Source organism: Podarcis bocagei, assembly GCF_964188305.1.
Source record: "Podarcis bocagei genome assembly, chromosome: 11".
NCBI lineage: Eukaryota > Metazoa > Chordata > Lepidosauria > Squamata > Lacertidae > Podarcis > Podarcis bocagei.
Genome location: NC_138136.1, coordinates 49,806,367 through 49,861,837, shown reverse-complemented (window position 1 = coordinate 49,861,837; position 55,471 = coordinate 49,806,367). Strand labels below are relative to the sequence as shown.

Below are 55,471 nucleotides of genomic sequence, written 5' to 3'. Positions count from 1 at the left end.
TGTGATTAATATCATCTGCATATTAGTTTCAGGGGAAGGACTCAGTGAGGTCTAAGACAGATAGATCTTCTGTTGGCTAGAGAGCTTTTGCTAGTCGCACCAGAATACTCTGAGGCATAACTAGGCTGTGCCCCTAACCACCTATTGCTCCCACCTAGTAAACAGCATTTAATCTCACCCTTTAGCTCAAGAAGCAACATCCCTTATCTCCCAGGGTCTCCATTCTCTCAAGTGGAGGATCAAGGAATCTATCAACACTAGTCCTGTGAGGGTAAAATGGTGGAGGCGTCCAGAATGAAGGTTTGATTTCCCCCCAGAGAGCACCTCAAATCCTCTCGCAGTTCATAGCTTCATAGTAGAGCATGTGCTTTGCATTTAGAAGGTCTCAGCTTCAGTTCCTCAGTATCCTCAGTTGTGTGTGTGTGTGGGGGGGGGGTTTAAGGGTCGGTGTGGCGATCACACAGGGTCCCCGGACGTTTGACAGTCTATTGATCCCTGTGCCACCACTGTGCTCACTTCCCTGCTGCCACCAACCCGTTACTCTCGGGTAAAACACTGAGTCCAGACAGTTATTAAAATTGAACCAAATAAACAAGTTTATTTTATAAGCGTTAACAAGTTTATGGTTTCTCAGATAATATTCTTGTCAGTTTCTTCACTTTAGTTTCTTTACCAGTCTATACCTTCCTAATACCTTCTGACTGATTATCTCAACTGTTTGACTGACTCCTCTTAACAGATTCTCTCACTCTCCCACACCAGACTAGCCCAACCCACAGACTTATCCTCTCTCTTCTCTAACTCCAGACTGACTTCTTAACAACTCTAACTCCTCCCCTTGGGCTTCTATTGGTTAGTCATTTTACAATTAGTTAACCCTTTCCTTATGAACCCAGTATGATGTCACACACCTAGGAGGGCAAACGCCACAGTTGGTGTCAGGGCTGACATGGGCACAGGTCAGGAAGTTCAATATTTTTTGTTGTTGTTCAAGAAAACTGTAGACACAAAGAAGCCTCTTGGCAAGACCAGTTCCCTCTTCCCCCTCAGAGGCATTGCAGTAATCAATGCAGATCTCTCTGTGTTGCCTTTCAGCTAGTTCTACTGTTTTCTGTGCAGAAATATTACCGTATTTTTTGCTCTATAAGACTCACTTTTTCCCTCCTAAAAAGTAAGGGGAAATGTGTGTGCATCTTATGGAGCGAATGCAGGCTGCGCAGCTATCCCAGAAGCCAGAACAGCAAGAGGGATTGCTGCTTTCACTGCGCAGCGATCCCTCTTGCTGTTCTGGCTTCTGATATTCAGAATATTTTTTTTTCTTGTTTTCCTCCTCCAAAAACTAGGTGCGTCTTGTGGTCTGGTGCATCTTATAGAGCGAAAAATATGGTAAATGGTCTTTGACCCACCTGCAACCCTGAGTCCCTACACCCCTGATTCTGGAGCACCCAACTTGGAAATCACTAGCTAAGAGGAAATATTTCTAGTTCCATATCAGGGACCCTTTTGACATCTTACACTTGTTTTGCTAAGGAAGTCAGAGGTTTAATTCCATGCATCTCCCCAGAGGCACGAGCTGGCAGGTGGTGGTGGGGATTTACAATAACAAACAGCATCCTTGCTCACGCCCCCTTTGTTGGAGCTGCTGCTGACCTTGAAGCCCCCACTGCAGCCGCTGCTCCTTGACCCATCATCAAGCCCCAGATTCCAGCACAAGAGAAGGCAGATGTTGCAGAAGCCGGAATGATGCACAGTTAATGTCCATCATCGCCACACTTTTCCGAATCTCCTCGGCATGCAGGATATAAGGTTACGGTTGGCATCCTTTCTTACGGTCTTTGGAATCCGAGGGGCACAGTTCACAGAGATATTTGTCTATAATCTCTGCCATCACTCTCACACTCGAGATGCCAAACGGCATACTTCTCTTACCCCTCTTCCACACACCACACTTTTTTTCCCCAAAGAAAAAATTATTCCATAGCCCAGGATCATAAGACTGGAGTGTGAGCAGCTTCGGTGACATATAAACCGGCATGTTCCACATGTGTCAGTGGGCAGCAGGCTCTATGGATCGGGTTTCCTCCACACCCTGAAGCAATTTCAAGTGCCAAGCATAGCTGCCCCAAAGTTCACCCCAACAGCCAGCATTGTTTTGTCTCGGCTGGAGAATGGACCAGCTGTGCTAAACACCTGTTAGCAGAAAGCTCGCTGGCCCATCTCACGAAGAGCTTGAGCATCCTTGTGGCATTGCAGCTCCCCCAGGGCCTTGCAGTGTCAGGATCTGACAGAGGCAATGCTGCTTCCTTGATCCGCAGCATAACCAGCATGTGTTAGGTCAGGGACAGGGAACCTGCAGTCCTCCAGATGTTGCTACAACTTTGTACAATGGACAACAACTTCCATTGACCATACTGGCTGGAGCTGATGGGAGCTCAACAACATCTGGAGGTCCACAGGACTCCAAGGTCATGGGAGTCCACAATACACCTGTTCAGATCCCAGAGGCATCTGGCAAGCCACTCCAAGATACAGAGTGCTGAATGCAATGGACCTTCCAATTGGCAGAGAATAAGGCTCTCAGTAACTACTAGTCACAGAGGCTATGTTCTACCTCCACTGTTCATGGAATACCAGTTCTTGGGAATCACTAGTGGGGAAAAGTGCTGTAGCACTCAGGTCCTGCTAGCAGAAATCCCATATGGCAACTGTAGGAATGTGATGCTGGAATAAATGAGTCTTTGGCCTGTTCCAGTAGTGTGTGTGTGTGTGTGTGTGTCTTTGTGTGTGTGTGGTTTTTATAAAAGTTTTTCATAATACAATAAGATATAGAAAATCAATGTAAATTAAAAAAACAGCTACAAAAAGGACAAATAGAATAAGCAGAATGTGGAGTCCTCTCTTGAAGGTAGTTCTTAACCCTGACCACCCACAGAAGGCAGTTAAGTAGCCTCTCACCTCCTCCTAGCTCTTACCTGGGATCCTTCTGTTCCCCTCGTAGCCTCTCACCTTGGGAGATCAACATTTCCCTGCCTCCCACCCAGAGTCCTCCACCAGCCACCTACCACCCCCATGAGTAAACAATCCTTGGACCTGCTTAATAAAGACCCCAAGTAGAAGATGCCAAAGAAAAAAGAGAAGAAAATACAGAAGAGAGAGACAATAAAATGCAGAAAAAAGGGGGAAAGGGGGAGAAAGGGAGAAAGGGAGAAGGGGAGAAAGGGAGAAGGGCAGATTAATAATAAAACAATGTATTTATATCCCACCCTCCCCAGCCAAAGCTGGGCTCAGGGTGGCTAACAACAATAAAACAGTACAAAAGTACAACACAACACTCTAAAATCATTCATTATAAAATTAATTCAAGGGGAGAAAGGGAGAAAGGGAGAAGGGGAGAAGGGGAGAAAGGGAAAAGAGGGAAAAAAGAATTTTTGATTTCCCATCCACCGGTTACATAAAGAAAGATCTGATCCTATAAATATATAGGATATATCGTGTGTGTGTGTGTGTGTGTGTGTGTGTGTGTGTGTGTGTGTATACAGTCAAACCTTGGATCCCAAAGGCTGCAAACCTGGAAGTGAGTGTACCAGTTTGTGAATGTTCTTTGGAACCCGAACGATAGACGTGGCTTCCATGGCTTCTGATTGGCTTCAGGAGCTTCCTGCAGCCAATCCGAAGCTGCGCCTTGGTTTCCAAACGTTCCATTCAACTTCCAAGGTATACTGTATTGTATAAATATATAGGATCAGATTGTAAATCTTCTACTTTGGACTTTCACATGTTGGCAGAAATGGCTTGGTGGTGTGTGAAGGATGCAAAATAGGGAGTTGGAAGGCCTGACCCTGGGGACAATTTGGTTTCCAAGGAGGAGTACCAAATATTTGTCATAAGAAAATTAGAAGGGAATTGTGTGGGAAGGGGCAGGAATTTATGACAGCATTTATAGTTAAGTACTGCATCCCTTCCCCTGCTACCCCTCCTCCCCAAATGACTGATCAGGCAGGCAACATTCTTTGCACAAGAAGGGCCTGCTGGATCAGGCCAATGGCCCGTCTAGTCCAGTATCCTGTTCTTATGGTGCCCAGCCAGATTCCTGTGGGAAACACGGAAGCAGGACCTGAGTACAAAAGTGCTCTCCCCCTCCTGTGGTTTCCAGCAATTGGTATTCAGAAGTACCGTATTTTTCGCTCTATAGGACACACACGATCATAGGACCACCTTGTTTTAGAGGGGAGAACAAGAGAAAAAATATTATTATCACCCTCTCTGTTCAGCACCCCTTCAGCGAAGCGGCAGGAAAAACGGAGCCCTTTCCATTTCTCCTCCCGCTTCGCTGAAGGGGCGCTGCACAGCTCTCCCTCTCTGCTGAAGCCAGGAGAGTCTTGCCGGAGGCTTCAGGCAGCTATCCCTGAAGCCTTCGCAGCGCAGCGCAAGTTCCCGCTGCGCTCCGGAGGCTTCAGGTTCCTTTCGCTGAAGCCAGGAGAGTCTTGCTCCCTCTGCGCTTCGGAGGCTTCGCGTTGCTATCGCTGAAGCCAAGGAGCCTGCATTCGCTCCATAGGACGCACACACTTTTCCCTTTAATTTTTGGAGGGGGGAAAGTGCGTCCTATAGAGCGAAAAATACGGTATTACTGCCTCTGGCCATGGCATATGGAGCAGAAGTGCAACGGGAGGGGGTCTCCTGCAACACAACTGCCCTCCCTGCAGTTCATGCTGGTATCACCAGTTGTTGAGAGTCAAGGTGCAACTAGTGGAGTCTAGCCCATTAACGTCAATGGGGCACCGTCCCTGAGCTGGCCCACCTATGACATGGGTTGAAGCACCTGCCTCAGGCGGCAGAATTGCAAGAGGCGGCGCCCCATCCATCCTCCACTTCTGCTGCTAGACGGAGGCGCTCCAGCATGCGGCATTGCCGCTCACCTTCCCCATCAGCACGCGGAAAAGCAGAGAGAGCGGCAACACTTTGAGGAGCTCCCCGGCTCCCGCCAATTTGGCACGAGTCGGAGCGTTCCAGTATGCCAGCTGGCACTCGGCTCTCCCCTGGGAAGAAGCCAGTTAGCAAACTCTGATCAATGCCCAGGCTACTGCTGAGTTTGGCAAGGACCAGGGCGTGGCGATGATGAGGCACTGCGGTGGGCCAGGTGGCAACAATTCCCAATTCACCTCAAGTGGTGAAAAGGAATGGGCTGCACTGCCCCATCAGCCTCAGTCTGCTGCCCTCAGGCAGCCCACTCCTGCCTGCCTTCTTATTTACAAACAGGGAGGAGAATGGAGATAAAGTGTTGGTGTTGACCTTTAAAGCCCTAAACGGCCTCGGCCCAGTATTCTTGAAGGAGCGTCTCCACCCCCATCGTTTTGCCCAGACACTGAGGTCCAGCTCCAAGGGCCTTCTGGCAGTTCCCTTGCTGCTAGAAGTAAAGCTACAGGGAACCAGGTAGAGGGCCTTTTCAGTAGTGGCGCCCGCCCTGTGGAATGCCCTCCCATCAAATGTCAAAGAGATAAACAACTACCTGACATTTAGAAGACATCTGAAGGTAGCCCTGTTTAGGGAAGTTTTTAATGTGTGACATTTTAATGTATTTTTAATCTTTGTTGAAAGCTGCCCAGAGTGGCTGGGGAGACCCAGCCAGATGGGCAGGGTACAAATAAATTATAATTATTATAATTATTATAATTATTATTATTATTATTATTATTATTATTATTATTATTATCATCATCATCATCATCATCATCATTATTAAACAAAACTTAGTTGGCTCTCCCTGTCAATGGCTCTGGCTCCACCTACTGTTGATTGAAAGCCTCTATGGGTGAAACTACTACTGGAAGGAAGTTAACTTGATGCCTGTTTGAACATTCATCAGGATGCATGATCTGCGGTACCTCAGCTATGCAAAGCAGGTGGGATCACTCATCCGAAAGTGCTACCTGGTCAAAATTTCCTTGTTCATGTAACACACCCCAGAAGGTACAGTGAGAAACCTTTCCCTCAGACTAACTTGGCACATGATGGACTGTTTAGCAGCTGTGGAAAACAGAAAGCTGGGGTTTATAAGCCTTGTTCAGAAGTGTTGCTCACGTGTGAGGAAGGGGCCTCGTGGCAACTAGCCCACTGGGATGGGCAAATATGTCACATCTGCTTTCTCTCATCCCATTTTTCCAATCTTGAGTTCAGGTCACCACAGTTCCACACACAGAGATATATACAGTGCTTTCTTTTCTTAGGGGTACTCTCAAATCGTGGGGAAATAAATACAGTAAATACAACAAAACAAAACTGACCAATCACCGTGCTAGATATTCCAACTCCTACTTCACACATTAAATGCTCACTTCCATCTGAGACTCAGGAAACACCGCAACAGGAAATGAGACCGCCATTAGGAGTAGCAACAGAACTGGTGATTCACCGTGCTAGAGAAGACACTAAAAACATTTAAATTTTTAGTTTCTTCTCCCATTAGATTCACAAAATCTTTAGGGGTATGCGTACCCCACGTACCCCCAGAAAAAAGCACTTGAGATAGATGATAGATAGATAGATGATAGATAGATAGATAGATAGATAGACAGACAGACAGACAGATAGATGATAGATATATCTGTAGGGCTAGATTAACTATTAAGCAAAATAAGCATGCATTTAGGGCATCAAGGGAAGGGGAGACCACAGAAATTTTCCATTGCCAGATATACCATATATTTATACTACCACTACCACTACTACTACTACTACTACCACTACTACTACTACTAATAATAATAATAATAATAAAATAGTAATAATAGAGACTAATGATATAGGATTTATTGTTGTGTATCTTTTGAATTAGATATATATAGTGGCACCAAAATCTTTTAAGTGCTTATGGCCTCTAAAAATCTTAATCTAGCCCTGTATAGTGTTTGTGTGTGTGTGTATCTGTGTGTGAGCACACTCATGAATATTCACCAGCAGCATTTTAGCACAAAGTTATCCTGATGTACACATTTTTACATACAACGTATCTGTAGTGCAGTATTTATTTTATTCGGGAAATCAGCCATGAAGCACAAGGGATATGGAGGAGCGGAAGCCAATTCTGTGCTGAAGGCAATGGTCTATGGGGGGGGGGGGTATCAAAGCATATTTTTTTGGCTTGAAGAGTTGACAAGGGAGGTGGAGAAGGAGGAGGAGATTGGGTGTGGAGGCAATTCAAGGTGGGATGATATTCAAAGCCACCCTGGGCAGAAAGAAAGGAGGAGTTGAGTGGAGCGCAAGGAATCTTGATGAAAAATGCTTTGTCCATCCACATCTAATCTTGCCCCTTTCTAAAATTTATTTATTGGTGTGTGTTTTTCTTTTTGCAAATCTACGAAAGAGTAATAAAAAAGGGGGATTAAGGAGTTTTCTCAGGATGGTGGAAGGTGTGTGTGCTATGTCCCATTGCTGTGGTGGCACTTAACATTTTTCTGACAGGAAATGCTCTGCATGGGGAGGGAACAGAACAAAAATGGGGGGTCGAGGAGGGTCAGTTGGGGGGAGTGAATGTCAGTCAGTCAGTCAGTTTTATTGCACATAGCCAAAGGCTGCCGCAATGTACACAGAATCATTCAACAATTAAAAGAAAATATGCTGGATTAATACAAAAAAATCAAAACATTTATATTATCAAGACATTACCTATTCTAAACAGAGCTATAAAAGTACCTTAATATTCAGGTTAAGACATTAAACAATAAAATTTATAGGCTAAAATCATCACATGGCCACTAATACTTTAAAAAATAATGTTAATTAATTCAATGTGCAATTATATTCGGAATTTGGTGATAAAGATAGAATATAGCTTGATGTAGATAGGGTCAAATAAATTCACCTCCTTTACAGTTGGTGGCTATCTTGGCTATATAATTTAGGGGAGTGAATGAGAAATGTCCCTATTTTCACCTGAGGAATACAGGAGGGTATGCAAGGCAATGTTTCTACTCTCGTGTTCTGCATGGTACAGTCCTATAAGGACTACATAGCCTCCCTTAGCAGTTGAAATAGTTCTCGCTTGCTCTTAATGACACTAGAGAAGGGAAGCTCCATGTTCAAAAATAACGTCTGGAAATCAGAGGAATGTTGTTAGCATTCACAAGGTGACACACTCACGCAAAGAATGCCAGCCCTCTTTCTCCAAATGTAATTTGAGACGGCCTGATAAACAGCAACCACAAGTCAATAGTGGGTTACTATTTACCACCAAGTTCCTGCACGGCGGTCACTAAGGGCTCGTGGTTTTATAAGGACATGTTGAAGAATGAGTCGGTCAATCACCGGCGAAGTCAGTGCTATGAATTGAATGAGAAATGCCTATTTCATGCCCATTTGTTTGGAAGGCAATCTGATAGCACTGCATGTCTATATATTTAACATTCTCATCCTATTTCACCTGAGATTGTAAAAGCAGATTGAAATCAAGGTGCTTTTTTTCAGCCGCAACTCACGGCTCAGTCATAGCTGTCAACTGTCCCTTATTTGGCAGGAAACTCCCTTATCCCAGCACTGTGTCCCGCTGCTGTCCCTTACTGATGATGTCTCTTAAATTTCCCGGGTTTCATGCTTGCCCGGCTCGGGAGGGAAGCAGCGGCTCAGGGTCCTCCGCCTCGAGAGAGCGCGCATATGAGCTGCTGTGTCTCTGTCTCTCCCTTGTCCCCCTCAGGGGCGTGTCGTGAGGAGACAGGTGGCAGTGGGCGGGCAGGCAGCCCCTCTCTTGCGAGACTTCCGCCGTGCTGCCATGGGAAACCGGAGGCGGCAGCAGTGGCTGCGGCTGAGGAGGCGGCCTGAGGGAGGAGGAAGAGGAGGGGATAGGAAGGGACACAGAAGGGCAGCACTTCAGTGGCCGCGGCGGCACCGCAACCGCCTCATGCCAGGCTCGCGCGCGGCGTGGGCGAGAGTCTCTCTCCCTCCCTCTCTCTCGGGCGGGGAAGGGCCGATGGAACTCCTCACACCAGGACGACGGCAGCCCAAACGTGCTGCTTAGCATCCCCTCCAACCAGTGCAGCATCTTAATGTAGTGATTTCCCCCTCTGCATCCCTTTCATAACTCTGTTTTTATAAATCCTTTGTCCATCCATAGTTCAAATTTTTACTACAAGTTTTCTGTCAATCTTACCAATGTATGTAACTCTTTGCAATAGCTTTTCAAATAAATTATACACTTTCCCCATTCTTTATTAGAGAGGTCCTCTTCCCAGTTTCTAATTCTGCCTGTAAGCTTTGCCATCTCGACGTCGTTCATCAGTTTTGTCTGTCACTCTTCTTTGGTCGGAGTTGTAGACCCTTAGGATCATCTAGTCCAATCCCCTGCAAAACACAGTCAGTCGCAGCCAAAGCCGCATGGCTCCATGAGTGCCGGATTTCTGTATAAGCTAAGCCCAAATCCCTTATTTTGGCTGCTGATCCCTTATTTTCGAGGCTGCTGGCCCCTTATTTTCAAATCTGTAAATTGACAGCTATGAACTCAGTTCTGGCGCCATTGCCATTATAAGAAAACAAGGGAGGTGTTCATGGTGAATTCCAGCACCTCTTTTTCTAGAAGAATAGCACTGGTTGAAATATGGTAACAACTAGAACGGGAAAAGGTAGCTGTTTTCTAGAAATAAACAGCCTCACATCCCTGCACGTTCCTCTTCCCATTGCACAAGCCGGCAAACAAACCAGGAACTTTATCATTTCCTATTACATCTGAGCTGGGGAACTATGGCTAACAGCTTTCGAACAAGCTAACTTTAAACCCTAGTTTTATATACTGGCTTGCTCCAAAGAGATTCCCTATGCAATCGATGTAGCTCTCCTTTTCAGATTTTCAGAGTATGGGGAATCCACAGCATACAAATCAATATGGCTAACCTGACCCAAAACACCCACCCACCCCACTCACACATGAAAACAAAGATCACCACAGCCAATCACAAACAAACAACCACACCCTAGGCCAACCCCAACCTCTCTCACCACCAAAGGAAGACAAGTGAACAGCAGAGAACCTGCACAAACAACGCTGACACCCAACCCCACATATATTAAGTAAAATAGAAACATCGCCACCTGACCCCACCCCCACCCATCTTCCCCCTCCCCCCCTTTTCTTCCTAATGTCTCAACAAATGAAAGGTAAAGGTAAAGGGACCCCTGACCATTAGGTCCAGTCGTGACTGACTCTGGGGTTGCGGCACTCATCTCGCTTTATTGGCCGAGGGAGCCGGCATACAGCTTCCGGGTCATGTGGCCAGCATGACAAGCCGCTTCTGGCAAACCAGAGCAGCGCACGGAAACACCGTTTACCTTCCCGCCAGAGCGGTACCTATTTATCTACTTGCCCTTTGACGTGCTTTCGAACTGCTAGGTTGGCAGGAGCTGGGACCGAGCAACGGGAGCTCACCCCGTCGCGGGGATTTGAACCGCCGACCTTCTGATCGGCAAGCCCTAGACTCTGTGGTTTAACCCACAGTGCCACCTGCATCCCATTCAACAAATGAAAGTGATTTGTAAAAATGTTACATGGAAAAAATACGAGAGACATTACACATACTTCTGTAAATCAAGAAAATCTTTAATAATAAAAAAGTAAATTAAAACAAACAAACAAACAAAAGAGTATGGGGAATCTGAAACTGGTCTGGATGGTTCAACAGCTGCTTCTACTAGATTTTGAACCTCACTGGATGCAGAATCACAGGCCTGGAAGGGGTCCACACCTATCCAGACTGACACCCCCCCCCCCACAACCCTAGAACAGTATTATGTATTCAGCCTGGCACTGGCTCTCCAGGGTTTCAGACCAGAGATATTCCCAGAGCTACGTGCAGATGTCAGGGGTTGAACCGCAGTTGCTCTACCTCTGAGCTAGAGTCCACCTCTCAGCCTCAGCAAGGACGCTTGTTGCAGAAAAGCAGGCTGTTGACCTCTCAAATGCAGGTAAGCTTGTCACCGCACAGCCAACTTGTAAATAAACACCAGGCACTCGACTCCACCTCTTACTATTGCTGGCCAAACATTCATGACTCATTCTTCCATGTAGCATCAGAGATGCGGCCGCCTAGGAGAGCAAAACAAACAGGTGCTGGATATGACATTCCAGCGCAATCTCCGACATGGGCCAGGTGAGTTATATGACCGCGTTATTTACGAATCCCTAAACACAAGGGATGTGGGGTGGAGTTCAACTCTGCTTGTGCCTAAAGGAGAAATGACCTAATTTGCAAATTTCTAAATAACCCATGAACCATCCTTCAGAATCCTCTGAATTTTGGAGAGCACTGTGCGTGAAAATGCATGACATCACTGAAAACAGCATTCAAAAATGCATTGTATCGGGGGAAATAGATTTGCGAAAATGGGTATGTTAGGCAAAGTTGCCTGTAAAAATGTGTATGTTGGAAGCAATTCACACTTACTCGCAGATAGGTTTTTATGAGGACATTTTTTTTATTTTTTTAAAAAAGCAACCTGATGTGGAAATGTTGAGAACTGGACATAAGAATTGAAAAATGAGAAACTGACAAAAACTGATCCACCCATCCTAGTGAGAGATTTGGGTTTTAGAACTTCTCGCTCCTTCGACTTTCCCCCTTTAGAATCTGTTGTTTGGAGAAGCCCCAGCTGAACACATTGCCTTACAGGGGTCAATTCAACATGACTCAAACCTATATCATGTTACTTCCCATTAGAAGGCTCTTTTCCACTGAGCTACCAGCTAGATTCTGAGGGTAAACCCCTGAAATGCTTCCTTCTGTTTGCAGAATGTCCTTGTGCAATCTCCCGTAAGGGAGAATTGCTCCTTTTGCTGTCATGGAGCTTGAACCTTTCCCTTGGGGACACCTTCAGCCTACCAGTCTATGCAGCTGGCTGGGTGCTGGGTGACAGGAATGACATGTCATCCTTTGTCTCCAAGTGCCAGAGTTTTCTTCAAAAAGGCAAAAATAGCCAGGAGTGAGAAGGGACACACCTCAATCTGTTTTTCAAAATTTCAGAATTCTTTGCCACAGCGTTTCCTTTTTATTTATTTATTTATTTGTTTGTTTGTTTTATTAACATAAAACACATACATATACATTTACACAATACACGTACACAACACACTACCTAATTTTCATAGCATAAAACATACCAACATTACTCTATATAATACCTACCTATACTATACATATCAACAGACCTACACACCTGCCCCATACAGACACCCACCAAGTGACTTGACTTCCAGCCGTTCTTGTTACGCTACTTTATTTTTCCAACTAGCTTCAACGCATTTCATTATTTCTTTAATCTCTTTTTTTTTATTAACTTTACTCTCCTTTCACTCTAACCATTTTCTGGATTCACTCAGTATGTCAGAAATTCTACTTTTTCCACATAAATTTTGATGTATTCCCACTCCTTATTCACTTTTTGTACCATATCTCCTCTTATCCTCCCTGTTAGTTCAGCATTTCCCTTGTACTGTAGCCAGGATCGCTCAGCTTTTCTTCAAGCTAAATGCAGACATTTGCTCAGAAAGTACTGCGACTCAGCCTCCTCATTTTAGGCAGCATGTGCTGATCCAGAGACTCTGCTTGAAGAATTTTTTTTCTTTTAAATTTCTCTTTCCCACCCTCATGCCTCTCCAAGTATGTTTATCCATCTCTGGTAATTTCTTCTGCCCTTCCCCTTTCATGTTTGTCTCTCTACCCCACCCAGCCACCAAATGGCTGAATTCTTTCGTTGCTCCTCTCTGATCTTTTCACTTCTTCCACCTATATACTTCTTCCTCTAGAATGTGGCAGCTAGACTGGTGACTGGGAGCGGCCGCCGAGACCATATAACACCGGTCTTGAAAGACCTACATTGGCTCCCAGTACGTTTCCGAGCACAATTCAAAGTGTTGGTGCTGACCTTTAAAGCCCTAAACGGCCTCGGTCCTGTACACCTGAAGGAGCGTCTCCACCCTCATCATTCAGTCCGGACACTGAGGTCCAGCGCCGAGGGCCTTCTGGTGGTTCCCTCACTGCGAGAAGAAAAGCTACAGGGAACCAGGCAGAGGGCCTTCTCGGTAGTGGTGCCCGCCCTGTGGACGCCCTCCCATCAGGTGTCAAAGAGATAAAGTACCTGACATTTAGAAGACATCTGAAGGCAGCCCTGTTCAGGAAGTTTTTAATGTGTGACATTTTAATGTATTTTTAATCTTTGTTGGAAGCCGCCCAGAGTGTCTGGGGAGACCCAGCCAGATGAGTGGGGTACAAATAATAGCAATAGCAATAGCAATAGCAATAGCAATAACAATAATAATAGCTTTCCTCTCTTCTCCCCTTCATTTCAATTCCTACTTTGCTTTTATGACAACAACCTTTTGCCTCACATTATAATTCCTTCCCCCACCCCTCCTCCAGCCCTTTCCCTTCAAAGGACCTTCATATTTCCCCTTTGTTACTGTTTTCATTTAAACCTATTCACAAACCAAAAACTTACACCTTGGCCACTAATAATGAACCAAAGGTCATAGTCATTACTGCAAATTTATGATGCTTTCTTTGTGGTACACAAACGGCATTAGATGACTTAGAGTCACTTCCTTGAGGAAAGGTGGTTGGATGTTGTGCAACAAATGAGTAACGCTTTGATTTTCTTCTAGAAACCAAAATATATGATCTGCTGGAAAGGCTCTGAGCTAGAGATTGGCTATCATACTGGTTGTGACTGACCTCTTCCTTTTTTCTTTGGTGTTTTAAGAAAGTCATGAGTGATTAGCAGGTGACCTGTTAGGAGACTCAGTCAGTTCCAATTAGAGGAAGTTTTGTAGAAATCTCAGCCCTGAGGAGGGAGCAAAGTCTCACAGCTAATTTGTTATCTTGCATCTAAACAGCATCACAAGGAAGGTACGAAAAGAAAAATAGGTACGTGACACTGAGTTCATTCCAAAGTTTCACTTCTCTATGCAGATTCTGAAAATGATCTAGGGATGTGAAATGGCTGAAGAAGGCATGTGTCTGTCTCTGTGTGATTTTGGGAGAGGCACATATCTCACCAAGATCCTTGGAATATGAGCATATAAGAAAAGTCCTGCTGGATTAACCTGAGCAGAACAGCACTCCTCGCACCAGGGCTTCCAGCGATTCGTATTCAGAAGCATTACTCCCTCTGTTTTATAAATGATTTTTATTGGTTTTACATATAATTACATTAAGTAACATCATACCCTCTTATTTTATTTCTTTGGCCCAACTGAGCCTGACGACTTCCCTCCCTCCCTCCTGTCTGATGGTTTTCAAAATTAAACTTTACATCTTTACATTTATGTTGTGACGTGGGGTTTGTGATTTCAGCTCTCTTGACATAATATGCTGGAGACAGTTCTCTAGTAACACTTCTTTATTAAGGCAAACAAGACTGAAGCCTGAGGAGGGGAAAGCTACATTTATAGGGACAGGGAACTAGCTAGAAAGGATACATTTTGGAGGGAACAATATCCGGCAATCACAGTCCTGCCTTTTGGAGGAAACCAATAAGACAGAGGATCCAAATACAGCAGCTTAAATGAACCAATAGTAGCTGTACCCTTTGAAACCAAAAGGCAGTTACTTTACCCTAATGCAAATACAGACAATAATAATACAGATATAAAATCCTTTGACTCAATACACAACAATTTACATTTACAAGAGCCAGTGTGGTGTAGTGGTTAAGAGCAGTGGACTCGTAATCTGGGGAACCGGGTTCGCTTTCCCACTCCTCCACATACAGCTGCTGGGTGACCTTGGGCTAGTCACACTTCTCTGAAGTCTCTCAGCCCCACTCACCTCACAGAGTGTTTGTTGTGGGAGAGGAAGGGAAAGGAGAATGTTAGCCGCTTTGAGACTCCTTCGGGTAGTGATAAAGTGGGATATCAAATCCAAACTACTACTCCTCCTCCTCCTCCTCCTCTTCTTCTTCTTCTTCTTCTTCTTCTTCTTCTTCTTCTTCTTCTTCCGCTTTGGTTCCTATCCTTGTTATAAGGTAAAGGTAAAGGTACCCCTGCCCGTATGGGCCAGTCTTGACAGACTCTAGGGTTGTGCGCTCATCTCACTCTAGAGGCCGGGAGCCAGCGCTGTCCGCAGACACTTCCGGGTCACGTGGCCAGCGTGACGAAGCTGCTCTGGCGAACCTGCACCAGAGCAGCACACGGAAACGCCGTTTACCTTCCCGCTATAAAGCGGTACCTATTTATCTACTTGCACTTAAGGGTGCTTTCGAACTGCTAGGTGGGCAGGAGCTGGGACCGAACGACGGGAGCTCACCCTGCCGCGGGGATTCGAACCGCCGACCATGCGATCGGCAAGTCCTAGGCGCTGAGGTTTTACCCACAGCGCCACCTGCGTCCCGTTATATCCTTGTTATATCATTACCTAAAATATTATATTACTCAACTTGAATAGGTAGCAATTTCATCCTGCAGATCTTCAGATAAACCTGCTAATGATGTTAATTGCTTACAGTTGTATTTCAAACATAATATAAATTTGTTCCAGTCCTTTTGGAATGCTTGGTCTTGCTGGTTCCGTATTCTTCCCGTCAGTTTCGCTAGATCTGCAAAACCCATCAGATTCATCTGCCACTCTTCTTTTGTTGGTAACTCCTGTTGTTTCCATCTTTGGGATAACAAAGATAAGAACAATATATAAGAACAATATTTTATCTTGTCTTGGTATCTCTCTACCCACTGTACCTGTTATGTAGTGAAGTTCTCACCCTGGGCCAGCAGGGGGATACTGTAGGTAGTTATGCAAATAAGGGATCGAAAGTGACGTTCAGTGATTGGATAGTTTTAGAAAATTGTTACAGTTACGTTGTACTGGATCTCTATATAAGCAAGCTGGCCGAACCCTTCAGTTCAGTTCTGTCCTGGCCTGTGAATAAACAAGAGCTGTTTGAAGAATCACTGTGTCGTCTGATATGTTCACCCACAACTTAACAGTACCCAATAAAATTGCTTCTGGTTCAGAAGCATTCCTGCCTCTGACGGTGGAGGCAGGACATAGCCATACAGGCTGGTAGTCATTGATAGCTTTTTCCTTCATGTTGAATCCTTGTTTAAAGCCATCTAAGTTGGCAGCCATCACTGCCTCCTGTGGCAATGAGTTCCACAGTTTAACTATGCAATGCAGGAAGAACTTTCTGTCAGGAGTTCAGCCTACACTTGAGTAGGACCCTGGCAGAGACACATGCCCAGCTGGCATGTTCCCTCCCTCCTGGTCGATCATTCGGGAGCTTCATAAGCTTTCTTCAGCCCAAACATCACAGCGACTTATGCCAACAGACATCGGCACACTTAGGGATCCACAGAGTTTGCGCGTCTTGCGTGACAGACCTCAGCAACTCAGCATTTTGGCTAATCTACTTTATTTACATATAAACACACATGGAGTTGGGTAAAGCAGCCATAAAAATGCACATATTGGTGAAAATAACCTGCAAAAAATATTATTTTACAGAGAAATGCTTTTGCAAAATGTGTATCTTAGGAAAATGTGTATATAAGAATGTGTTTACTGCCCTCTGGTCTTCAGATGAAGGATGGTATAAAAATTTAATAACTAAGAATAATGATATATCAGGAGAAATTGACACCAAAATGGTGATTAATTTTAATGAGGAGTTAAAAAAAAATGCCCACAACTGATACAGAAATGTGAAAAACTGAACTTAAAATGGAAAAAAATTGAGGAATTAAAATGGGCAGATTGGCCTATGTCTACATAGAATACAGACAATTCTGGACAAGATATTTTCTAAGAACAGGGAGCAAAATGCTGCCTGAGAGGACAGAGGAAAGGAAGCAAAATATATGCTTATTTTTAAAAATACCTATTCAAAGGACATAAGAATCTGTTTCCAAACACTCTAGAGTGGTACAGCCAGGTCCCCACCCTGAGAGTTTATCCTGAGGTGAACGTTGGTCATGTATGATTGCCACAACATCCTGTCTCCAAATAACACTTTTCGCTTCAAGAAAACCATCTCAGGATCCCTGATGAGCAGGAAAATAAGAGAAGCTACCAAAGACTTGTTTACTGACAGCAAAAGCCTGTCACAATTAACCCTGCTTAATGAGTGAAGGGGCAACATCAAAGGAATGGATGGATACTGGGCAACGCACATTTGCATGTTGTTGTGTCAGGTACAGGAAGTTAAAGTCCAACAAAGTTTATTTACAAAATTAAAGATTGTACCATTGTTGTTGAATGCTTCTTTAATGATGAGTAATCTCTGACTGTTTCAACACACCCACATTTCCTGTCCTCTCTCACTTTGAATCCACACAGTTTTTACATTTCAGCAGTTGTGGAAGATTTCTTCTCCCTGCTTGGCACATAACCAAGCTTGCTCAATGAAGCAATGCCTATGTGACTTCACTTCATCACTTTTCACAGCATTTGATGGGGAAAGTTCTTCACATACTTCTGATTATCATTGTTACTGATTTGGTGGGGAAACCCGCCTCCCCACCAAACCCTAGAAATTAATAAATTTGATTATTTGGAGAACTGAAGGGAAGATCGGAAGTCAATGAAAAATTACAGGCTAAGATTTTTTCCAAGCCAGGGCCTGGGAGGGAGGCATTAGCATGACCAAATGGTTGATAGTCCATCCAAGATGAATTATGGGCCTCAGCAGACAGAGGATGCCATGGTAATGAGGCCCTCACAAATGTTCACTTCATCAAATCTGGCCCTCTTTGAAAAAATTTGGGCACCCCTGATTTGGAACAAAGTGTGCTGAGGAGAAGAAGGGGAGAAGAAAGACCGAGCTCTATTTTGACCAGGCTGGCTGAAGGCTGGGAGAGATGCCATGCTGTGAGATCTGGACTCCATCCATGCAGACTGAAGGTGTAAATAGGTGAATAAACCCAATTTCTTAAAGCTATGAGAGTTTCTGCTATGTCTCAATTCTCCAAAGGAAAGTAGACCTTGGGTTGGTGCCGGGAACCCCCTGGAATCTTGCTACCGCTCACAGAGATGTAGGGGTGGGCACTGTTAGAATTCCTGCTCCATGATTGCAGTCATGGGATTGTTGTCTTTCACATGATGGTATATGTTTTGACTCCACAGAGTGGAAAGTGATGGAGACAGGATGTTTGTGTTACTGTGTTCAGTGAAGTGGGACTATTGCCCTTTGTTCTTTTTCTCTTTTTCTCTTTGCTCTCTGATGCTAGAGAGAGAGGGAGCCATGTTGCAGTGCTCTGTGTGTGTTTATATGTAAATAAAGTAGATTAGCCAAAATGCTGAGTTGCTGAGGTCTGTCACGCAACTTGCAGAGATTCTGTGGATCCCTAAGTGTGCCGATGTCTGTTGGCATCGGTCGCTGTGATGTTTGGGCACAAGAAAGCTTTTGAAGCTCCCGAAAGATCAACCAGGAGGAAGAGAACATGCCAGTTGGGCATGTGTCTCTGCCAGGATCCTACTGGAGTGTAGGCTGAGCTCCTGACAGGCACCTGACTTTTGTAACATTATTATATCTGCAAGTACCTTCACACATTGCAGCCAGTGTGGGAAACCGTTGGAAATTTGTAATTCCAGATGTTGTTGAATTACATCCCTGGGCTTTGGCCATGCTTGCTGGGGCTGATGGGAGTTGTAGTTCAGGGCCAAAGGTCCCGTGTTCATTGGCAATTAGGCTTCCCCATGGTGGGGAAATACGGCTCTGTGTGCTGCTCCCAACAATCACCTTCTCTACTGGAGCTCCACACATTGAACACTCTGGAGATCTACACATTGAGTGGAAAGTCTGAAAGAGAAACCTATGTGTGTTCACTGAACTACCAAAATGTGCAAAGGTACCAGCTGCTATGTGGACAAACAGCAAGAGATGGGCATAATGCTCAGTGATACATATCTGGCTGGAAGCTGTTGAGAACAGAATAATTGGCAGAAGGTGGGGTTGCCTGGACGTGTGTCTGCTCCTCCCATCATAACACTGGGCTAGGAGTGTTAGATGGCGGGGGGTGGGTTAGAGAACAAGGCCAGCCCAACACAGCAAATGATGTCCATTTCAAGGCCCGTACTACCAGACGCAGCTTGCCAGGTGCAAAGGAAAGTAGGCACAGTGCAAGTGCATTGTTGGGAATGTTCAGCTGGCTCCGCTGGTGTGTTAGCAACCTGCTGACCTCCCCGCCCATCTCGAGCCTCCCTCCTGTGATAAACAGCAGTGAACTCACCTGCTGGGAAACTAACACATCAGCTCCACCCCACCCAGCTCTTACCCAAGGCCATCCAAGTTATTTCGGTACCCAAGACAGAAAATCCCACATGTGCTTCTCCCCTTCCTTGGCAGAATCATAATCACTGCCAACACCACCTGATTCACTTGCCCCAAGTCAGCTGCCTGTAATAGCCACCACTTTCTGCCTAATGGTAGGGCCATGCTGGAGAAGGGCTTCGATATATGATCCCAACTTACGGGGAGGTTCATATGGGTGTTTGGCACTGGTATAAAATAGATTTCTTGTTTGAATTTGACAGTATTAACTGGGGCAGTATACTATTGGATTGAAAATGATCTCCATTCATGTAATATGCATACTCATGTTTGTTTTACGAGCTCTAGGTGTCTGTTAACAACATCCTTAAGGGGTGAAAAGACACACACACACAACTTAGTGTAAAACTGACCTTTTGCAACCTGCTGGTGTGGCAGATGCCTGGGAACTTTTCCTGAACCCAGCAATGCAACACAAACACCTTAATTTGCTCCTGTGGAAATAAAAGGGGGGAGTGGAGGGGTGAAAACAGCATTCACTGGAGGAAACAAAGCACCATGAGATGCCAGAGGGTGGGGGAACTGAACCGCAATCTGCTCAAAGCCTGAATATATATGTATCTATGAGATCACCTCCTCTGCTACATTCCATGATATCATAATAGGTGAAACGCTCAGCCTTTTCAGTTCCTCAAAAGGACATCTGCAGATGTGGTTGACAAATTGTTTCATCGGGGGGAAGGGATGGGGGGGAAAAGATGAGTCATGCTGCTAGTTTAAGGTGATGGTGGTGGGGCAAAACATTTGGACCTTTGAGCTATTTTTTAAAATTAAAATAAATCCTATGCACGACTCCTCGTTGATTTCAATGGGGCTTTCTCTGAGGTAAATGGTTACAATTCTTTGCATACTTCCCTGGGAGTAACTACCATCGAAGCCTATCTTTGATGGGCTTCAGGGCCGGCCCAGCCATTGGGCAGGTTGAGGCTACCGCCTCAGGTGGCAGAAGGCCCTGAGGCGGCACCCCATGGGTGTCCTGCCCCCTCCAGGGAGATCCTTCCTGAAATTTGCTCCAAGGCCAGCACCGCTTCTCCACCAGTGGTGGAGGCAGCAGAGTGGGCATTGCCTGTGGTGGCAGCAGTGGCAGGGAAAGGTCGCACTTCCTGTGTCCCCTTTCACGTGGTGAAACAGGACACACTGCCACTGACAGTCTGTCTTTATTAGTGATGTGCCTCCATGTGCCTTCAGATCATAACCTGGGGCCACATAATAATAATAATAATAATAATAATAATAATAATAATAATAATAATAATAATAATAATAATTTATTTATACCCTGCCCATCTGGCTGGGTTTTCCCCAGCCACTCTGGGCGGCTTCCACCTGAATATTAAAAACAATACAGCATCAGACATTAAAAACTTCCCTAGACGCCTTCAGTTGTCTTTTAAAAGTAGAATAGTTGTTTACTCTCTTGACATCTGGTGGGAGGGCGTTCACAGGGCAGGCACCACTACTGAGAAGGCCCTCTGCCTGGTTCCCTGTAACTTGGCTTCTTGCAGTGAGGGAACCGCCAGAAGGCCCTCGGCGCTGGACCTCAGTGTCCAGACTGAATGATGGGGGTGGAGACGCTCCTTCAGGTATACAGGACTGAGGCTGTTTAGGGCTTTAAAGGTCAGCGCCAACACTTTGAATTGTGCTCGGAAACGTACTGGGACCCTACATACAACACAGCTCTCTGAGCATGGGCTTTCCTTCTCTCACACCCCTCTGAATGTGTGGGTGTTGGCAACGTGAAGGCAGACTTGTGGACTGGACGAATGCCTCCCCCTGTCATGATGTAAAGGCAGCCCAATAAGAAGCACTGAATTGTGGTTGTTGCATTTTCCTTCAAAGCATTGACAGAGATGGGTCGTACCTCTGGTCTGAGACTCTGGTGTGTGATAAATTTGTACAAAGTGAGGCAGTGGCTGTTAAATGGGTTAGTTTTCATATCTTCTTTTGCTTATCTTTCAATATTAATGGTACCGTTTTGGAGTTCTCTTTTAAGACTTTATGCTTGTATGCATACATGCTTATAACATAACTGAATTTGAATTCTGAATATTAATATTATTATTAATAGTTGGTAACAGTGTAATTGGTGCTGTGCATATGTCCACACCTGCACCTCACATCTAAAACAGCATCATGCCACTTTAAACAGTCATGGCTTCCCCCAAAGAATCTTGGGAACTGTAGTTTGCTAAGGCTGCTGTGTGTTGCTAGGAGACCCCATTCTGCTCACAGAGCTGCAATTTACAGAATGGTTTAACAATCAACCCTTCTTCCTATGGGAATTGCAGCTCCATGCGGAGAACAAGAATCTCCTAACTACTCTCAGCACCCTTAACAAACTACATTTCCCAGAATTCTTTGGGGGAAACCATATCCTTAAAATGTACAGATGTCACCTAAGTTTGATCCTGGACAACTTCTCACAATGCCTTTCCGTGGAGTTAGTTCGCACTCAACTATGAGTCATCAGTTAGTGAAAATGCATTTGCGGCGGAGCCCCGCAGCCTTTTGGCCATCACCTGACAAAACAGTTCAGCCTCTTTCCACACTTCTTCCGTACACTAAACTTCCTCTTTTAGACCACAATGAATTAGCAGAATTCTAGGCTGGAACTCAGAATCAGGAAGTAAAGCACGTTTCCCCCCTGAGCCAGGCCACTTTGATCTACAGGTGGGAGGCTACATGTTAGAATGCTCTCCCACAAATTAAACTCCCCACATGTAGAAAAACAGCATATCAGGAAGGATAGGCTGAAATCCTCTCCCTTATTGCTATATTTCTAGGTGCAGAGGGGTGAGCATCTAAACATGTGATTCCCCACCTGTAGCCTGTTAGTACAGTCCATGAAAAAAGCGACAACTTACTACTGCTTACGTTAAGGGGTGGGGCCGCACGTTGTGTACGCACCTATTGTTTGTGGTGGGTGCCGACATCCCATCCCTTGACCACGTGTTTCCTCGTGATACTGTGCATGATAGTTAAGCGTTGGTTTTTTTTCTGTTTCTGGAAATAATTTCCATGCTCAACAATGGGCAATGAGTAGCAAAGCGGTGTCACCTCCTTTATGGCTTCCGAAACTTGATTTCCCTAGCAAATTTTTTAAAGCTAGATTCATGTTCCGAGCTGATAAAGGAATGTGTTTCAAGCCATTATTGCAAAGCTAGCTGTGGGATGCAAATATGAGGATGTAGCTGATCAAATACACCCCTTAGTAGAGACTAGAACTAGGCTGGGGAACTTCAGGCCCCCAAGTCTCTCCCTCTGACCCACGGGAGTCTCCTTAGGCCACACCCCCCTTACTAGCCACAGCACTGTTTAGCACCCTCTGGGAGCACTTCCGCCTTGGACTTTGGTCGTGTTGGGTTTTTTTGCCTGGCTGATGGACAAAGAGGGGTGTGTGAATGTGTCTCAGTGTGTGGAGAAACTAGAGTGACATTTATAGCATATTCTCCAACATCCCTCAGATAAAAATAGGGACATTTCTCACTCCCCTCCAACTGTCCGTCCTTGACCCTCCCTTTTTTTTAATTGATGCATTTTCCAAAATTTATTATATACATCTTACAGTCCTTTTCTAATCATCTCATATCACATCTTAAGACTTCCCCATCCATCCCTCCTCGACATCCTAGCTGAACTTTGTTAAGCTGCATATCCTTTCATTCAACCCCATTACATTCTCCATAAATTCCTAGTGGTTGTTTACTACTGCACATAAGTTCATCACCACTTAGAAGTCTATTTGACTGTTGTACCTCTTTAGATACTTCCAAAGTATTCCCACTCCTCCCTTATCTATGTCTCATCCTAACCCCCATTTTTGGTCCTTCCTCCTGCAGAACATTTCCTATCCGAAGAAGGGTGAGTGCCACCAAACCAATGGGACACAGCACACACTCTATTCTATTCTATTCTATTCTATTCTATTCTATTCTATTCTATTCTAGATTTGCACAAAGAGAAACACACACCAATAAATATTTTTTTTTTTAGAAAGGGGCAATATTAGAAGCGGATGCACAAAGAATTTTATTTTTTTTAAAACAAAGACTCCTTGTCTCCTCTCTGCTCCCCTTTTCTTCCATGCCCTCTTCCCACCCCTTCTCCCCCCCCCCCCGGGCGGCCCCCTGCCTGCCACTCAGAGCTGGCATGTCACACAGAGCTGGGCCTCGGCAGTGGTGGCCTCCCCTCATCCGCTCTCCGGCAGCAACTAGGTAAAGGTAAAGGTACCCCTGCCCGTACGGGCCCATCGTGTCCGACTCTAGGGTTGTGCGCCCATCTCACTTAAGAGGCCGGGGGCCAGCGCTGTCCGGAGACACTTCCGGGTTACATGACCAGCGTGATGAAGCTGCTCTGGCGAGCCAGCACCAGCGCAGCACACGGAAACGCCGTTTACCTTCCCGCTATAAAGCGGTACCTATTTATCTACTTGCACTTAAGAGTGCTTTCGAACTGCTAGGTGGGCAGGAGCTGAGACCGAACGACGAGAGCTCACCCTGCCGCGGGGATTCGAACCGCCGACCATGTGATCGGCACGCCCTAGGCGCTGAGGTTTTACCCACAGCGCCACCCACGTCCCAACAACTACAAGCTGTCTAAAGAGGGGACTGACAGTGGCAGCTATGGAGAGGCCATGGAGAGGCTATGGAGAGGCCACGGGATACATCCTCACGCTAAGGACATATATCCTCCTTGCGGAGCTCAGCAGTAACAGCACTAGCGGGGGAAATAGGGACTTTCCGGGATCACATCAGAAGCCAGGATGGCTTCTGTACAGTGGTACCTCGGGTTACAGATGCTTCAGGTTACAGGCTCTGCTAACCCAGAAATAGTACCTCGGGTTAAGAACTTTGATTCAGGATGAGAACAGAAATCGCGGCACCGTGGCAGTGGGAGGCCCCATTAGCTAAAGTGGTGTCTCAGGTTAAGAACAGTTTCAGGTTAAGAACAGACCTCCGGAAGGAATTAAGTTCTTAACCCGAGGTACCACTGTCCTTCAGGGACTGTCCCTGGAAAATCGGTGCACTTGGAAGGTATGTTGTGACATACATCTGTGGCCCCACCCACTGTTGCATATGGTGCCAAGAATTTTGCCCTGAAAGGAATATGGACCTCAGGCTGAGAAAAATTCCCTTCATGGAATTTTGCAATTTTAGTTCTAACTGACTGATGCATTTTTAAATGGCACAAATAGTAGGGAAACACTGCATTAAAACGAAGGTGCTAACAAAAATTGCACAGGTATGCATTATATTGGGGAAATGACTTGCAAAAATCTGTATATACGTTAGTCAAAACTGGGTACAAACAATGTCTTTATTAGGGGAAATTGAGATTTATTTGTTTATTATTATTATTATTACTAAAGCAGATTGCTGCAAAACATGGAGAAATGAATTTAAGATTACAAAACTGAGAAACTGAGAGAAATGAAATTGACAGATCCTTCCAAATAGGTGGCCTGGCATGTGCCATAGCTCAGCGGTGGAGCAGATGCTTGGCATGTAGAAGGTTCCAGTTTACGACCTGGCATCTCCCAGTGATCAGGCAGCAGGTGAGGATGGGAAAGAGCTCTGCCTGAGAGGCGAGAGAGCTGCTGCCAGCCAGAGTGGGCTAGAAGGACAAAGAACTGATATGTTCTGCTTCTTGAGTTCCCATGTACAGTGGTACCGCGGGTTACAGATGCTTCAGGTTACAGACTCTGCTAACCCAGAAATAGTACCTTGGGTTAAGAACTTTGCTTCGGGATGAGAACAGAAATCGTGCAGCGGCGGCAAAGGGAGGCCCCATTAGCTAAAGTGGTACCTCAGGTTAAGAACAGTTTCAGGTTAAGAACAGACCTCCGGAACGAATTAAGTTTTTAACCCGAGGTACCACTGTACCCTGATTTTTTTATTATTATTATTATTTAAAACAGCTTTAAGCTCCAACGAAAGGAAGCCTTCTTTGAGGCAAAGTTGAGAAAGTGCAAACTAATTCAAAATACGCTGTCTCCTATTCGCATTTCAGCACCTTTGCTCTCATCATAGTGTCTATTTTTAGACTAGAATGAGTCATTCTGTGTTTCTGTGTTTTCTTGACTCCCTTCCTCCCTGCCGCTGAAGATATGGAGCTGGTGGTGACCTCACGATGAGGGAATTAACCCTTTTTTCCCTTTGCCCGACACAGGCAGGTGTAAATGTTATTGCATTTTTCTCTCATGAGGCAACCCTCGGCGAGTGCTCTCTGTTTCTGCTTGCATCTGTAAACCTGTTTTGTGTGGAGTTGCTTTGCACATCTGACTCCACCTTGGGCCACTGGTTCATCAGTTTCTCCATGTCATTTTCTCTGTTTGCTCCCAACAACAGACTTCCTTCCACTGGGCAAGTCTCTCATCACACCATGTCTAGACTTCGAAATCAGACTCCCACAACTTGGTGTGGCGCTGCACACCTGATGTCGGGGAGAGCGGCTGATGGGAGTTGTGGTCCAAAACATCTAGCAGACTGTGGCATTCGTACAGAGCCCCCGGTCGTCTCATGGACTATTGACCCGTACACCACTAATCCGCTGCCACCAACCAGGTCCTCCCCAGTAAAATCACCAGGTTCTCAATTAATAAAGAAGAGTGTACCGTATTTTTTGCTCTGTAAGACTCACTTTTCCCCTCCTAAAAAGTAAGGGGAAATGTGTGTGCGTCTTATGGAGCGAGTGCAGGCTGTGCAGCTATCCCAGAAGCCAGAACAGCAAGAGGGATTGCTGCTTTCACTGCGCAGCGATCCCTCTTGCTGTTCTGGCTTCTGAGATTCAGAATATTTTTTTTCTTGTTTTCCTCCTCCAAAAACTAGGTGTGTCTTGTGGTCTGGTGCGTCTTATGGAGCGAAAAATACGGTATTTTATTTCAGACACAAACAAACTTTTACGGCATTCCAAACGTTGTTGCTCTTTACTTTCTTAGTCTTACTTTCCTCTCTCTATCTCTTCTACCTCCCCTCACTCAAGAACCCACTGCCCTAATTCTCTCTCTATTACCAACTGCCTACCAACTGCTTCTCCAGCTGCCTTTCCCAACCAGCCAACCCACTAAAACCAACCAACTACCCACCAGCAGCTCCCAACAACAACTCAAACCTCGGGCTAAGCCCTTTTATACACAGGTAAGCTCTACCTCCGGCTTTCCTATTGGTCTATATTTTTAACCCTATCTCTCCCCTCTGTTCAAACATTTTCTAAACGAACGACAAACGCCACACAGACCTACCAGGCTGGGGAATGGCACCCTAGACAGAAAGAGGTCAATGAATTACGCTTGTATTCTGCTCTCCTTCTTCAGATCTCAGGGCCAAACTATATGCTGCATTAATCACATTCTTAGTTCTTGAGTCTCAGATTTTTCTTTCCCAAATTGCCATCATGGTAGACAGAAGTAATCTGGATTGGGAGCCGGGTCTGGTGGGGTAAGGGGAATTTAACCTTTCGACCCCTACTGTAGTTCCAACCCAGATTAGCCTCCCCGCCATGCCTGCTATTTATTTATTTATTTTATATATTTATTAAAAACTGCACTATCATAAGGCAGTGTCCCTCAGTCGTAGGGTTACCATATTTCAAGAGGTAAAAATCCAGACAAAAATAGGACATGTCCAGGATTTCCAAGATGTATGGCAACCCTACTCAGCTGGGACTGAGAGCAGCAGTCCAGAAGGCTATCATAATCAACAATTTGAAAAGTTGCTGAGTGGTCAGAAGAACCAGGAAAAGTGCACTCCCTTTGTGCAGTCCCTGGTGTAGGCAGGGCCGTATTTAGGTTTGATGAGGCCCTAAGCTACTGAAGGTAATGGGGCCCTTTATATGTCCAGCTGTCCTTTGCCAACAACAAATTGTTTCTGTTTTTTCTGTTGAATATATGCTGCATGGTAATTTATGGACCTAATAGGTATCTAAAGCCATTTGCACATAAGAAATAGGAGTCTACACAACACAGAACACTGTTGCTGTATGTAGGTTTTATTTTATTTGTTTTTTATCTTATATTTTGGGAATGTACTTCCAGTTGTTTTTTCTTTATTTTTTGGGGGGGGCCCAAGAGAGTGGGGCCCTAAGCTATAGCTTGTTTAGTTTATACGTAAATCCAGCACTGGGTGTAGGTTACCCACAAGTGCAACCAAGGCTGTCTCAGGGCTGATCCAAACTTTTCTTTTGTTCCACTCTTTCCAGACACAAGTATGCACCGTGTCCGAGTGTGTTTCATTTTGCCCTGGAGCACATGTCAGCTTGGGTTTTCTGCAGAATGCCATTGGCCCTGATTGAACTTTAAAGAGTGGGTTTTCATGAGCAAAGCTCAAGAGCAAAATAATAATAATAATAATAATAATAATAATAATAATAATAATAATAATAGTTGGGGGACTTGAAAACTGAGCTTTAAAGCATGGACTGTGCCTGGAAAGAGCAAGTGCAGATAAACCCTCAGTTCCAAAACTGGGTCAGAAGGTAAGGTGAAGGTAAAGGGACCCCTTGACCATTAGGTCCAGTCGTGACCGACTCTGGGGTTGCGGCGCTCATCTCGCTTTATTGGCCGAGGGAGCCGGCGTACAGCTTCCGGGTCATTCTGGCAAACCAGGGCAGTGCACGGAAACGCCGTTTACCTTCCCGCTGGAGGGGTACCTATTTATCTACTTGCACTTTGACATGCTTTTGAACTGCTAGGTTGGCAGGAGCAGGGACCGAGCAATGGGAGCTCACCCCGTCACAGGGATTCGAACCACCAACCTTCTGATCAGCAAGTCCTATGCCCTGTGGTTTAACCCACAACGCCACCCGTGTCCCTGGGGTCAGAAGGTAGACTTAGGTAAATCCAGATATGAATCACCCAGAAGAACCTGCTAACTGAGTCACCAGCACACAATCACCTTGTTCAAAAATTGTGTCCAACAGATCCATAGATAGCTGGATAGTGGTTGTTTTTAGTTCTGCTTACTTCAAGCCTCTCTGAACCAATAACAGTATGTGTGTGCACTGCAATGTATAAATAGGGCTCTGTGCATATCTCTGCAATAGCAGGAATATTGTTATTTTTGTGAAAGTATTTAAAACACCAAGTGTCGGCAATTAAGGAAAACATTGTTGAATTAACATGCAAACAAAAGACGGACAAGCTGGAGCAGTAATAGAAATAGCTGCTTTTGACAGCTGTTTAAAATGAGACAAAAGAGTCTTTCCACAGTGCCCCGTTCTAAATAGAGATGCACAAGATTTTTACTCTTTTTCCCCTCCTCCCACAATCAGAATTATGTTCCGGCAGGAATGCTTTTTGACAAATCATAAATGTTTTCCTAAAGAAAGGAACAGGTTTATTTTTCGTTAACAGTGTGAGGGCATGTATGCATAAACTGTTATCAGCCTTCCAGTTTTCTGAATTCCTGCTGGAAGACAAAGAGAGCTGAATCCAAGGGATATTGGGTCACTCTGCGTGGGGCTGCCCTTGAAATTGACCCAGAAACTCCAGTGGGTGCAGAATGCTGCGGAGAGACTCCTTACGGGGTCCTCAATGCGAGGTCACATTCACCCGGTGCTGTACCAGCTGCATTGGCTCCCGGTGGAGTACAGGATCAGGTTTAAGGTGCTGGTTTTAACCTTTAAAGCCCTATACGGCCTAGGACCCTCGTACCTATGGGACCGCCTCTTCCGGTATGCCCCACGAAGGACCTTACGGTCTGCTAACAACAACACCTTGAAGATCCCAGGCCCCAGGGAAATTAGACTGGCCTTGACTAGAGCCAGGGCCTTTTTGGCTGTGGCGCCAGCCTGGTGGAACGCTCCCCCCCAAGAGACCAGGGCCCTGCGGGATTTGACATCTTTCCGCAGGGCCTGCAAGACGGAGCTGTTCCGCCAGGCCTTTGGACAGGATGCAGTTTGACTTGCTTTCCTTTGTATAAAACAAGCCCGAAGGAGGCCCCCAACGCGCTCACAGGTCCTTGTATGATCAGTGGGAAACAGTTGGCCCTGGCATGTACTAACCACTCTCAATTCCAACCTGATAATTGCCACCTGCCCAGATTTTAACTTGTCTGGATTAATTTTAAGATGTTTCTTAATTGATTGGTGTCTGTTTTTATGCATGTTGTGTTGTTTTTATGATGTTAGCTGCTCTGAGCCCGGCCTCTGCCAGGGAGGGCGGGATACAAATAAATAATAATAATAATAATAATAATAATAATAATAATAATAATAATAATAATAATTAGGATCCTTAGTTTATTATGTCATGCACTGCTGGGGCAGGTCAGGAGTACCATTGACTAGGGACATAGAAATCTGCCAATTTCTGTCCCACTTTTTCCAGCTTTCACACCAGTTCACTAAATGTCTGATCAGCTTACACATTTTTTAAAGTTCTCATGAAGAATTATCAGCATCGTAGTGCACGTTTCTCCTGCTGTATCTGTTTTTCCCCTGTAGTTTTCTTGATTATACACGTTTTTGCAAGCAGTTTTCCTTGCTATAAAGTGGTTCAGTATGCTTTGTTTGCTAAAAATACGCTTTCTTGTACACTTTTGTTGTTGTTGTTCAAGAACTGCATTGCAAAATTCAGAGAAGTGCAAATTTCAAAGGGCAGCTGCGTGTCGGTTTGTGTACCGTTTTGGGATGTGGAAATTATGCATTAAAAATGAGGCAAGCTGATTTTCTGTTGCCCTGCCTCTCAAATTCCTTTGATTCACAAAGTCAGCAGCTGGGCCTTCCCTGGCCCAAATCCAGCCCTCTGAAGGATCAGCCATTTAGAAGCAAAATATGTGTGGTAAAATTTGTGGCAACAGAACTCGTGGCAGGTCCCTTCAAGGGATGGGGAAAATAGAAATTCAACTTCTCAAATAACCAAGAAAACTAGCTGCTGGTTGTGGTTTGCTTTGGTTCGCAATATGACTTGCAAATTTCAGAGGTGTGTGTGTGTGTCTGTGTGTGTGTCTGTGTGTGTGATGAAAAAAGCTGAACCAGATAAACTCGTTTTCTTGGTTGTGCCTTGGGAGGGGAAAGAATGCATGCAACGTTTTACAAGCAGAACAGTTTTATTACAATCATCTATGGGGATCTTTCTCAATGATTGCTTGCATAGCATTTTACAGTCTTGAAAATGGTCAGACGTCATCCTTTGTCCAGGCATTGGCTGGGTGGGAGATGTGAAATCCCCTGGCACCGAGCCAAAAAGATTATCCTTTTCTCCCCCTTATATGGCTATCCTGCTGCACATAAGCAGAGCGAAGGATGCCTAATAGGTTTCGCTGGCTGCTAATGGAAAGCTGCGCGTATAAATGATTTCATTCCAAGTCTGTTATCAGACTTGAGCGGTGCTGGTTATGTGGGGGCGGGAGGGGGGAGCTCTGAATCAAGGCAGCCCCTCCCCCTCCCCCTCCCCTCTCCCCATGAAATGGTGGATGCTGCAGCACAGAGTGGTTTGCTGGTACCCGGTGTGCGTGACGGTTTGCGCCAGAGGGTGAGGTTCAGAGAGTGAAGTTCAGAGGGCGAACAGAGTCTGGTGCGCCGGTCCAGGCTCTGCTGTCGACACCGCCAGCCCTGAGCCACTTTGCAAGGCTGGCAGGCAGTGGTGTAGCATGGGGGGGTGCAGGGGGGGCCGGCCGCACTGGGCGTAACATCTGGGGGTTAGGGTTAGGGGGCGCAAATCCATGGGTTGGGGGGCACAAATTACTTGCCTTGCCCCGGGTGCTGACAACCCACGCTACGCCACTGCTGGCAGGGCAGTGTTAGAAGGACGTAGCAGCCATGCACCCTTCGATCCCAGCCAGGGCCGTCTTAAGCATATCCGGCGCCGTGGTGCAAAGATCCCTCAGGCACCCCCCCCCTTTCCCAGAGTTGTCAACTTTTCGCCAAGCCTCTGTGGGTATTGCTGTCCTCCTGCAGTGCCTTGGGGGGCAAGCTGCCCGTCTGCAGGCCATATAGTTGGGGGGCTCAGCTTCCATCCTAAGCCTCTGCGGGGGTCTCTCTCCTCCCGCGGAGGCTTGGGGGGCAAGCTGCATGCCTGCCAGCCATATGGTTGACGGGGCACAGCTGGCGCGCATGCAGGGAAAGGGGAGGCCATCGGCATACCTCCTGGGAATAACAGATTTGGATATTCCGCAAAAGAGGAAGGGTATCTTTTTATATGCGATGGCGGCAGCAAGAGTTCTGATCGCGGCAAAATGGAAGAGTAATGAAATCCCCTCTGTACAAGATTGGATCCAAAAGCTGACAGAATATGCCAAACTAGACAGTCTATCACAAAAAATAAAGAATAAATCAAAACAGGAATTTGTTTCAAAATGGGAGGTTTTCAAAGAATATTTGAAAAATAAATATAGTAGTTTAAATTCTGTTGCAGCATTCGAGGAACTTCGGCAATAGTTGCAAGGTAGATATAAGAAATTAGATATATTAAGAAAAAGTTTAATTATGATAAAAGTGTGTATTGGCAATACGTAATATGAAATCGAAATATGGAATAGATGGGAGGTTGGGTCTTTAGTGTTAAGACCAATATATGTTTTATTGTTTGTTAAGAAAATTATGTGTCTATGGTTATTCCTGTGTGTAATCTGGTAATTGTGTTTTTTTCTTTTTTCTTGCTGTATCAATAAAAATTGGGGGGAAAGGGGGGGAAAGAAAGGGGAGGCCGCCGGCAAAGCCGCGCAGCTCCCCCACTCGTTACGGCGCCCCTGAGAGGCCAGCGCCCTGGCACAATGCGCCAGTAAGCCCAGTAGGAAAGATGGCTCTGATCCCAGCCTTGGCACATGGCTGTCGTATCCTCCTCACACCACCCTGCCAGCCCTGAGCCACTTGCAGTGCTAGGATCTGATCTCTATGATTTGCCCAAAGAATCATTCAGATCAGCTCTCAGCCTCACAGAGCAGCACAGGGCTGGCACAGCAGCACGAGCAGTGCCACCCCCCCCCCCCCAGCAAAATGTGCCAGGGGTCTGGAAGAATGGCAGATGAAGCTGATTGACTGTATGGGACTGGCAGAAATGACTGGCAGAATCCATGACCAGGGAGAAGAGTCGGCAGAAGAAGACTGGAAAAAATTTAAGGACTATCTACAAAAATACTGTAAAATTGAGGAATGTTGAATGATGTTGGATTGAAATTAAGTGGTTTCTAGCTGTAATGGTAAAAGGAATATGATAAAAGGGTTTTCTTTCAATAAGCAAGAACTTAAAGTTATAATAATCTAAGCTGTTGGAGAGAAAATAAGGTGTTTTCTTTCTTTTAAGCTGTAATGCTTTGAGATAAGGATTTGCTGTATAAATAATTTGAACTGGATATACAAGAAGGGGAGGTATGAGGAGGTCAGGGAAATATGTTATGAGAAAATAAGTTGTGAAATTTATGTGTTTTTAATGTTTTTTATGTTTGCTTTTTTCTTTTTGTTTGTAAAAAATTGGAAACTCTAATAAATATTTTTTTTAAAAAAACCAACAAAATGTGCCAGGGGTCATTGCCCAGCAGGCCCCCTCTATGCTATGCCCCTGCTTCAGGGTGCAGTTGGGGGCGGGAGAGGGGGGGGTCAGGGAAACAAACATTTATAAGCATCTTCGGAAGACAGCCTATGGGGAGTGTTCTACTTATGCCACAATTTTGAGAGAGCAGAAGAAATGCGTGGGATGCGTGACCCTGGATGCAGGTTTAACGTATTCAAGCCTATGTACGTCTACTCAAAAGTAGGTCCCACTGTCAGTGGCATTCCTTGAGGTCTCAAATTTCAGTGGCACCCTGTGCGGCATCAAAATCTGGTGCCCCTGCACCTTTTGCCTTCTGTTTGACTTCATAGGGGCGGTGCCTATCGCGGTGTCCCAGAAGCTAGGCATCAGGTTGTACTCCCCTAAATTCACCTTTGCCACTCGCTTCATGAGATGTACTGCTAGATAACTGTGTCTATGCAGTCTCAGGATTTCAGCAATCCACCACCTCCTTTTAAAAGAACCTACGTTTCTAGCTCTTATGGGTATGACGTCTAAAAGTGCACATGCCTTGTGAAATCATAGAAGCCAGAGGAGGAGGAGGGGAGCAGGATTTCTAGTGGCCAGATGTGTCCTCTATACTCTGCATGGACACCTGTTTTCTTGAATAGCAAAACCAGCATGCATTATGTAAAATGCAGATTAAATTATTTGGAAGTTTAAAAGACCCTTATGCAATTTCCATAACTTATACAGATCAAGGGGTTTTGATTTTCCTTGCCGTGTAATTCAGACTCCCTTTACACAATTTCTGCAGAAATTTCAATTAATTCAGCATAGTGTTTATTTATTTACCGGCACCATGCCTGCCTTCCCACACAAATAAATATGTAAGGACCAGCTCACAAACAGGTGAGCAACCACAGACAGGAATAATATAGCAAAAAGAGGAAGAGGAAGAAGAGAAGAAGCCATTAAAGTTATTTTAAAAGAATGTTCAATGTTTATTGAACATGCAAAACAACATCGCTCCTGACTTGACATGTCAGTGAGACATATCCTTAGACCCTGGGAGAAAAACGAATGCCTGTCCTAGTAGCTTCTGGTTGGATGATGAAGAGAAGTGGATGGAAGACCCGCCCCCTCTCTTTGATTGCTCAGTCGTTGTTCCCTAATTGCCTTCAGGTGTTGAATCAAAACAATCAGTACTTATGATGCAAGCCTCTAAGATAAAGACACAGATTAAGATATTTGACAACCTCGCCACGCTCCGTTACTTAACTATATAACAAGATAAAACCTTTCTACTTTTACTTTTTAGCTTTGTACTTATTCGGTTTTTTTGGAAACAAATAAAAGTGGGGGGAAGCAGTGGTAGTGACCAAATCCTCAAGAAAACCAGTATTTCAGAAAAGGCTGAGAAGCTACATTTACTTCACAGCTCATCGAAAAGCAGGCAGTGATGGTAGGGTGGCCCATATTTCAAACAGTGAAAATCCAAACTGTTGCTGAGCTTTTTTTGGCAAGTTTGCAAAGAAAAATGGAGGTTTTTGAGCTATTTTTAAGGGAAATCACCCAAAACAACATTGTTGTTGTTTAGTCGTTTAGTCGTGTCCGACTCTTTGTGACCCCATGGACCAGAGCACGCCAGGCACTCCTGTCTTCCACTGCCTCCCGCAGTTTGGTCAAACTCATGCTGGTAGCTTCGAGAACACTGTCCAACCATCTCGTCCTCTGTTGTCCCCTTCTCCTTGTGCCCTCCATCTTTCCCAACATCAGGGTCTTTTCCAGGGAGTCTTCTCTTCTCATGAGGTGGCCAAAGTATTGGAGCCTCAGCTTCAGGATCTGTCCTTCCAGTGAGCACTCAGGGCCCATCCTTAAGAATGGATAGGTTTGATCTTCTTGCAGTCCGTGGGACTCTCAAGAGTCTCCTCCAGCACCATAATTCAAAAGCATCAATTCTTCGGTGTTCAGCCTTCTTTATGGTCCAGCTCTCACTTCCATACATCACTACTGGGAAAACCATATCTTTAATTATACAGACCTTTGTTGGCAAGGCGATGTCTCTGCTTTTTAGGATGCTTTCTAGGTTTGTCCATGGACAAAGACAACAGGCAAAGCAACACTGCCAACATGCAAGACTGCATAGTTGCCATGCAGTATTCCAGATACGTCCGGGAAATTCTGGACGTAGGGCAACCTGGGGTCATGCATACCTCACAGCTTTGATAGTAAGAGGTGGATTTTCATGCACAGGAAATTATAGTATTTGAGAAGGCCACTTCTGCCTTAAGGAGGAGGTGGGGTTGTGGGCTTCACGGCCCCTCCATGTGTGCAGGGGGTGGGAGGCCAGCCCTGCGTGACTGGGAGATTCCCAGCTGCATCACCCCTTGGCCAGCCAATCGGGTTGTTCCGGGGTGTGTGGCCTGTCCCATAAAGGCAGGACGCAGCCGGGGATCTCCCTCTTTTGCCGCTTTCCAGCTGCTCCAGTTTTATACACTTTTAGAACCACTGAAATGAACATAGGAACCTAAATACAGCCCAGCTGAATCAGGCCAATGTATAGGTTAGAATCCTGTTCTCACAGTGGCCAACCAGGTATCTGTGGGAAGGGACCTCTGTGCAACAAGCCTCTCTCTGCTCTTGATTCCCAACAACTGATATGCTGAGGCATACCAAGGCATTTGATAACAGAGGTATAATATAGCCATCATTGCTAGTAACCAATGATAACCTTATCATATCTAGAATGGTCTGAATCTCTTTTAAAGCCATTACAAAAGTGGAGGCAGGCAGTGGCTCCGGATTTGAAAATTGCTGAGGTCTTGGCAGACCACTTAATTATATCTATACAGTGGTACCTCAGGTTAAGTACTTAAATGGTTCCGGAAGTCCATTCTTAATATGAAGCGTTCTTAACCTGAAGCGGACTTTCCCATTGAAAGTAATGGAAAGTGGATTGATCCGTTCCAGATGATGAAAAACACCCCCTAAAACAGCAATTTAACACGAATTTTACTGTCTAATGAGACCAGGGATCCATAAAATGAAGGCAATAATCTTTTTTAAAAAAATATATGTTTCAGTCTTCAGTGAATCTCTCCTCTCGTCGATTCCGGATCCTTCCTGTTAATTTATCAAATTAATTCCATTAATTTCATTCTCCATTCTTCAATCGTAGGTAATTCTTCTTGTTTCCATTTTTGGGCCATTAGTATTCTTGCTGCCGTTACTGTGTATAAAAATAACTTCCATTCTTTCTTATTCATTTCATTTCCAAATGAAGGCAATAATCAATGTACTGTACTATAAAAAAATAAGACAGTATTTTAGATGAAAAAAATAAAAAATAAAAAATTAACATTAATTTTTTTCTTATGTGCACTTATAATAGTCAGTTTAGTTATCCAAATTGACTATCTAAACTGACTATCATAAGTGCACATAAGAAAAAAAATAATGTTAATTTCTTTCTTTCTTTTTTTTTAGATGAAAAAAACAACATTATTTTTTTTCTTATGTGCACTTATGATAGTCAGTTTAGATAGTCAGTTTGGATAGTCAGTTTCTGCCGTCTGAACAGGGTTCCACACAGTCACAAAAAGAAGCCACAAAAATGAAGTCACAAGCCACAGTCACAAAAGCAAAGTCACAAGTCAGTCCCATAAAATGAAGAACAAGCCACAGTCAAAAAACCGAAAAAGCCACACAAACCAAAACGCAAAAAAATAGCAAAAACAAAACCTCCAAATCTAACTTCTGTGTTGCGTGGGTGCCCGGGACTCAAGAGCTGGCCGACTCAACAGGAAGCCTCTGATTAGCAGCTCAATTAACAAATGAAACACACCAAAACAGGAACCAGACGATGAGAAGTGACCCCTAAAACAGCAATTTTACATGAATTTTACTATCTAACGGGGCCATTGATCCATAAAATGAAATCAATAAAACAGCACAAAATGAAAATGTGATTTTCTTCTTACCTGCGCTGATGTTTGGATGGGGACTCAGGGTCCTCTTCCACAATCACAATCGGCTTGGCTCCCGGCATTTGCAGGGGCCTCAGAGAGCTCCCACGGCTGGAGGCCGATTGCGGAGCCTCCGTAGGCCCCGCGGATGTCCGGGCTTGGCTCCAGGCAGCGGTGAGGCCTCCGAGAGCTCGGAAAACTTACTTCCGGGTTACAATCGTTTGTAACCCCAAAAAAATGTAACTTGAAGCATTTGTAACCCGAGGTACCACTGTATTTCCTGTCTGTTGTAGCTGTGCTAGATGCTGTGTGGTTTTAAACTTTTTTTGGGAAGTCTACATACACAGCATTTACCCACATCCTTATGCTTACTGACAGTTCCAAAGAACTCTAAAATGTTTAGACAGGGCTTATCCTCGCAGAAGCCATGCTGGTTCTTCTTCAGCGAGGCTTGTTCTTCTAGATGCTTGGTGATCCTATACAGTGGTACCTCGGGTTAAGTACTTAATTCGTTCCGGAGGTCCATTCTTAACTTGAAACTATTCTTAACCTGGAGCACCACTTTAGTTAATGGGCCTCCTGCTGCTGCCGCGCCGCTGGAGCACAATTTCTGTTCTCATCCTGAAGCAAAGTTCTTAACCTGAAGCACTATTTCTGGGTTAGCAGAGTCTGTAACCTGAAGCGTATGTAACCCGAGGTACCACTGTATTTAACAAAGCTTTACCCTAGCTTTCCTGGAATATTTGTTAAACTAACTGGCTCATAATTTCTTGATTCCCGTTTTAAAAAATGTTGCTCCACTGGCCACTTTTCAGTCATAAGAACGTAAGAAGAATCTGCTGAATCGTCTAGTCCAACATCCAGTTCTCACAGGAATCAACCAGGTGGCTCTTGGAAATGCATTGGTCCTCCAGTATGGAGCAAGTTACATATCTTTGTTAGCAAATCAGCAATTTCACATTTGAGTTCTTTAATGGGTGGATCCCATCAGGACAGTCATAGAATCATAGGATCATAGAATCATAGAGTTGGAAGAGACCACAAGGGCCATCGAGTCCAACCCCCTGCCAAGCAGGAAACACCATCAGAGCACTCCTGACATATGGTTGTCAAGCCTCTGCTTAAAGACCTCCAAAATAGGAGACTCCACCACACTCCTTGGCAGCAAATTCCACTGTCGAACAGCTCTTACTGTCAGGAAGTTCTTCCTAATGTTTAGGTGGAATCTAATGTTTAGGTGGAATCAGTCATTTGTTTGTGTTCATTTTGTCAACAACAACAACAACAACAACAATTTATTTATACCCTGCCCATCTGGCTGGGTTTCCAACAGAATATTAAATATTCCAACAGAATATTAAAATACAATAACCTATTAAACATTAAAAGCTTCCCTAAACAAGGCTGCCTTCAGATGTCTTCTAAAAGTCTGGTAGTTGTTTTTCTCTTTGACATCTGGTGGGAGGGAGTTCCACTACCGAGAAGGCCCTCTGCCTGGTTCCCTGTAACTTGGCTTCTCACAGGGAGGGAACCACCAGAAGGCCCTTGGCACCGGACCTCAGTGTCTGGGCAGAACGATGGGGGTGGAGACGCTCCTTCAGATATACTGGACCGAGGCTGTTTAGGGCTTTAAAGGTCAGCACCAACACTTTGAATTGTGCTTATTAAAAATAAGGTTTAGAATGGCTCTTGTCATCACTATTTGTCTCTCTTCCTCAGATTCCCTTCTGGAGAAAGTCAGCTCAGACACAGGAACCCGCACTACATCTTCTGCAATGAAGACAGAAGCAGAGAGTTAATTCAGCTTCTTTACCATCACACAAGCCCAAGAGAAGAGCCAAACAGCAGCTTCAAAATGGCCCTGAAAGTCCCTTCTCCAGGCAATGGAGAAGGGACTTTCCAGTTCATTTTGAAGCCTCTCTCTCTCTCTCTCTCTCTCTCTCTCTCTCTCTTTTGTCTTCCTTCATACATGTCTCACTCTTTGGTTTCTCTAGCAATGAGCTTCCCAGTTCTTTTAAAAGCACCCCCGACCCCTCTTGTAGAGAAGTGTTTCTAGCAGAAACAATTGAGAAATCTGGGTGTAGAAATAGCATTCAACATACGTTGAAAAATATTCCTAGTGTTTTTCACTGGCTGAGCCCGGGTGAACCTATATAACTCCTCCCTCTTCCATCTCTGTATCTGAAATGTACCTTTGAGCAGAGTCAGGATGCACATATACACAGACCTGCATTCATATACATATCACTATATATTCATATATAGAGTGAGGAACTATGCACATTGCTAAGAACATGTGGGAGAGCCAGTGTGGTGTAGTGGTTAGGAGCAATGGACTCGTAATCTGGTGAACCGGGTTCGCTTCCCCGCTCCTCCACATGCAGCTGCTGGGTGACCTTGGGCTAGTCACACTTCTCTGAAGTCTCTCAGACCCACTCACCTCACAGAGTGTTTGTTGTGGGGGAGGAAGGGAAAGGAGATTGTTAGCCGCTTTGAGACTCCTTAGAGGAGTAGTGATAAAGCGGGATATCAAATCCAAACTCTTCTTCTTCTTCAACAACAACAACGTTTGGAACTTTGGGTGCCAAGGGCGTGAAAGGTGTGCTAAAGGAGGAGAATGAGATTGCAGAGCAGTTGAATGAATTATTGGCCTCTGACTTCACAACAGAAGATTTAGGGCAGACCCCACAGCAATGTTTACAGGAAGAGAGTCTGAGGGACTCACTGGTGATGAGAGATGAAGTTCTAGGCTTAATCTCCTGGTCTGAAGGGCACCTGGGTTCTCAATGAATTCAGCTGTGAGACTGATGATCTGCTATTAAAAACATGGAATTTGTCCTTCAGATCAGTCTCCATACCTGAGGACTGGGAAGCAGCTCATGTAACACCATCTTTTTAAAAAGGATCCTGGAAATTACAGGCTAGTTAGATTAAGGTCTGTCTTGGGGAAACTGGTGGAATGTATTGTTAAAGGTAATATTTTATTTTTATATATATAAAAACCACATTTATATACTACCATGTCATTTTTAAAATATCAAAGTGGTTTACAGAATGAAACCATACAATAAAAACTATATTTAAAAGAAAAGTGCAGAAAATGGCTAAAGAAAAGCTTTTCTCCCTCTCGTATCATTAAAACTCATGGGCATCTCATGAAGCTAAATGCTGGATGATTCAAGACAGATAAAAGAAAGTACTTATCCACTTATGGAACACAAGACGGTGATGGTCCCCAACTCAGATGGCTTTAAAAGATTAGAGAAATTCATAGAGGACAAGACTGTCTCTGCCTTTGCAGCTGGAGACAGTAATACAGTGGTACCTTGGTTTAGGAACAGCTTAGTTCATGAACAACTTGGATTAAGAGCACTGCAAACCCAGAAGTAGGTGTTTTGGTTTCTGAACTTTGCCTTGGAATAAGAACATGTTTCGCTTCCTGTTTGTGTTCCATTTGTAAATTGAGTCCCCCGCTGCTATGGGAAAGCTCACCTTGGTTTAAGAACGCTTTGGTTTAAGAACGGAATTCCAGAACAGATTAAGTAAACCAAGGTATCACTGTACAGTCATACCTCGGGTTAAAGTAGCTTCGGGTTGAGCGTTTTCGGGTTGCGCTCCACGGAGACCCGGAAGTAACGGAATACATTACTTCCAGGTTTCATCGCTCACGCATGTGCAGATGCTCAAAATGACGTCACGTGCAGTCACGGATTGCGTTTGCTTCAGGATGCAAACGGGGCTCCAGAACAGATCCCGTTTGCATCCAGAGTTTCTGTATACCAGTTTCTGGAACCACAGGAGGGGAGAGTGTGATTGAGCTTGAGCCATGCTTGAGGGTTTCCCATAGGCAGCTTGTTGGCCACCGTGAGAACAGGATCCCAAACTGGATGAGCTACTGGCCTGATCCAGCAGTCTCTGCTTCCAGGATACTGCCTATTCATAGCACTGCCTGTTCATAGCACTCCAAAAGTGCGAGAAAGGACCAGTCTCCTAGGTGATGGGTAGGAGAGAGCAAAGAGGCTGGATTCAGTTCCCACAACACACAAACATGCCCTTTCACCCAGATTTTGCTGCTGTGCGATTGTCTGTCTTCTTTTTTTAATGTATCTTTATTAAAGATTTTCTAACCGCTTGCGTTATAACTATGAGACCAGACCCTTAGCAAGATGGGTCTCTTCTGTTTCCGGTGTGGCTGTTGTCTTTGAACACTACATGCACATGAAGAGCAGGAGAGACGAGCCTTTTGAAGGGAACATGATGGATTTAAGGATAAGTGAGCACATGGAAACTGCCACACACACACACCTCAAAAAGAAAAGTAAAAGAGCAGTGGATTTCCTTTTGCCAAATATTTGCAGACACGATAATCAAGGAGGAGAAAGGAATGGAATTTAAGCTTCGATTACATCCGCCCTAGTACCAGAGATCGGCTGTCTCAAGCTGTGTGCGCGAGTTACTCCCTATATAAATGTTTTAAGTTTTTTGGATCAATCCAGTATATTTTCTTTTAATTGTTGAATGATTCTGTGTACATTGCGGCAGCCTTTGGCTATGTGCAATAAAACTGACTGACTACTCCCTACTGAATGCGCAGATTCAGCCATTCGGAGTTCCTTCTATAAAGGAAAAAAAATGTTTGTGTGTGTTTAAAAGTTGCCAACACTAAATGGTCAGAATTAAACATTTGCGCAAAAATGCGTGAGAAAATGGGGAGAGCAGCATCGTTCATAATTGCCAGCGTGTAGTTTCCTTTCCCTAGTGATGAAACGAAACCGACCTCGTTTATTTTACTAAAATAAACCGCACATTTACACTTCCGCACCCGAGTAAAAAAAACACACAGCTTTTTGCAGCCGGCAGGAGGAATTCCGTTGGCCGCCGACTGCCCGCCCCGATCACCCCACCCCGATCCGCCAGCCCTTCGGTGGTGCCGCCCCCTCTGGTCCCCAAGACGGGCTCCAACACGCCCAGCCCACTCCCGCCTCCGCTGCCCCCTCCCCCTCCTCCAACTTGCCCCCGCATGCCCGGGCATCCCGGCCTCTGATTGGCTCCCCGAGGAAAGCCTCGTCGAAGGGGGCGGGGCTTCGCGATCACGTCACCGGGGAAACCCCCGGCACCTTCTCTTTGACTGGGCGCGCCAGGACTAGAAGCTGGCAGAACGCGGGAGAGAGCGAGCCGAGAGCATCGTCCGCCCCGTCGACTCCCGGCGCTGCTCCGAAGGCCCGTCGCACAAAAGCCTCCCGCTGGATCTCGCTGCGCCGGAGATGATGCCGAGCAAAACGCTGCGCAAAGGCGCGCCGCGCAACCCCGCGCCCCCAGGTAGGTCGCCGGACGGGCCCCAGACGACGGCTCGGCGCCTCGTCTGCGCGCCGCCGCCTCGGGCACAGGCTTCCCGCCGGCAGCCCGTCGAGGCACCGGATCAGTTTTGCCGTCTTCTTGAGGTGAGCGGCGATCGATGGTCTGGAGGCGCCTCTGTAGTGGATCGCAGAGTCCGAAGGGCCCCCCGAGCCCATGTAGTCCACCCCACCCGACGCCACCTACCCTTGATTTCGGAGCCCGGGCGTGTCCGCTGCACAATCTTTTTGGGCAGTGGTCTTTTCAGTCCTGGGTCTCAACTCAAAGACCCACCCTAAATGCGCCTCTTCTCTCCCATCTCTCCCATTTTCCATGGCCCTGACGGCAAAGCTGCAACCCCACTTAGGTCAAGGTCGTGACCCCCTTTGTGTTTATGGTTCATGACCTGCCATGAAAATCAACGCTTAAGTTGTCAAGTTGCCCGGTTGTTGTTGTTTAGTTGTTTAGTCATGTCCAACTCTTTGTGACCCCATGGACCAGAGCACACCAGGCACTCCGGTCTTTCAGTGCCTCCCGCATTTTGGTCAAACTCATGCTGGTAGCTTCTAGAACCCTATCCAACCATCTCATCCTTTGTCGTCCCCTTCTCCTGGTGCCCTCCATCTTTCCCAACATCAGGGTCTTTTCCAGGGAGTCTTCTCTTCTCATGAGGTGGCCAAAGTATTGGAGCCTCAGCTTCACGATCTGTCCTTCCAGTGAGCACTCAGGGCTGATTTCCTTCAGAATGGATCGCGTTGATTTTCTTGCAGTCCATAGGACTCTCAAGAGTCTCCTCCAGCACCATAATTCAAAAAAGTTGCCTGGTACAAATGTCAAAAACAGTCAGAATTCCTTAGGCAGGTCAGTGATAGAAGTCCATGATCTGTGTGGCTCCTCCCCCCCCCCCTGTATCTGCAACAATCACTTGCCCCGATCCAATAGTCCCCTGAAGGACTGCCTTGACTCTGCCTGTCCAGGCATTGCCATTCACTTCCACAACCACAAAGCAGACTTCTGATGCCCTCCCAGCGCCTTGAACTACAACTCCCACCAGCCCCAGCATCCACAACCAACGGTCAGAGCTTATGAAAGCAGTTGGGGAAGGACTGCCAAGGGAAGCTGATCCCACCAGAAGCTTTGCATGACCGTAGGGATCTGCCCTATAGCTGGGGGTTTGCCCATTTGACCCACTATCTACTGTCAAGGATCTCAGGCAGAGATAGGTCTTCCTCATCACCCAAAATCCTTTTAACTGGAGAGGCCAGAGATTAATCAGGGAGCGTCTGCTTACAATGCAGATGCGCTGCCATAGGTCTGATGTTTACAGGTGCTCTGATTCCCTGAATAATTTGAATATCCACGAAGTCAAAGGGTGATGGCGCTCTGTCCTGCCTCCAGCTTCTATCCCACTGTGTTGTTTAAAAAAAGGGGGGGGAATCTCTGTTAAAAATAGGAGAAGGGGCTGGGCTGTTGTTTTGATATTCAGATTTGCAATTCTCTGTAGCCAGCAAAAACGCCTGAAGTACGGTCCTATTTACCAGCTCTGCATTCTTAAGCACACCGTGGCCAAACAAACACTTGTAGGTATTCTGAGTCGGAAGCATCCTCAGTTCTTCTCGCTACTTTCATTGATGGGAGCAACTGAATGTTCACTTCCCATTGCCTTGCAGTGAAGTGAATGGAGGATCCAGCATGTGCAGGAGTATACAAACTGCAGAGGCATCCCTGGTTTGGGTCAAAATCTCTTGTTTTATGGGCTATGACATATAATTTAAAACGGCATCAGGCTTATAATGCTAGAAGACTTTGATGAACAGCTTTGAAGGTGTTGTTTCTTTACAGTCGAGCTCTAGATAAATTTTATTAAATGAGTAAATGATTAGCCGAAGTCCGCGCCGGAGACTAACAACGTGCTCGTATTTTTTACAGACTCGGAGGCGGTACGGGAATGTGCATTGCAGCTACGGAGGATGGGGGACAAATGGAACCTCCGCCAGAAGATCCTCAACCTGATTTCAAAGCTTTTCTGCCCCGAAACGTGAGAGCGCTTTGAGGGAAAGGAAAGGAAATGGAGGGAGAGAAATGAAAGAAAATTTCAGAAGACCCAACCTTTACGTGTGTGGAGTCGTGAAAAGAGACTTCCGTAAGACAGAGGAGATGAAACGTTTCCTGTGCATTTCTGCAGCCAGTTTCCTGTGGAGAAAAAAGGCTCCTGTGATATGATTTCTTCAGAAAACGTTTGTGAAAGTTTGCTTGCAAATGGAAGGAACTGGAGAAGAGAGAACTGGAATTTACTGTTTACCGGAGATGTTGAACTGTGAAGGGCACTGGAAAAGGAAGGAATCTGGGAGGAGTGCCCCAACCCAGAGTTCAACGTTCTGATTTCCATAGGTCTCGAATTCATTCACTCAGCTGTTATACTGTATTGAAAATTTATGGGATTTCATGCATACCAACGGGCAGCATTCCACCACCGCTCCGCTCTAAACTCTGGACAGTGCAAATCAGTTTATCAGCTCTTTGCAATTCCCATTTCCTAGGAATTGGAATCCCAGCCTAAACTAAACTAGGGAAAGGAGTATTTTGCTTGTGTGTTTGTTACAGCGAAATGAATGTAAGCTGTTACATAGAATCATAGAAACGTATAGTTCAGCTATGTAATACATTATGTTCATTTTTAAAAAAATGTATTACACTGCAATGCTATCAATTTGCAACTCTAAATCGAGTAGATCTGCAGTGCCAATGTACCAATATTAGTCCTACAGGTAGGACATTGTATGATTACTTATTTTTGTTGCGACTATAATGGGTTAATTTTGGGTTATCAGCTAGAACCAAATGTTTCAGGTGAATGTTTGAAAGCACACCAGGAGGCTGTTTAACAGCATCCTTTCAATAGAAGTTACAGTATTCTTAAGATGAGTTGTACAGCTTTAGCTAGCAGTTAACAGAATGCAATTTCCCATTTATAACAAATGTGACAATTTCCCTTACAGTGTTAGGCTTAAACGGAGGAAGCTGTAGAAAGAAAGGAGCAAATGAAGAGTTACATTTCAGAGGGAAAATATGACTACTTTTTCTTTTACGCTAAGAAAACCAACCATATTATTCAAAATGTGTCAGGAAGATGAAATGTTACAGCTGCTTTTCAAATGGGGGAGAGCTAGCAAAGAGAGCTTTAACCCAATCCAGAGATGGAGGTGATATCAGGTGTGCCATCAGGGATTCCCGTCATACTCAGAGTTTCCCATTCATTACAGTGGGAGAAGTTGATTTGTGCATTCAGAAAAATCCTAGCTAGCAGCATGAAAATGAACCCAAAAGGTTTTTAAGTCTGAATGGGCTGCAGATCTTCAATTTCCCAGTCTGGAGATCTGACATTAAACAAACGACAGGATTAAGTCGCCAACATTTTTATTTCACGTTCCACCTGGCAGGTTAACAAAATGTACTTGAGCCCTGGTTAAAAGGCACATGACAACTATGGCACAGATACAATACATTTCTAGCATCCTCCTGCCAAAACAAATGCACATTCTTCAGTAATATCATTAAGACGCTATATTTCAAAGCCAGGACCCCCCTCACCCCCGTCAGACTGCCTTCCATAAAAGTGTAAACAGCTAAAATAGTTGACCTCAATGAAAAGCTGGCAAATCTTTTTCTGTGAGTGAAGTGTCATTTCAACAAATTTTGATTTTCTAAGATTGCTTTCATCTAGTACATGTTGCCAGATTCTGGCTGAGTTAAGTGTTCAGGAAAACAAATAACTGTGGAAGTACGAAGTGTCATTTCAAACATATGGTAGAAGACTTTATTTATAATGTGTGTTGTTGTTTTTTGCAATGGTGAATCCCTCTCCCCTTTGTATAATGTTTTGATGCTGGTGTATTTGCCAGCTATATGTGTTTATGTCAGAAAGATTGTTTACAGCAAAATTTCTTGTTCAAAGTGTTTAAGGGTCGTATTTGCAAGCAACCTGGTTCATGCGTCTCGCTTCTTTGCAAACAATTTCATCCGTTGCCTTCCACAATGGGCTGCCCAGGCTTCTTGTTTTCATTTCTACAAATATTTGTGCTGACATCTTGCTGAGTTAATGAACTTGATGTGTGTGTTGTTGTTGTTTTTTGTAAAAAATAAATAAATAATGCTTTGGAATATAATTTCTGTGGAATTTTAATACATATACATTATGTCTCTTTTGCAGTTGACAATAAAGCTGTAACAGCTATATTATTATTATCTCTGTTGTTATTATTATTTGCCCTCCCACGTATATGTCCCAATGTGGTGTACAAAATATAATTAATAACAGCTTTAAAACTGCAGTTAAAAATAGGACAAAAATATCAGGAGATGCATTTAAAACTTTGTAAAGTAGACAAGCCGATAGATAATTTTAAGTAGGGTAAAAGCAAATTGCCAATATTCCATCACAATTTAGGGCAGACCGGGCTGGAATAGGAGGAGGGAATTGAAGCTCTGGGTCTTTTTTATTTTCAGAGCTGGAGCAACAGTGCCATCTTCCAGATCCTCCTTGCTCTGGCAAGTGAATGAGGTGATGACAAGGCTTTCAAGTTTTACTATGATAATAATAATTGATTTATTACAGTCAAAGACCAGCTCACATAACACAAGAAAAACAGCATCCATAAAGATAAAATATACAATCGGAGCAGATTGCAGCAATAGCTCATGAATTAAAATGGAAATATATACATACACCCGCACAACTGAGATTTGGGCTACCATAAAACATTGACCCTGAGGCACCCCAAAGGGCAACTTCAGCATTTCCCTAGTAAGCTATTTTATACCAGAGGATGATCTGTGCCTACAAATTTGGGCGCAAAATCTCACTACCAGCCAGGTGGTCTTATGATCTTTGCCTAAGAGGAGAGAATTAAGTTTAGAAGTTTTACTATGGTTTGTTTCAGAAACAAACCAAAGTAAGTTCCGTCATTTTAGACTTTGAACTAGCTGGTTTTACTTGGGATGGCCTCTTTGGATAGTAATGTGTATTCACCTACTACAAATTGTTTTTTCTGGGGTAGGTAAAGGTAAAGGGACCCCTGACCATTAGGTCCAGTCGTGACCGACTCTGGGGTTGCGGTGCTCATCTCGCTTTACTGGCCGAGGGAGCTGACGTACAGCTTCCGGGTCATGTGGCCAGCATGACTAAGCCGCTTCTGGCGAACCAGAGCAACACACGGAAATACTGTTTACCTTCCTGCCGGAGTGGTACCTATTTATCTACTTGCACTTTGACGTGCTTTCGAACTGCTAGGTTGGCAGGAGCAGGGACCGAGCAACGGGAGCTCACCCTGTCGCGGGGATTTGAACCGCCGACCTTCTGATCAGCAAGTTCTAGGCGCTGTGGTTTAACCCATTGTGCCACCCATTTTCTGGGGTAGGAGGCCCCTTTAAATGGCTATGAGTATTCCCTTCAAAACGTAGCAAGGCAGCCCTGTTGCCTTGAGGGGAGGGAAAGGTTTCTGCTCATTCTGCCAAGTGGGGCCCTGGACCTCCACCCTAAAGTCTTGGCTCAAATGCACCACTGCCCTCTTCTGTAAAGTACTATGCAGAATGATATGGCCATAATGTCAATCAATCAAGTGGATTGGCATGCCATCTTTGTAACTAGGACTAGTAGAGATGGAGGCAAATTCTGACTCGGCCAGAATCTTGGATTTCTATTGAAGCTGAGTGGCTTATCCGAGATTCCTGGCTGCAGCGTAGAAACAGCATACTGAACAAAATCTTGGCGCATGTGCAGAAAAGCTTTCAGATTTCATTCCCGATTCCATCAAACTCCTTGCCTTTTTGACAATTAGTTGCAATGCAAAGAGGTGGGGGAAGCCACACAATCCATTGTGGGTTTTACTCCTGGATCTCTCAGCAACCCTAAAGCTTAAGGTGTGACTCATGCCTCCTTCAGTCTTCAAGAAGAAGGTCATTGACCTCGGCAGTGACTATTCAGCAGGCAGTGTAGTCTGGAATTACCAGTTTCCTTGTACAAGGTAAAGTTGTGCCTGAGTCGGCTTCACCTGTTTCTTTGGCACACCTGCATGTTTGTCATCACCCTGCTGAAGACCTTTCCACTGTGCTCCGGGGCGGATGCAATCGTGTTGTTTATCAGAGACCATTTTATCTATCAAGGCGGGTGAAAATAGGAGGGTAGATGTTGTTAAGGTTGCCTACTGCAAACCACACCCTTTTCCAGGTAATGCAAATGTCTCCTATTGCTATAACAAGCCAAGGGACCCAATTCAAGGTGCTCACATTAGGGTTTAATGACAATGTGCCACTTCTCTGCCCTTAATGACTCAGTCCCCAAATATCTGAGAGGCCTCTTGGGCAGTGGCATATCGTGGGTTGCCAGTGCCCAGGGCAAGGAAAGAATTGCACCCCCTAACTGGTGCCTCCATGCAGCGCTGCCACCACTGGACAGAGCTATAGAGCAATGGCGGGAGATGCACACACACTTTCTTGGGCTGGGGCACCGCCGCAAGTCTCGCCATCCACCCACCTCCCCCAGCGGTAGGGGATGCTGTGCACCTGTCCATCACCTGACATCATATAGCATTAAATTCAGAAAAGGTAAAGCCATGGCTGTAAAGGAATGATCAGGAGAGCACATTAAGCCTTGGGAAAAGCTTGAATTCAGGGCCATTTAAGTTCCACAACTTATTCAGTTCCACTTCTTATAGCAGGGACTGAATACAATTGGGAGCAATCAAGAGTTCCTGGGTGTATATTATACAGGGTTTTTTTGTAGGAGGGTTGTGAATTTTTTGCCTAAGTCTAGCAAACTGTACGTAGTTGGACCACTGTTTCCCCTCTTGCCAAGCGGGGAATTCTACTGTTTATCATTGTAAATCCAAGCCTCCATCAACAGGCTTGCATGTCAAGCTGGAGAAAAACAATTCATCACTCAGCACTTACTTTCAATCTGCGCAGCTCCCTGAAGCAAACACCTGACCAGGAAGCAGGACTCCATTTTCCCGCCAGCTAAAAATATCTGGCTGCTTCAGAAACCTTTGGACTTTATGAGCAAGCTTGTGCCTGGCACAACTCAGGCTCAAGCACTTAATTTGCCCAGCCCTTACAGGCAGAGAAGTGGCACATTGTTCCTTTAAAGGGAAAACAGCTTTGGGAGTTCCCTAGCTCCCCACAAAGGCAAAACAATCAGGATGATCCAGGCAGCACGGAAAACTTTTTTGAAACTGCATTCATTTGATGGGGAGAGTTAAGCCATGTTCGCTGATGATTAAAATTCTCCCATAGAAATGAACAGGACTCACTGTAGAATCCTATACATGGGATGTGGGTGGCGCTGTGGTCTAAACCACTGAGCCTCTTGAGCTTGCCGATCAGAAGGTCAGAGGTTCGAATCCCCACGACAGAGTGAGCTCCCATTGCTCTGTCCCAGCTCCTGCCAACCTAGCAGTTCGAAAGCACACCAGTGCAAGTAGATAAATAGGTACTGCTGTGGCGGGAAGGTAAACAGCATATCTATGCGCTCTGGCTTCCGTCACGGTGTTCAGTTGCGCCAGAAGTGGTTTAGTCATGCTGGCCACATGACCCGGAAAGCTGTCTGTGGACAAACGCCAGCTTCCTCGGCCTGAAAGCGAGATGAGCACCACAACCCCCTAGTCACCTTTGACTGGACTTAACCGTCCAGGGGTCCTTTACCTTTTAAAGAATCCTGCACATGTTTACAGAGAGAAAGATTCCACAGTGGGGTGTAAGGACACATTGTGCTCCTTCTGGGGTAGTTTGCCCACCTTTGGTCCCCACCCTGAACACAGCTCTCACTCTCACTCAGCTGTGACTCCTAGAAGCTGTCAACATGCAATAGCGGCCACATCCCAGGAACGGCTTCCACTGGCCAGCTAAACCAGGTGAGGGTAGCTGGTGGTTGTCAAACTCTCAGTGACTTAGGGAATTCACCTGCTTGTGAAGACAGGCTCCAGGAGATAGACTCATAGAATCATAGAGTTGGAAGAGACCACAAGGGCCATCGAGTCCAACCCCCTGCCAAGCAGGAAAATGGATGGAGTGGACAAGACTAATGATGGAGTGGACAAGACTAATAGTGGATCCAACCATCTTGAAGGCGGTTTCTGCATGTGCTGTACAGGGAAGTGAGGGGCAAATGGGGCTCGTCAACCTAGAAAGGGGGCCTATCGTTTTGTGTACATTCAATTGTAAGATAAAACATATGCGAAGGGACTTGACAGGAAGTCAAAATTGAAGAAAAGATTTTGTAAGATAAAAGGGGGAAAATATTTATTTTCATTATTATCATCATCATTATTATTATTTTCTGTGTTTGTGTGGGTGGGTGTTTTGTATAGAATATTTGGGAGGAAATAAGACAGTAAATAACAAATAACAAAATAGAAAGGGGTCCTGTCTAAAAGAAGGAAAACTCTGGTGCTTAACCTCTGCTGTCTTGAGGGATATCTTTGGCAGGAGAAAAGACAATGGAGGAAACCCTACACAAATCCCGAGTGGAGTCCCTAAGATGGTTGGATGGCATCTTGTACGCCTCCTTCCAGCAACTCATGCAGATATATTGGTGCCAGACATATTGCTCTGCTTTCCTTTGGACCACATCAGTGAGGCGGAGATGGGAGTCTGGGCAGGCCAGGACCTCCATACACACTGCCCAGGCATGTGTCCTGAGGAGTGCTGCTAACGCAGCACTTTAACTTCACCCCTAGAGGCACAGTCCGGTGTCTCTCAAGACAGACAGATGCAAAACAACAGATACATACTATCATGTTCAATTGAGTTCATTTCTAGTAAATTGTGTACAGACATGCAACTGTGCTTAGATCATGCGCCTCTGCCCTGCGTACCCCCAACCCGCATTTTTGTCAAGTCAGTGGCAACACAGTTAGAACTGGCCAAATATTTGAGATCTAGGCAATCTTGCCTAGGTTTTTAACTTCTCAGTTGTTGAATTTATATCCATATTAGGACACAAAGTGGCATTACCTGGGGGATCCAGCAAATTCTCCATTTAGGCACCAAGCAGCCCCAGCCTTGTGTAACTTCAGAGGATCCAGACATATAAGTTAGAGATGCAGTTTCATGCTCTTCCACTACAGATTATGCCCTGGGACCTTTTCTAAAAAATGTTTCCAAAATACTATTTGGTGAAAGATCAGATCTTAAAACGAAATGTTTTAAGCCAAGCACCTATGTTTAGAAAGACTCTTTTGGAGAGGGCAAGATGACAGGAATCCCACTGACCCTAACATAGATTTTAGCAAACTGTGTTCTTGATGTGATTCATGTTTACAAGAACAAACATTCCTGTTTAGTTCCAGCTTTGCCTCATTTCAGATGAGGCGTGATGCTTCAACCTGGTTGGTGCTCTCCTGGTCCTTGCAGCCAATAGGACTGGCAGTTCGAAAACACAGGTTGCTTCCTCCTATCTGGTTTCTGTTAGTCCAAGCAGCCAATAGGAACTGGCGAGGGGCTGTTGTGGTTTTTGCTACACTGGAGTCTTGCAACGCACATGGTAAAGTCTGCCTCTTTTTGCATGGGGAGTGGCTTTAATGATTTACATGTGTAGCAGGCAGGGTGAGGCAAAAGGGTAATTGTGACCAAAGTCAGAATAGGCTGGAGAGAAATTAAAACTGACAGTTTGAGCTTGTATCGGATTTGTGATAGTGAAAGTTTGTGGTGGGGAAGGGTTGGGAAATTACCAGTGTAACTTCCGTCTAAATAGATAACTGCTTGGGCTAGATGGTAAGACCGCATGATTAAACTGCTCCTGGATTGTACCACTTCAGGCTTCAGGTGATAACTATATGACAACTATATGGCTGCAGGAGAAAACACAGGGTGGAGTGTCCCAGGCACAAGAAGGGGAGGGCTGTAGATGTTGGATTTTTTGGAGCTGGCCGACCTGACTGGAAGAATCCGCGACCAGAAAGAAGAGGAGATACAAGAGGATTGGAAGAAATTTAAAGAATATTTAGCTAAATATTGTGATATAAGATAAATAGAAAATTCTTGGAAATAATAAATAGGCCTAGGGGTAGAATACGAACATGTTATAGTAAATATTAAGGATTAAAATACTAATAAAGGAGAAGAGGTTAGTAAATGAAAGGAGTCAATATTATCAGAAATATGAATTTGGAGAACTGTTATATAGGTAATATAATGAAATTCAGTTAGAGGGGATTTGAGGAAGTCAGTTATCAATGTAATGAGAATTAGGTATTTGAAGAAATAATTTTTCTTTGTGTCTAGTTTATTGTAGTGTAATGTGTTTTTCTTTGTGGGGTGTTTTGTTATTTTTGTGATAAATGTGGAAAATCAATAATTTTTTTGGAGGGGGAGAAAAGAAGGGGAGGTCTGTAGCACTGCTTGGCATACGGAAGGCCCCGGGTTCAATTCCTAACACCACTTCCAAGTAGGGCTGGGAATGTGACTTGTCCCAAACACTGCAAAGCTGCTGCCAGCCAGTGTAGACAATACTGAATGAGATGGACCAATCATAGCCTCATAGAATTGTAGTGTTGGAAGGGATCTCAGAGATCATCTAGTCCAACCCCCTGCAATGCAGGAATCTCTATGATCTGTCTCATGACAGATGCAGCGGCGGAACAAGCCAATTGGGCACCTGGGGCGGCACGCGTGCCCTGCGCCCAGGGGTGGGGCCAGCCGTCCGTCGGGCGGGGCCAGTCCAGGCAGGACACTCCGCGGGGCCTCCGAGGAGTCTGCCTGCCTCCTCCCACTCAGCCACCCTACAGCTGAGGGGGAGGCGGCGGGCGGACCGTTTGGGGCAGTGCGCACGAGCCTGCGGGCGCCCAAGCCACCGCGTCACTCCCAGGAGAGACGCGTGGCTCGTGCGCGCTGCAAGCCCCATGGTGATTGCTGACTGGCATTTTGTCACGCCCTCAGTGGTGACGCCCGGGGCGACCCACCACAGCCCCCTTCCTTCGCCCCTGGACAGATGACCAACCAACCTCAAGGAAGGAGTATCCACTCACTACCTCCTGAGGGAGACTGCTCCACTGCTGAACAGCTGTTCCTGTCAGAAAGTTCTTCTTGCTGTTTAGTCAGACAGAATCTCACTTCTTGTAACTTGAAGCTATTGGTTCGAGTCCTACCCTCCGGAGCAGGAAAAAATATGCTTGTTCCCTCTTCCATGTGAGAGCCCTTGAGATATATGAAGATGGCTATCATATCTCCTCTGAGTCTCCTTTTTTCCAGGCTAAACCTACCCAGCTCCTTCAACTATTCCTCATAAGGCTTGGTTTTCAGATCCTTGATCATCTTAGTACCCTCCTCTGCACATGTTCCAGCCTGTCAATATCCTCCTTAAATTGTGGCTCCCAGAGCCAGACACAATACCCCTAACCTATGCAGAAGTATAGCATCCTTGATCTGGACACTGTACTTCTGTTGATGCAGCCTAGAATAGCATTAGCCTTTTTTGCTGCTGCATCACACTGTTCTCTCATGTTAAGCTTATGGTCTACTAAGACCACAAGATCCTTTTCACATGTATTACTAGCAATCCAGGTGTTCCCCATCTTATACTTGTGCAGTTGGTTCTTCCTGTCCAAGTGGAGAACCTGGCATTGGTTCCTATTGGAATTATTGTTTCTTTTCTCTTTTACTTTTGGACCAGTTCTCCAATCTGTTAAGGTCATCTTGAATCCTGATTCTGTCTTCTATGGCTTTAGCTACTGTTCCTACGTTCTGTGTGCCTAAGGGGACAAAACCCAAACAAACCCCTCCATATATAAAAAGTTAAATATCAGACGTGGGTTCTAGCTGAGCTTTCCTTCTGATATATGTTACCTCTGTGTAAGCAGGATGGCAAAAAAAGGAAAACAAAGGCTCCTCAAAAGAGAACACAGATTTGCATAAAAACTGTTTGTGCTACTTCTCTGCATAGATGCCAGTTTAGAAATAATTTTTGTAGTTTAAATAACAGTAAAGGGGAAAACTGTGACCAGGTGTCAGGCATGGAATATCCCCTCCTCCCCCGGTAGCCTCAGAGTAAAGACGAACAAACAGTTCGTATTTTATGGCTTTTTATTCAGTCATCTGGTTGCAAGACAAAAGATCCAGGTCTCTGCACATAAGAGATGCTGGCTACTCTGAGTCCCTCCTCTTCCATCTCCCACAACATCCTGGAAACATACAGGAAGTCACAGGAGTCACATCCTCTGCTTTTGAATGCGGAGGGACCTGCAAGCCCTTGGACTAGGAGGGTCTCCCATACTCTCCAGGGAGGTCTCTGCTATCTGCTCTCTAACTTCCCCCTCCTCCTCCTCTACTATCACGTAATTAGGCAATTCCTCATTCAGCTGTACGTCATCCCTGTCTCCCTCTCCTCCTAGAGACAGGGAGGGAGAAACTTCCCACTCCTCCTCTTCTGAGATTAGCCGATCAGAGCGAGGGCTCGTTTCCCATTCCTCCTGTTCAGTCCTGTCCCTGACACCAGGTATCCTGTGTGCTTGCCCAGTTGACATGCAATTCTCCCTATATTTTGAGATACACACACACACACACACACACACACACACACACACACACACAGAGTCATACCTCAGGTTGAATGTGCTTCAGGTTGAGTGCTTTTGGGCTGTGCTCCGCGGCAAACCGGAAGTAACAGAGCATGTTACTTCCGGCTTTCACCGCTCGCACATGCGTAGACGCTCAAAATGACGTTAAGCGCATGTGCAGAAGTGGCAAAACGCGACCCATGCATGCGCAGACGCGCCGTCGCGTCTTACGTTCTATTCAGGATGCGAACGGGGCTCCGGAACGGATCCCGTTCGCATTCCGAGGTACCACTGTGTGTGTGTGTGTGTGTGTGTGTGTGTGTGTGTATATCTCAGACTTGGACAGGACAGAAGTCCAAATGGAGAACACTTTCAAATAGAGGACTGCGCTCTGACAGTGCATCAAGTAGAGATGTGTCTTCTTTAAAGTAGGACATATGGCTACTCTAGTGTAGAGATGGGTTTTCCCTTGGGAGGGACTTTCAAACATGTACCACTGCCGGTCTGAAGTGGTACAGTCCAAGAATACTTTTACCATTCAACCTTTAGACTGGGGCAGGGTAAAAGGCGGCTGAATGTGGCATCTCGTGAACAGAATGAGTCAAAAGAACAGAACTTGACAGTTTCCTCTTCTTCCTTTCCTTAAATGGAAAAGGAAACTGAAATTAACACAACCACAAATGACTTTTCACCTGGTTCCAAGAAGAGATGAGAGGGTGTGGTGGGCTGGGAATCACATTGTGACTTTTGAAAACACACATGGAAACCTGTGTCTTTCTCATAGGCTCAGAAACAACACTGAACCTGAACACAGATTTGTAGAAAAAGAAGAAGAAAAAAGATAGCGACTGTCATTTTGGCTTTTCTTAAGCAACCGGGCTATTTTGTTTCAGCTCAGT

At 45.2% G+C, this 55,471-nt stretch overlaps 1 protein-coding gene across 2 annotated transcripts; it reads left to right on the top strand.

The window, feature by feature from the left end:
* The first annotated feature begins 10,634 nt into the window (after positions 1–10,634).
* On the top strand, positions 10,635–46,269 carry PMAIP1 (phorbol-12-myristate-13-acetate-induced protein 1). 2 transcript variants are annotated; one of them, XM_081213294.1, is made up of 2 exons: positions 10,635–11,129; positions 43,954–46,269. In XM_081213294.1, exons 1-2 carry the CDS (start codon positions 11,096–11,098, stop codon positions 44,064–44,066), a joined length of 147 nt encoding a protein of 48 aa, XP_081069420.1. In that variant the 5' UTR covers positions 10,635–11,095; the 3' UTR covers positions 44,067–46,269. The 2 variants fall into 2 exon arrangements, with proteins under 2 accessions (XP_081069420.1, XP_081069419.1); XM_081213293.1 differs by lacking the exon at positions 10,635–11,129 and adding an exon at positions 41,763–42,009.
* Positions 46,270–55,471: the final 9,202 nt, after the last annotated feature.

Coding starts and splice junctions, on each gene's coding strand:
- PMAIP1 (XM_081213293.1), top strand. CDS start 41,955: ATGATGCCGAGCAAAACGCTGCGCAAAGGCGCGCCGCGCAACCCCGCG. Junction 42,010..43,953: donor GCGCAACCCCGCGCCCCCAG/GTAGGTCGCCGG, acceptor TATTTTTTACAG/ACTCGGAGGCGGTACGGGAA.